A 72,089-nucleotide genomic window follows, 5' to 3' on the forward strand; every position below is an offset into this window, starting at 1 on the left:
ATGTGAGACCATTGAAAACTGTCCAGTTAAATAGTTGGATTTATTCGTTGTAGAATTTTTGTATCCGCGCAAAATTGTGTTAAAAGATCAGATTCTATGGTGGTCTGTTTTGACCCAGAAGATATCAATTACATCACATCCATACTTTTTGCCTGAAATAGTTCATTTGAAGGCCAAATCGGCGAATGCATTCATAGATCGATATGTATATGCATTCTGAATGATGAAATATAGCAGTTTAATGTGTGATTAAAATCACGGAATAAAATATTCACATGCATTTTATGTTAACTATGTTAAACAAATTGTGGAAAGAAATAAATACAGCTATTTTCCTGGACAGTTTTTAATGGTCTTGCATCTGATACATATTTCATTAAGCCATAATCATTCATTCATTCATTCTGATACATATTTCATTAAGCCATAATCATTCATTCATTCATTCTGATACATATTTCATTATAGATTTTCTTTGCCTTAAAGCAAGAGCTGGATTCGAGCCTGCGGTGCCATAAGCTGTGAAGAAACATTAGGCAAAGTCATAATATCTGAAGATGGATAAAAAATCTTTGGTTAAAATTCCGCTGTAACTTGTGCGCCTCAATAAAGTCCCTGATGGCCTTTGGAAATAAAACTGAATACTCGATACAAAAACTAAAATCAACATGCCAAAATGACTGTGGAGTTCTCATTCCTTTAGCCACAGATGTATTGTCCATCAGGTAACGAGGGTTACTGAAAGAAGAAAGACTAACAGTCTGGTAATCTCAACCTACATACCGACATACTGGTAACACAGAATTATTATACCATCTCAAGCTCTAATAATTAAGAACATATACCAGTTCATCTCCATGATTGCCAGGCATTAAATTAGCTATTTGTACTCTTTACACCTTCGGCGGATGGTCGTGGGTTTCACCCGGATTCTGTCCTGTTTCCTCACACCATTATGATATCCGCCGTCGCATAAGTAAAACAGCCTTGAGAAATCAATCAAATCAAGTCTTTAAATCTTTTGCTAAAATCCAGTTTCTGTTTTGCATCAATTATTTGGTTTGCTGTGACCTAACTGTTGTTAGAGCTACCTCCATATACACTCACAGGACATATAAGACTACAACACAGAGCACTGGCGAAATCCAGCCACTTTTCAGTTTATTTCTCGCGGTTTGGAATTTATTCGAACTGCCCATGTATGTATTCCAACGTACACACGCCCTGTCACAATGACTTATGCAGAAATAAAAAGAAGGTTTAAAAATGCAGTGGTGGTAGTTGCAAATGATAAACGTCACCGGATAAACTTACTCAAGATGCTATGATTTCGTCACATTTAATATACGATTACCTTAAACTGTATCATCAACGTCTTGACATTGTAGGATCGCTGCGTTGAAAGAAAGACCAAAGAGACTAGTGACAGTAACTCTGACATATGATCAACATGAATCTCAAAGTTCAAACATGATCTTTCTTCCTTCGTTGAGTTTTTACACCAAGTTTAAAGAATGTTTTTCTAAACTTGATGGGTGTGAGGTTGCAAATGGATGCTGAAACTAGCTTGCAGGAAACCACGGCATTAGGGGGGGGGGGGGGGCACATCACCACTTTTTCCGGATAGACCCTGGAACAGTTGGTTTAAAGCTGCCAAGGTTGTGGTCATGAGGAAAACGGGTAAGTCAAATGTCGATCAGCTACTGGAGAACATAGATTGTGTTTTGTCGTTTCTATAATTTAAATTTATATGTAGGCCTATCACTATATTTACATATTTTATATGTAAACTTTATAAAAGCTCTTGAATGTAATCAGTATTATAAAACATCTGTGTTGTTTTCTTTAATATATCACGTAGTCATTTTGAAACATTCTTTTTGTGCTCCTGATGCTGTACAGGAACTTGGTAAGTTATCGCCATAGTTACAAGTTACCACTTCCGGATGAGACTTGATATACACGTGGCTCAAGCAGAAGACGTGATGGCTATAAGAGCACTGGTTAATCCGGCAAGAAGGCACCCACTGGTGTTATTAGCCACCGTCCAACTTCTGCCGCCTTCTCCCCGTGAGGGAGACAACGGAGCGACTCTCCAAGAACACCTTCTGTCGACTCACGCAACAAAGAGCGCCAGTGCTAAAAGTTTATATTGGAGCCGTTGTTGGCGAACCCTGCAAATCCCTTTAACCTTTGACTAGGTCGCCATTTTTAGCGGACTGCCGCTCGAGCACGCCGGACGGTACCGCGACTGCAGAGAATAGCCAAAGAAAACACACTTAACCATATTGCGATCGTGTGCTGGTAAAATAGTGTCTTCGACTCAGCTGTAGGGTAATTCTCCTGGCACTGGATGCAGGATTTGGACTTTCTAAAGGGTTTAAATCTATCAATTGAAGTGTCTTCTCCTATATATCGGCATGTCATGTAACGGGACTGGGTGCTCTCGATGTAGCTATGCTAATTCTAGGCAGAGAATATCTTAATACCATTCTACATGAGAAGTTTGTAGAATTTATATAAAGACGTTTACTTGTCCTTAAAACGTTACGAGTTATATGAGCTTCTTTTAATTAATACCCTGTTTAATATTCATTAAATTAAACAGTGTATAAACAATATGTATCTGTGATTTGTAATTTTGTTCTTATAAACCAATATATAATCATGCATTAAGAGCCAAATTTATTTCTGTGTTATAATAATTTCAGAACTGGCTCTAATTTTCCCGTAACTTTTACGTAACTGAACAAAATTAATTCTTTGGTTTCACGGACATATATAACACATGTTTTAACGGAAATAGAAATAAAGACCTTTAACACAGCGCCATGTAGGATCATTTCATATCCGGTACAGCAATTATACCATTGTATTTTATCCATTACCACTGCATACTATCCAGTACCACTGCAAGTTATCCAGTACCATTACCTGTTATCCAGTAGACCTACCATTGCGTGTTATCCAGTACCATTACATATTATCTAGTAGACCTACCAATGTGTGTTTTCCAGTACCATTGCGTATTATCCAGTAGACCTACCATTGCGTGTTTTCCAGTACCATTGCGTATTATCCAGTAGACCTACCATTGCGTGTTATCCAGTACCATTACATATTATCCAGTAGACCTACCAATGCGTGTTTTCCAGTACCATTGCATATTATCCAGTAGACCTACCAATGCGTGTTTTCGAGTACCATTGCGTATTATCCAGTAGACCTGCCATTGCGTGTTTTCCAGTACCATTGCATATTATCCGGTACAATTGCATGATATCAAAGATTCAGTATTTCAGTTGTGCCATTGATGAAAAGTACAAAGCGTCAGTCTTTGCCTTTGTTCCTTTGTGCGTTATTCAGTACAAAGTTTCAGTCTTTGCAATTGTTCCAGTGTACGTTATACAGTACAAAGTTTCAGCCTTTGCAATTGTGAAATTGTGTGTTGTATTCACTAAGCGTATATAAAGTCTTTTATTTGTGCCATTGCATGTCATTCAGTGTCCGTACAAACCTTCAGTCTTTCATTAAAGTCATTGCATCTTATACAGTATATAGTTTCAGCCTGTGTTATGTTATACTGTAATAGTAGACCTTGAAAGCGTCGATCTTTCCAGTTGTGGCTTTACATGTCATCCAAGGCATATAAAACATGAAGGGTGTAAGAATCGCTTTAACTCGTTTCATGTGTATTTGTGTATTTCATCTCGTAAATTCGTAAAGTTTGGTTCTCACAATATCATCACATATTTGGAAATTTTTGTTTATGGAAAATTAATTTAGTACTGAGTTATATAAATGTCAATGGCTTCTTTACCATTTTTAGAAACAGATCGTGGAGAAAAGATTCAGAACTGAAATACTGCAGTCAGTGTCTGTTGCCAGCGGAACTAATGTATCATTGAAGATTGCGGTTGTCCTTCATAAAGCTATTACGAGGATAGCTTAATGGCCGAAATTGATTCGAAGGACATCACTCAAAAACCTCGAACTCCTGTATTTCACTTACTTGCCAAGTTGCGACTTGGGCAATTTTTCTCTGTAATTTTATTTTCGAGGGGTATTATCTTATCTTATTAAGGATCGTTACCATCTTAAGTAATGAAGAAATGCCGGCTGATCTAATTTCCGCAAATGAACAAAGACAAGTCCCAGAGGATCACGCAAAATCACGGCCGAAGTGCGACAGCGATCTGGTGTCTATTTCTAGCTGATCTCTTCGCTCCTAGAATCTCACAGACAAACCTTATATCAAGTGTTACGGGCTAATCGTGTTTGTCATGTTACACTTCGATCCATGCTCAAGCCAATTGCCTGTCCTCAGTTCACTAAAGTAACCAAATTCCACTACCATATCGTCAGTTATTCTCTGTTACATCTCAATAGCTGTATAACTCAAAGATATTTACGACTAATTTCCGTCCTTGCTTCAGACTTCTCCTGAAGATGAACATTCCAATTCAATATTGCACTGCTTTGTGGTAAGTCATTTTACTAGCTTGACTATAATACTGTAGTACACAAAGTGATAGAGATATTTACTAATACAGACTGCTTTGTGACAGGTCATTGTACTAACTTGACTATAATACTGTAGTACATGTACCACAAAGTGATAGAGATATTTACTAATACAGACTGCTTTGTGATAGATCATTGTACTAACTTCACTATAATACCGTACTACATGTACATCAAACGGATAGAGATATTTACTAATACAGACTGCTGTGTGATAGCTCATTGTACTAACTTGACTATAGTACCGTACTACATGTACATCAAACGGATAGAGATATTTACTAATACAGACTGCTTTGTGATAGGTCATTATACTAACTTGACTATAGTACCGTACTACATGTACATCAAACGGATAAGGATATTTACTAATATACATTGTTTCATTATAATTTTTTTACAGTCATAGTTATTTGTTTATTTATTTATTTATTCATATTTCATTTATACGACGGCAGCCAGCATTATGGTGGGAGGAAACCAGGCAGACCTGGTTGCTCGCAGACCTTCCCACGTAAGGCCGTAGAGGAAGCCAGCATGACATAGTTGTTTAGTTATAACGTATACATGGTAAAACGACGTGAAATGGATAGTCTAAGAAAAAACAATGTATCGCCTGAATAAGACGACAATATGGATCTATAAGGCCGTTTTAATCACCCACCCATAAAATCGATTCCCATCGCATAAATTATAACTCAGTGAGCATGTCGTTAAACTACGATCAAATGAATACACATAATCATACTGTATTTTGTTAATAGATCGCCTGCGAACTAACATATGATTTTATTTTCGCATTTGGCTGGGAAAGACATTATATATACGTACGAATATACACATGTACGAAGTGTTTAAGAAATTTTTCCTTTCTGCGAGCAACCAAGTCAAATACTAATAATGACGACCAATGTCTAGTTACAGCCTTTCTGATATTAAACGGATTAAATAGATGGGAAGAAACGCAAGCCTTTGGGACCTCAAATTCACACTTCATGAGGAGTATGATTGCAGATTATTAACAAGGGTTAAGCGTGTTCAATGGAAAATTTCACGCCCAACAGACAGGGACGAAGTCTGCATTACTCCTCTGTCCTCAGTTAGTCACCGATTGTTGCCCGTCTCAGTCTTTGTTAAGATCAGCGCTATCCAGAAGTCCACGATGTCGTTTGTCGAAGTCATCATTACGGAACAAATTCGATTCCTTGTTCCAAGCGCTCATGCAACAAAAGGCCTTCGCGGTGTCAGAGTTGATATGAAATTCGCCACGTTTGAGGTTGCGACCGTATGCCGAACTATACTGAGACAAAGTGACCTGTGATCGCCATCTTTATACAGAATCATGGGACAAAACTAATTAGCCAGTAGAAAATGAGAGATTTTATTTCCTCCTCAAGCGATGGTTTCACGCTCTGGATCTTGACACCGTATAATCAAATAGGCTTTTTCAAGCACTGATGAGTTATAAAAAACGAACAAAACAGAACACATAATTAACCTCAATCAAAATAATATATTTTTCACATATATTAAGACATATATGTCTCACCGAAAATGCTTCATAATTTGTTCAACTTTGAACTACACGTATACTTAGGTAAAAAGCTGATTGTCCTGATATGGAGCACAGGTGTAAAAAAAAAAACAACAAGGAAACCTTCTCAAATTTCCACATAGTTGTGCTCCAGCTGCAGTTCGAAATTACATTTGGAATACAACGAAGCAGAAATTTGAGAAGATTTCCTTGTTTTTTTCTTGTAGCTACACTTATATAATCTACAAAGAAGACAAGAGAAAATAAAAATTAAATAAACTGGATTTCCCATCTCTGCATTATTCTTGCAGAATTACGATGAAACAAAGTATTGTTTAAGAAACAAAGTATTGCTTAAGAAACAAAGTATTGTTTAAGAAACAAAACGGAGTTATAAAAGAGTACATATCCATGCGCAATTATGGACATACGTAAGTTGAACATTTCATTGACAAAGCAATCTTTTTTCTAGACGTCAAACAAGTAGCCTACGGTAGGTTGCCGAATCGTTAAAGGTTCATTTGTAAACCAATATTGTTATTTTCGGGTAACTAGACCCTTCATTTTTCGAACATAAACTGTGTCTTCACAATATAGCCTTTGATTTTCAGTTCTTGAGTATGGCGTTAGGCAAGAATCAAAATAAATTTAACCCGAGGTTTAGCACCTCTGTCTGTGAGGCAATAACATTGTATGTGTGAGGTAGAGGATAACTCAGGCAACGACTTGCGCTGTCATCGTGATAAATTACACTCTCCTCCTCTTCTGTGAAAAGTATGTTTGCTTACAGTTGTATTAGAGTTCGTTTCATTTACGTAGACGAGAATAAATCTGGGATTCCGCGTTACTTACACAGAGCAAGGGGAAGGGTTCACAGTTATGGTTTTAATGCACAGTAGATATGTAGATGGGAAGTAGATATGATTTTAATGCACAAGGGCTTTACTATATGTCTCTCAAACATGGTTTGCATTGGTGGCTCCTGTTATTTGTTAACGTAGGTTTTCCTTTACATAAAAATTATATGTGCTGATCATTTAATGTCTTACTTATATTTTGGATATTGTGCATGTATTATATTTACAGTTATTGGGGGGAATGATTATGGATTAGCGACACCACTGATATCGGCAAGGCACGCTTAAAATAGTACATATAGAATAGCTCACACAATATTTAATGTGTCAACGAAATAAATATTTCTTACATAAAACTAATATAATAGTTCTTTTATAGAATGGTATTGAGAGGTTCTCGTGCAGTACTTTATTGGAATTTCGCATGAAAAAGTTCGTTATAGAGTCTGAATGTAAAATCAGGCGACTTTAATATACTGCCTTCTTCTGCCTACTATTACTGACCAACACATTGCAGCCATGCCTAGGAAGTAACCCTGTGTTCCTTAGATTAGTTCTGTTTGTCCAGTTTCCCCGATGACCAACTGTATAAGCTGTAGGCCTATATATACGGCCAATAGACTCCACACTGTGTTCCATTGATGCTACTTAACTTCTCAGCACGCTTCAAGATAGATATCAATATAAACTAAAACACAAGGGGTTACTGGGAGCCATTGGTGTTATCGTGGTACGATCACCGGGTCAATTTCCACAGCCATCCTGGCGGAGAGACGGCTACTCAACAATCCGCCATGTTTCACCCGATTCCGAAGGCAAATGTTTAGGCAACCTGTCAGAAGCACTTGACTTCGTCAGTCTGTGATTGGCTAAGCGACATCAGGACGACTATATGGGCTAATAGAGATATTACACAGAGATATTTATATTACAAATACAATATGTTCCTTGTGTCTCTATATGTTATACTCTATAATACCCTCACTCTTGCCATAACTATAAAACGAATGAAACAAGTTACAGGATGGAATTCTGAAGCTGGTTGTTTCAAATTATTTTACATCTCATAGTATATATTTATTTATTTGATTGGTATTTTACGATGGTAGCCAGCATTATGGGGGGAAGAAACCGGGCAGAACCAGGGAGAAACCCACGATCATCCGCATGTTGCTGACAGACCCCACGTACCTCATGGTGCATATGTATGACTAAACATATAGCCTTTATATAGTTTTAAAGCAGGTCAAAGATGGAGAACCTGTTAGTATTTATTTATATTATCTGATTGTATCTGATTGGGCAGAGCCCGGTGGAAACCTACGACCTGGGAGACCTTTTCACGTATGGCCGGAGAGGAAGCCAGCATGAAACCTGTTAGTAAGTCCAAAGCTCATATTTTTCAGTAAAACTGAAATTAAGACCAGCCCACCCTTTTCTCAATAAGGCGTCAAATACAAGAGACTATTGCAGTCCTTTGACATGGAAGCCATACGTGGGTTTAAAACCAGGATGGTCTAGTGTTTTTGTCATGAATACCTGTCTAGGTACAATGTTCTCACTTGGATCCTGCTCGACTCCCCGCTCACGCTCCCGCGCGAGTAAACCAATCAAATACGATATAGGGAAAATGTAGGACAGATGCGGCCAACCAAATGTGGCCAACCAAATGTTTTTCTTTTTCCACGTTCCACTTTAAAACACATAAGAACCAAAACGGGCAAATTCACACTAGTAGCGATATCGATGTTGTTTGCATTCGTGAATGCAGACTCCTTGGTAAGTGGATGTTAAACATGTCCAAAATTTGACCCACCTACATAAAAAAATATTCTGCTTAATTAAGTTTTTATACTTTATACAGTGTAGAATTATATTTGTGGATGTTTGTCGCATAAAAGGATGTTCCTGGATATACAGACCCCATTGAATGGAAGGCATTTCCGCAGACGTGTGGACCTGTCCCCTCAACACAAAGCAGCTGGAAGCGACTAATAGTGTTGCGTTTTTCCCGGAGCCAAGACTGTTAACGTGTTTGTATACATTCAATTGTAACATATATACATCCAATTATAACAGTTGTCTATAATCAAATATACGCCCAACATCAGCGTGGAGAGAGCGTGTCAGTAATAGGGCAGTGGCACCGTTACTGCCAACAATATGACCCTGCAACACTTTTGTCCAGTCTCAACAGGAACAGTCATTTCAGAGCAATGTGGGCCCTCAGGACACAGAAACAGAAAGTATGTAGTTTTCTATGCACGATTAAAACTATCATGTAAATTATACGAAAATATAAAAAAAAACAACAATTTAGTGTGTAAGAAATGCTGGCGGAAAAACAAGTAACTAACAAGTACGGGATGGAGACATCTAATTTTGTGAATTAAAATTTAGCAGACAGAATTAATTATACATTACCATTTATTAAGTGACAATAATATTATAGAATTTAACCATATGCTTTTGATTATCTTCATATTTTAAGTTTTAAAGCTAGGTAAGTTTCTTTGGCTAAACCTTGTTCACAATTACATCCATCGAGCGTGCGAGAGTTCTGAGAAAATCTCATTTTTCGCTGTGATCGGAGTCTCGATATGACGGCATCTCCATTTGTATTTCAATTTAACGCGTATTACAGGACTCAATGAGCACGTGGTCAGTCCGGCAGAAATCGCTGTCCGGAAAAACCCATCAAAACGTTGCCAGATTTCTGCGTCAAATCCAGCGATTTCATTCCCCTCTGAAATTCCGGCAAGTCAGCAAGAAAATTAACACTGGTATCGGTGTTGGGATCGTAGAACGGACGGCAGACGATCATAAACCTGACGCCTTACACTCATTAATGTGCCAAACTGTATTGAGACATCCAAGTTTCCGAAGTGTAATGTCAATTCGAACAGTTCGCTGCTTTCTCGCCGTTTTGCTCATTTTCTGATCACTGGATTTTGCCTGTATGACGGATCGCACAGAGAGACATTACTAGACGGGAAAGATTGCCTTATCAAAATAATAGTCCTCCCGTAACGACCTCGTTCACAGAATTGCAACTTGTAACTTATTGACTTCGGTTAGTCGGAGCATGCAGGACATATGTGGGTGAAGATAATGCCCAAATATGGTTGTCTCTGTCCCAAGGGAGACCGGTTCCACACCACGGGGATAACGGACGCTGATATTCAGAACGACGCTCGCACGATGATTTAGCGATAGATTGATAGTTTGTAAATCTGTTCGAGAACTGTGCAATTTCTCGTCGACCCAGAAGAGCAGTGACCAAAACTGACCAGGCTTGACCTGTTGGTTTGGCCCGTTGTCCGCTGTCCATTCCACAGAAACAATGATCACTCATCTAACTATCAGCTTGATCATTGGCCGCTTACTCGGTTAGTCCCCACACGACCTGACGAGATACCGTCATGGCGGAGACAGCGGATATAGATAATTCTACAGTATCCTATACACATCTTGATGAAATTTACACGACATGTAAGATTCACGCCTAAAGAGTCTCCTTGTGACAGCATGCAGCGGGAGTTTAGTGAATTTAAGTTCATCTTTTGTGTTCAGTGATTTTAATTTTGTCTTTCTTAGGTATATACCAATGTTTTTCACTATGACACTACTGGAATTAATTATTTGCTTTATGTTGCTAGCTTTTCTATAACGGTGTTATTCACTATCACACAACTGGAACTAATGGCAGGGTTTACTCAATCAATATTTCATGTAGAAAGAAAGAAATAACTTGTTTAAGAGATTTTCATTTGTTTCTTTATTATTTAGATAAAGATTCATTCGTGCTTGCACTATCACGCCACAAAAAATGGTTCGCTTTACGTTTGGCTCATGTATCATGATTACTTATCAAGTAATTCGAAGTGCAGAATGGGTTTTGCTAATTTTCACGTGAATCAACACTGGTAAGTGTTATATATATATCTATAGTCTATTTCTTTTAACCAGTCCCTATAGCCTATATTCAGTTATCTGTAAAATCAGTCATACTCGGTACCAAAATTGCCTTTCGTTAGTAACACGTGACATCAAAAGCTATACCACTAATGCGGGTGCCGTGAGTTAAAGTCTAGCTCATACTGGCTTCCTCTCCGGCCATACCTGGGAAGGTCTGCCAGCAATCTGTGGATGGTCGTGGGTTTGCCCCGGGCTCTGTCCTGTTTCCTAACATCATGATGCTGGCTGCCGTCGTATGAGTGACATATTCTTGAATACGGCGTAAAACACTAATGAAATAAATACATAAATAAATCAAAAGCTCTACACATTGATATGCTGTACGTTTATATTATTGGCAGGAAAGTCCAGTAATAATTCATAATGTCAAACTCCGTAAGCCTGGTTTCAGCACGAAGAACAAATTGCCTCTTGTACTAAATTATTCAAGATCGAGTGGCATGCTGGACAATGGGCGTGGGGTGGGCACGTCGAACCAAGCTTACCCTGTTTAACATTATTAATTAGAAAAAAGTGTTCTAATTTCATTTTCTGTGCAAAAATATGGACTTCCAACATATCCATGTGTAGAGCTTGTGTGTTCTTACGTTTTACTGACTAAATGCAATTTTGGAAGCTAGTTTGACTCATTTTACAGACAACTGAATATAGGCGACTGGCTAAAAGAAACAGACTATAGTCAATGAATGTCCGAAAACTCTATGCATAAATGGTACAAGGAGTGTCCCACTCTTGTTGATGACGTCCGTGTGTTGTACAGCATTTGAACTTATAGTTCCCACCCCAATTGTTTTCAGGACGGGCCACATCAGTAAGCATTATACTATTTGGATCATTCAACTTGATTAAGTCTTTTTATTTAGTCATCCATATCTCCTTGGATTTTTTAAACATTAAATTTAAGCTGAATTTCACATTAGAATAAAATTAGAATATAATAAGACAGCAAAGAGTAAAGAGAGCAGAACCACAGCAGTGACGACAGTATGATAGCTGGTAAGTGGTCACACGTAACCGATGAAATACGGCCTCTTGGGAATGTATATCGGTTACTGTTTTAATTTGGCTGTTCATGTAAATGTTTCAACAGTATCAAGTTATTCGCGCTCTATAACACAATGGTTTAAGCAGAATTAGGTAAAAATATGTAGCGGTGCTAATTGCACTATATCAAACATCACTGGTCTAGAATGACTCAGAATGCTGTATTATCCTCACATTTACTGTACAAACACATCATTCGCTTGCTTATCGAGTTTTACAAGAATGTTGTATATGACATGTTTAGGTTTTGTATGGATGAAAAGAAGATTAATGGAAGCATCGCTTAGGTCAATATTTTGTTTGAATGTTAAAAATGAGAGCATTGTTAAGGACAATACTTTGTTGAAATGCGAAAAATGTGAGTATTGTTTAAGATAATACTTTGTTGGAATGCTAAAAATGAGAGTATTGTTCGACCGAGGGGGTTAGCACGCCAGCGCGGCGAAATGACCCAGGAGCCACTTACCAAGCGGTCGCTGTGAGTTCAAATCCAGCTGATGTTGGGTTCTTCTCCGGTCGTACGTCGAAAGGTCTTGCAGCAACCTCCCGATGGTCGTGGGTTTCCCCCGCGCTCTGCCCGGTTTCCTCCTACCATATTGCTGGCAGCCGTCGTATAAGTGAAATATTCTTGAGTATCGTGTAAAACAACAATCAAACAACAAAGAAATAAATACATTCAATGTAATTATAGAAATTTAAAGTTTGGAGGAAAACGTAAACAACTATATTCAAAGTAAGTTGCTGATATGTGTATGTGTTGAAAAGAAATTTTAAACGTTACAGTTAACAATGTTAAGATGTGAGTTGAGGCAATCCCGTAATCTTTTGTATTATCTCCTTCCTTTAAGTCTGCCACTGGCACCAATAATTCTCTTTTCACAACAACATTGCCAAATGCTTAACCCAAACTTTTCACCCTTCAGGTGGCTGTACGGGGTCAGCTTTCCTCAGTGCCAGCGAGAGTGTCTGCTGATATCCCGCTTCTTGGTCGTTACGTGATCCACTGATTAACCGGAAGGTGTACTGTATCTAGCACCTTGTTGACCCTTGCCCTTTGACCCGGCGCCCCGGTGTGTTGGTGTCGGGGTTAATGTTGCTGCTGGGCCTGTCAGGAGGTAACCTCTTTCCGCTCGGTAATTTTGCTTGGTTTGACTTCCGCTCCAGGTCAGCGGGGGCTGTGGATTGGCTGGTTCAGTGAGGGCAGCCGTATAACCAGGATAGAAAAGACTGTCCTTATGTAAGGCTAAGCTACATTTAAACATGGTCGACACACATATATTCAGCATGACAATCATCAGCCGTAATGAACGTCCCAGGTCAATCAATAATCCCAATAAGACCAATTTCGAAAACAACTTCCAATACGAACCACAAAAAAGGATACATAGTAATAAATTAAGAGGGAGTCCTGTAAATAGAAACAGTCAACAGATTTTTCAATGATGTCAGACAGGCTCGAGGAATCTTCAAGGCGAGTAAATTTAATGGGTGTCCGAATCGAGTACACTTTTAGATTGTAACTTGTCGGTAATTAAAAATATGTATCTCAAGTGCGTTTTGATAGGAACTGTTCATATATCCAGACTGTCGATTTATTCTACACGATGCATATACACAAGGTTAACCAGAGTTAGACATAATTATCTTCGTCCACATGTGAAAATGAATATAAACGATTACAGCACTTGAATATAGGACTGAAAACATTTGCCTACTTAAAGTAATACTCAACTAGACTGAATTCTCAGCATTCATTAACGGGTAAGACCAAAGCTTAATTTTACAGTGTGTGTCACCTGGCACAAAACGAACCATGAGGTAACAGAACAGAACGTCAAGAAATGGACACCCCTATTGCTACCATGCGATTAACACCGTATTTCTACCTTGATGATCACGATAGTGATTATGAGGATGGTGATGACGATGGCTTAAGATGGTTATCTTATTTATATATTTGATTGCTGTTACATAAGAATATTTCATTTATACGGTAGAGTACGGCGTAGAATTATTAACAATCAAATAAATATATACACGAGTTATTTTGATTAGTTTCAAGGCCAGTATTTATTGGTAGAGAATTGAATTGTTTATCAGGAGAACAATGTAAATAGAAATCTATAAATACATAAAGATATCGGTGTTTGTGTATGTATTTGATTTGTGATTTACGCCGTATTCAAGACTATTGTATTGACACGACGGCTGCCAGCATTATGGTGGGAGGAAATCAGGCATGACCCGGGGGAAACCCACGACCATTCACAGGCTGCTGGCAGATTTTCCCATGTACAGACGGAGAGAAAGCCAGCATGAGATGGACTTAAACTCACAGTAACCGCATTGGTGAGAGCCTGCTGTGTGCACGCTAACCACTAGACCTCCGATAGTTAGTTTAAATAGCGGATATAGTTTGGAATAAAATTATTATCAACACCCATTACAGGACACAAACAAAGACATTGTACCTTTCTGCAGAAACGTCAACAATATAAAATCTACATCAATTCACCTGCATGCAAAATGGATCTTTCTTCAGTAAGCTTTCAAACTTACCCTTTATGCTGAAATGTTTCATAATTCGTTCACAAAAGAATGATGATTGAATTTTTCAGAAGGTTGAGAAAGAGGCTAGTTAAGAATCAATGCATGTTGATTCAACAACCATTTTTTCAAAATGCGTATCAAAACATAAAGATTGAAATTACATACGGAAGCTATCAGTGGCACTGAACTCTTGACAAGACGGTGGTCAAGTGTGGCATACATGAGATACTTTCAAGAAACATGCGCCAAGGTCTTTCGAAATATGTGCAGAACAAACTCCCACATAGATATAGCGATCATTAAACAAATATCATTAAAGTTCCAAAAACTGTTTCCGCAAATCCTTATTGTTATTTTAGTAGCCTGTAAGACACAACTTGTATTAAATGAAATCTATCGGGAAAGCGCCGAAAAGGCATCGAGAAATGTAGTGCTGGTAATCAACCTGTCAACATAGTAGCCCCATCCCTTGAGACTTGCATACGGTCCCTATCAACGGCAGGTCACGGGTCACCATCCATCATGGCGGCGGTGTAAAGGAGGCAGTCGTTCTTCCGGTGTGTTGCTGGAACAGTTCTTCGACAGAGCGTCTTAAATGCTCATATACAGTGATACAAAACAGGTTACATCCGATCACTGACTAGCATCACTGTGTCTTGGTAATATACAGTACATGATATAAAACTAAGGATAACCGATCAAGGAACAGCTAAATGATGGAACGTCTTTAGTGTTCATTTTTCCCGTGATATAGAACATGAAAAATGCGATCACTGCTTTAGATTACGGTATCCTGGAAAAATTCAATGCGGGAAACGCCTTAAACGTTCATATGTGGGGGAATACCAAATTTACTCATCAGACGATCTCTAGGAACACTTCAGTGGTGGAACGTGATACAAAACAGGGGATATCCGATCGCTCCCTTACATTATGGTGTCGTGGAACATTACAAGTGCTGAGTGATACAAAACAGGGGATATCTGATCACTGCCGTACATCACGGTGTCGTGGAACATCGCAAGTATTGGGTGATACAAACCTGGGAATATCCGATCACTGCCTTACATCATGGTGTCCTGGAACATTACAAGTATTGAGCGTGGTACAAAATAGGGGATATCCCACCACTGCCGTACATCATGGTGTGCTGGAACATTGCAAGTATTGCGTGATACAAAACAAGGGATATCCGATCACTGCCGAACATTACAGGTATTGAATGTGATACAAAACAGGGGATATCCAATTACTGAGCTACACCATGGCGTCCTTGAAAACAAGAATTAGAAATGTAATTTAATTTCAAGTTAATTTCAAGTTTTTAATTTCATACACTTTGCATGCATGAAGCGAATAAAACCGTAGATGCATAATACTATGGAATTGAATGCAGAATGCACGTAAGTATATTTAGAGCACAATTCTGAATGCAAGTATTATTCTGGTTTCTTTCCTACTATTGCCCCCCTCCCCCCCACCAACCCTAATGCTGGCCGCCGTCGTATAAGTGAAATCTTCTTTAGTACGGAGTAAAACATCAATCAAATAAATAAATAAATAAATCTTTCCTACTAAATCTGGCTTCATGCCTAGCGTTACTACCTTACGACTACTAGTTTAGTGCTACATGTTGAATGTAATAGAATTAATGCCACGTTAGTGCTAACCATATCAACATACGCGGTGTTTTATGAAAGGCTGCAATCAAAGCGCGACTGAGATACACATATATATTGTATACGACTTGGAACTTATTCACGCACTTTCTTGACTTCCTTGTATCATACATGACTATTTCTCTCTTGCATCCATGTTAACAGCTTATATGTAATCCCTTTCTAAGCTTACATGTTCGGGAACAGGACCCGGTTGTTGAAAAGTGAATTAGGTAATATTAGTATTAAGTCATATTATATATTTTAATCTTTAGCAGAACTGAGCGGGAAAGGCCAAGTACAACAGTACAGTTTGCTTTAAAATCTGGTATTAAGTCCTGTTTTTGAACAAGTTAGGTCCTGAAGTTTTAGGTTCATTAATTTAGGGTCATACGATAATCAACTTGGAACGTCCCTTCATGGTTTTCGAATGGCATACGAATGTCGGAGATTGCGTTTTTATTTAGACCATATCACCTTACAGCGGGAGAAGGTTACTGGTCTCAATTGCAGGGTTTAAATAGACTATGCAGTGAAACGTACACAATTACGAATAACAATGTGTTTGACTTTAATTTAAAAATTGCCAAAAGATGAAGGCTTCCTGACATTCCTGCTTACAAGTTTATGATTTAGTCATTGAAATATATGTATTTGTAATAAGTGATATGCCCCCAAATCTCACTATTCCAAAGTCGTTTGTGCTTACCGTTACAGCTTACTGAACAACGTTTTACCATATGTGTTGTTTTATGGTTTGGCACTCGTCAGTTTACCGTTCTGAGCTGGCTTCAGATTCCATAAAAGGGAGCTAACTACTCCGTGTTATTGGGATTTCTGGACACAGTAATGGTTTTCGAGGAAACGTCTTCACCAACATCAGTGTAGTTTAGACAAATTGTGGTTAGGAACAGCGTCGATTCTTGGCCTTGTACAAGTGTGTAGTATAGCGATCTCTTTCACAAAACGGTATCTTGATGAAGCATCCAAATTTGAGGGCAAAGTATAACCTGTATAAAGCGTTCTGTCTGGCGTCTGGACACAAGCTGTCAGTCAAAACATGAACTCGTGGATCGCTATTCCAAACAACGCATTCTCTTAGAAGCAAGTGGGCGTAAAAGATAAGGTGGGTTTCATGCAAAACAGAATTAATGATTGTACGAAGATATTATTCAAGTAAACACGACTTCAAAATGTTATATTAAACTCTACTTCGGTGTTACTAATCGGGGTATAGGCTACACATTTCAAACTCCAAATTGGCGTTAGACCATAATCGTTCATTCAAACTCTGTTTTATTACACTTCATACATACAATTCTTCATCACGTCGTTTTCTAGAAGAAGTGTTTATTTAGCAGAAATGCAGGGTTGTTGGAATGAATGGAATGGTTTATCACACAATAATTACCATTAGTTTTTATTGCTCAGATAGATTATTTAACGGTCAGAATGTTTCCAGCTCAGGATTACATAATTGTTTTAGTACATCTGTCATGTTGGAATTCGTTTTAATATGACGTTTCCTGAAGTTTTCCTTTGACCTTCCACACAGGCCCCAGAAATAAAACACCAACTCAGGCGTTTTCAGTTAAAATATTAAAACGATGCTTATACACGTGTTTCCTTCGACAAAGATATATTGTCTTCCTAAAAGCAGATCGGAATGAGCGGCTTATGAGTTAGCGGTATAGGTTTTGAAGTCCATGGTCCGCATAGCGTTACTTCGTCGTTCAACTGCTTAATGATCTTCACAAGATTACGATGGGTTGAGCGAAAATTTGCAAACGACTTCGCTAAAGTGGGCGGATTTGTTTTGAACTCTGACTGAGAGTCATGGTCTAGACTTTGGACAGAGCTGACTGCCAAGGAACGGAAGCTCCATCACATCCTATATAGCAGTGAGAGATAAAGACTGATGCAGACCTCTCCCGATGCAGTCACGCTTCATTAACACTCGCCTTGCATGTGTGAAACTGTATACGTCACACAAATTAAGCCAATAGATAACGGGCTGACACGCGTCATGTGTGGCAGACGACATCATCAGGCTCATTCAAAATGGCGCCGACACTTCGACAAAGTAGAGCGATACCGGCGTGTTTCTCCTTATCTCACCGGCGATTTGTTTTTGATCTGATATTTTACATACATCCCTTATTACTGTACGGTGCGACCCTTTACTTCACCCGGAAATGGCAACGTCTGGGAATAGAACGGTAAATGTGGATGAGTCAAATTTACAGTTATCATCTATATACGTACAAAAACTGCACCGGCGTCGGAGAGGCTAACAAAACTTAAGTTCGCACTGAAGCCCTTAATCCCAAGTGTAAATCATCTACCCTGAGTCAATTTTAAAAAGATTGGCGCAGGACCACATTCTTTGATTGATAGTCAGCTGGTTTTGATACAAACTTTCCCGCTTGAAGAGAGCATTGGAATTCATCTGGCTCCAGGGATCTTTAATTCTTACCACAATGCTGAATATCACGGCTGAAATATCCAGCAGCCTTGAACAACAAATAATCCATTATTTATTTAAATCGCCTGAAAACTAATCACTAAAGATTGAGTGAAAAAATGCCAACAAATACATGGTTTGTGTTATAAATTCAGTTGAATAAAGCTGTTGCTATGCATACATCTAAACTCTTGCAAGAACGACAATCTGAAGTGTTTCCTTGCTCTGTTTGGAAACACCCCCTTGATTAACACACACCAAAGTTACAGTGGATAGCGGTATAACAAAACTGTTCAGTCAGCCAAAACGTTTAACGTTTGTAGACCGCGCCTGCCTCGAAGTCGGTATTCTTGGATCAAAATTGCTACCTCGATTGGCGCTCAGCACTGAGGGGTTAGAGGAAACGGGACTTGTTGACCCTATGACAGCATAATATAACTGGGTGGGGGTGGGGTGTCATGTCTGGTGTCTTCGCCGTGATACTTCAGTGACTGTAGCTCTGTGGTAGCATGGATTCGCCCTTCCACAAGAATTCACAGTATATGTACACACATATAATGACTCCTCGTCGTCATATGACTGAAAATGTTTCAAGAACGACATAAATCCCCAAGCATACATACATACATACATACATACATACATACATACATACATACATACATACATACATGCATACATACTAAACGTTTCAGGATTTCCCCTAGAACTTCGGATATTCATGTGTATAATCATCCCGGATAAAACTAAACTGGGGACAATTGGAGAAAGAATAATCAGTTATTAGGTACATAATGGTTATGGCCATTAAATCAGTGCCTTGCAAACAAACCTTGTCTGACGCACTAACATCATAGGAGCTGTCGTTGTTGGTGTGTTTTTTTCTTACCGGCTAGCAAATTGCTGTCTTGGTTTTAGTATGAATCCCCCAACCAGTGGCATACTATCGCCGACGGCCGCTTAATTGCCTGGTAAAGGCCACTTGAGATCTCGTCACATTAAATGTGATGGCTACTACAAACAAGCCGACTTTAACGTGATTGTCACTTTCCTCTGAGTTGTTTGTAATGATTAACCAAACGTTTGTAGGTCATTCTGGTTTTTTTTTTCGTCAGGAAAGAACGTTAGAGCTTGTTAAAAAAGCTAATCGACGTCCGCTGAAGGCTACCGTCAACGACGCATTATTTGGTCATCAGTGATGAAGAATCGGACAAGACTGGTGTGGTGTGGTAGGGGAGGGGGAGTAGAGAGAGAGAGAGAGAGAGAGAGAGAGAGAGAGAGAGAGAGAGAGAGAGAGAGAGAGAGAGAGAGAGAGAGAGAGAGAATGGACAGTCCAGTGATTCTGAGTTCGATGCAGAATGGGTTGAGCAACCTTTTCAGCCTGATTAGTGCCTGACGAAAGACAGCGATGAGCTTTTGACACATTGTGTGTATGGGGAAGTAGATTTGGATTTTGTCTCGGTCCCAAGCCGACCAAATCAGCCGTGGGAGTCGCAGTTATCCAAACGCCTCATGGTATAATCAAGGAGTGAAAATTCGATCTGGCCTCAACAGTTAATTGTTCCCGTGGGTAGATTTCGGTCCATTTTAAGGTAATTGAAATTTAAGATGCCACTCACTGTCAACAATGGTAACTACTTAATATATCACATGGCACAATTACTCACAATTACATTTCGATGCCCCGCTTATTTACTTCATTAAGCCCGCTGTCTCGTGGCAACATGCCCCTTTCATCGGCTGTACACATCGGCTACCCCCTTCAGTATCACACATCACAAGCGAGCCCTCGAAAGCTGCTCCAATCTTGGTTGGTTAACTCGCCAACCTCGACCTCTTGGGTTTTCGCTAATGAACGTTGCTGCCAATCGCCTAAACCGAAAAGGATGTGTATTTAATTCTCAGAGGTATCTATGTTAGCGGGGTCTGGAGTTTGTCAGTCTGTGATAACTGCCGGTTTCCCTGTGCACCGTCCTCGCCTCTGTTGTTGGGGAAAACTGTGTCTTGTGTCGGTGAGAGTCAGGAACTGCTGAGCCCAATCCAAACATCAAGGACCGATCCCTGACCTGTCAAAATTTGCCCCAAAAATTGAAATTTTGACAGCCTCATAAATGTCATCTTCAGACAAATGTGTCGAAATTTCATCTTCCAGTACCAAACGCAAGGCATTTTGACTGGTCAGAAATGACTTTATAGAACTGACTCCAGGAATCGATTTTACAAAGCGATTAAGTCAAAACCTAAAACCTCGACAGAATAGCGTTTTTGTCCTCAGGTGCTCAAATTTCGATATATTTCTCTTAACATAACTTTTGTTAAGTGTTTTAAAATTTTATTATCTAAAATAAGCATTTAAATCACATTTCAATTCTTGACTCAAGATCAAACTGGCGTAGTGGAATCGTCCTCAGATCTGACCGGATCACACGTTCATTACACAAGTGTTGTCCAAAAGCCGATGACTGGAACTTTGATTTCCAGATTAGTCATCAATGCTACTCCACACAGGGCCTTGTCAAACATCGAATGACAAAGGGAATGAAAGCGACGCAGTAACAAGAGTGATGGTAGTTAGATGACCTTCACACCTAAAACCGCAGCGGTACAGCCCCTTGACATGATTTTTGGTTTAACTCTTCATAGAACACTGATAGAAAAAACAAAGCAATTACAACAGGTCTACGCCTTGAGGCAACTTAGGATATATTTATTTATTTGATTGGTGTTTTATGCCGTACTCAAGAATATTTCACTTATACGACGGCGGCCAGCATTATGGTGGGACGAAACCGGGCAGAGCCCGGGGACACCCACGACCAACCGCAGGTTGCTTACAGACCTTCCAATGTACGGTCGGAAAGGAAACCAGCATGATCTGGACTTGAACTCACAGCGACCACAACTTAGGATATAGGAATGTCGTATAATAATCAGTCGTGGTGTCCAAAAATGCAAGAAAATACATTGAATTCAAGTTTTAACCTGTGGTTCATGAATACTGTCAAGGTAAAATAGGAGATGTGAGTTTCTGTACAATTTAAGCTTAGATTTATAGATTTTCAGATTAATTTACTTAGATAGAACAGAACTCTAACTGAGGTAAACTGAAAAGAAGCCAGAATTCACCGCCAACGATGATACTTTTATGTCTGCTCTGGATTAACTCGCTATGCTGTGATCTAGTTATATTTACCCGTCAGGCATTGTTGCAACCGATTGTATAGCTACTAATACTTTGTACTGGCATAAATTAGTGAAATATCTTGACCCTTTGAGCGAAATTCAAGTAGATTACATTTATCATCAGCTAAAGGCTGTGTTTCTTGTTTACCAGGTATGGTTTCCTTGTAGTTAAGAGCAAAGTTGAATTTCAATTTAAGAACGAAAATTCTGAAACATTTGAAAGCCTAATGATGTATAACCATAGTATTTAACGGGATGTCCAATCTGATAACTAACTTTACATTTACCCCCCTTTCATGAAGTGTAATGTCGTTTTTCAGCTTTGTGTCCACCGAATTATATAAGCAGCCTAAATGCCACCCAAATTGATGTGATCTTATCCTTCGTATTTATATCCATGTCACCCAATGTCTGTCAGCAAAATCCGCTGAAAGCATTAATTCGGTGTAAATATTAAACAGCGCATGGCTATCTGTGATGTGTTTTTATGCAGATGCTGTGAGACTGGGAGAGTTTGTATGCTGAAAACCGCCATTGCTGGTGTCAGATTTCTCAACAAGTCGGCTGGACCGGCTGCTGTGTTTCACTCGATCCTGATGACAGGCTGTGACGTTACACACACGCTCTCGCACTTTTTCCCCCCAGCGCCCGGATGCGGCGTAACAATACAGTGACACTCTGCATATGGTCACCGTCTAGGCTGGAGGCAAAGGAATGGCGACATTTCGTAAACTCTACTTAAATATTGGCGGCGGATTGCCGAGAATTAAACAAGGTGACATGGGAACGAAAGTCAGCACAAAGCATAAAGCAATATGTATCTGCCATTTGCTTCTTCACAAAAGATCCATCTTGGAATAACAAAGAGCAGATTGAAATATGGCTACAGCTCAAGAAATGATTCAATTCAGAACCATGTCACATCACAGATTTTAATAAACTAACTTGGAATTGTAGCTTAGGACTTTATTTCTTTGCTACAGTTCACTTTTTGCATAATAATTTACCATCTTTTGTTTGTTGCAGTTCAAATGTTATTGACTTTTGCCAAGTGATGCACGACTATGACATTGACCACTTCATACTGCCTGGATATGTTTAAATGGAATACCAGTAGAATGCAGGTTTAGGGGTGTTCTTTAGTGAATTCAGATATGCGGGCATAGACAATGCCCAGCTTTGATACCAAAAACACGAAACATGTCCGATTGTTATTGTTTTTTTGTTTTGTTTAATAATTTCATTTTTATTCTTAAGTCAAGACAATTTACTTGTATGACGAATCCGTTAGGTTTTTTTTAGTGTGAGTTGGGTCACGTATGGAACAATGGACCGTTAAGTACTTGCCAAACTTCCTGACGCCAGGCCGCAGACGACTACTGGTTATGACGTACAAACATTTACTGGAAAATGTCCAATTGACTACAATGTTAAGCTGTTATATATGGTGTACTTAACTAGAAGGGTGTGACGAGCTGGTTTAACGTGAGATTCCAGGTGTCAGCCGGTGTCTGGCGGAGGGGTAATAATGCCCCACGGTGGGAGGGTTATCACTTGTGACGCCCGGAGTCTTAGCGCCAGCCTGTAGACGATCTACCTATCATGAGTGCCGTCCCATATTCAGCCCAGCGAACACGACAAAATATTTATATAACGATTTGGAAGACATTTCCTTTACTTATCTGGAGGAGTAAGTGCCTGTCTGAGCCTAACCTACATGGAATTGCCAGTCACTGTTCAATTCAGCCTCAGGCTCTTTATAGTTATATGTTTTCCCTGGTTACCCAAATGTTTGAAAGACTAATATTGTCAGACATAAACAGTTCTTTGCCCGACACCCCTCTCTCCTCCCACGCTAATCCGATACACCTTTTGTTTAAATGTTTCTTTGAACAAGCCTCCTGGAAAGATTGGAATGTGTACTGTGTGTTGACTAAAAGCCTTCAGGTTTCTTCGTAGCAAACATTTGTTACATTTGCATAGGCTCGTGTATTAATATGTCCAGTTTAGATACACGTCTAGCCTTCATTAAGCATGGATCAGTAAATCAATAACAGACAAATGAATTGCAAGATCAGCTAATCGGACAGGGGTCTCTTCAGTAAATTGACACCTATCGTTTTTCAAAAGACTTCATGAATTGTCCAAACATAACAAGATTCCGACACCTGAGTTGCCGCCATTCGGAGCAGATATGTCCATATACGACTACGATAAACAAGAATGGCTGTCTCTTAATGGGACGGTCACTCGTGTCTGATAGTTATCCTGATTGATCTTAAGCGGGATTAATTACCTCTAATAACAGCCTTCGGATCTGGACGCCATTTTTCTTTCTTGTGCTGTCACGTGGTCGTTTGGTAAACCATACAGCTGTCGCTAAGCCGCCGTGTTGAAATAAAGGGTTGTGGAAACATCCTCTGTGGGTATTTCACCGGGGTCAGGACAGACCTTCCAACCCGAGCTTTCTTACCACGATAATTATAGGGAGTTGGTGACGGTGATTACTTGTAATGTTCAGTCTAGCTGACTACACATCTGTTTTGGGCACAAGGAGAATACTGACCAGTTCTACTGACACGCCGCTAATGTGGTGAGGCGCGAGGGTTGAGATCCGGTCCATTTTTTTTTTCCAATTTGTAGTGTTAGTTCAAAAATCAGAAAACAAATAACTCCAGCAAGGCCAGACCAGAACTGCGTGATTGTCATCAACTTTCGACTCTTTCAGTGCAATTTCAAGTTTATTTACCCAATGTCACTCAGTATTTCACTCCAGGTAGAAAAGGAGGGTGTAATACATAATCACAAAGAGCTAAACATGTGGACAAATGACACTTCCAACTTGAAATGGGTCCGATACAAAAAACCCAAATGTATCAATGTGACTTGCATGATTGAAATGGCCATGAAAAGGCTTGAGATTCATCGCGTGAGTTTGGGAGGAGCACAGACACAAATCCCGTAAAACCAGCGATTTAAGTGGACTCTTTGTTCTGTGCTATCCAACCATCACTAAGTCCGATTTTAAAGAAATATAAAAGAAGATTTACAGCATAAAAAGTGTAAAACCAGAGCAGTGACGAAGGATTGTGACAGACAGAATAGTTATTGATTTGTTTATAAAATTATATCACATTGCAAAACGTTTATCTAGATGTCATATATTTCATATAAAGTCAGTTTTATCTTAAATCGCTCAATAGTGTGTCGAGGGGTGAGATCCATTTTATATTTACTCATTTCACCAAGATACAGTATTCACGGAATTCATTGTTATATACTTTATAACCCTGATAGAAATTCATTAGTTTCGGCGGGCTGAAAAGAGAGAAACTGTTTCAGCCACAACTTTAATTGGGTGATATGACCAGTTCTTTGCAGGTGTTTGGTATGGCTGTGGGGAATTAAATCCTAAAGCGATGAACGCTTTGAATAACATTGTAACTTCTCCGGAACCCTGAGGTCTCTTTTCTTTCCAGGTCAAAGTTCGTGGTTGTTAAGGAGATTCACGTGTGCACCAAGGTTACCGGAAGCCGACAGAGGTCAACGTCGACACCTTGATATGGTTTTGAGTGTATCTGCAGGTGCTGTTTTTTCTCGTGTGATGATGTGAGATTTCGCCACGTGCAAGGCGCTTACGGACCTCTTGGGCAGGTGGGTAAGGGGTCTTCAGTGACCCCAGAAGACAGATCAGCGGGTCCGGTAGGAGAGAGAAGGAGGTATGCGAGCTGAGGATACCCTCAATACGGCTCGTACCGCTGCGTAAAGGTCTTTAATGTTGGAAAGCTGAAACTTCTTACACTTAACATTAGTGGATACTGCAAAAAAGGGCTATCGCCGTGTGTGATGTGGGCGGTATAACATGAATCCTACACAACACGTGTGAGCTTGTTAACGTTCTATATGCAGTTTACCACGTGTATCAATTCCTGGAGAAGGGCCTGCCGATGGATTCCTGGAGGAACAGTTGCCTTTGACACGGCCAATTTGACAGTGCCGTAAATCAGTCCGAGACGCCGTCAAATTGCCGATAAAACAAGATACTGATAAAACGATATCTCTACCCAATTTACCTCACGTGCGTTAAGTTTCACCAAAGAATGCCAACGTCAATTAGGAGGATTCTTGCTAACTTTGTAAAAGCAATAGTGATATGAGTGCCCCTGGGTCGTGTGATTTCTTTATTGGGCAGCTGCACCCCGTCCTTTCCTTATCACCCTCCTGGAACATCTCCCCGAGGTACCCTTCTCCACCACCGTTATGTATATATCATGAATTAATGATCGATTTGCTACTCTCCACGGAAACACCCGCCTATATCAGTTTCTGCTTATCTACACCCCTCTATCTTCATTGGACAGAATTTTTTGTGCCAGACCATCTTGGAAAACTTCTGTTGGGAAAAGCCTTCCTTATACATGTTGCATTGCTGTATTCACCTTTCTGACTCAAAATACAGCACAGATTATACTTTTAGGGCCAAGAAATCAGCCAAAAGATTTCTCTACATACAAACTCTTAATCGCAGTTTGCCTTCTTCTTGAATACGTTTCCTCCCTGTCCCATCGATACAACTTTTTTGGCAAGGTTCTTTTTAGCACAGTGTTGATTAAGTCATTTCCATCACGACATAATTACGACATAATCACGACATTTTTGATAACACGGCCAGCAACGACCTTAAAGTCTGTGGCCGCGCTTACAATTTTACCTGAATACAATGACAATTTTCGTTGTCTTGAGGTCATAACCGTTCCTAGACGAGCTGCAGTGCTTAGGTATTAGTTCTATCTGTTCACGAAAAACTTCTCCGATTTGGTTCTGTTACTCCTTTTTTGATCGACGATTTACGCCATGTACTCCACATAAAATTGCCATTTTATATAACCATGTCAACAGATCGATATACAAACTGAATGCGAACAGAGCTCGAATGAAGTCACCCCCGTGGTGTGGTAGCTGACAAAATCCTTGACTGCAGGCGATTCAGCGAGAGCTGGATTTGAACCTCGGTGAGTGAAGTGCTGATGGTCTGACTTTTGTAGTCTACAGAACAGCAAACCAGGACCAACGGCTCTTTACAATAAATGATGAAGAATTAGGGTCCGCTTTATGTACATGTGGCAATCAAGTGGAATCCTATCTCCCTGTTTAATTATTCTGCACTTTTCAACACAAACTTGGGATCTGAGGACTTAACAAAAACTTAAATGGCATGTCAGGTAGTTTAAATGTCCAAGATTCTAATTGTCATCATGATTAAATAATAAATTTGAGTGAATGTCTATGACATTGCAACCTATCCCGTGACTATGATAAAACATGTGCAGCTGTGCAAGACATTCAAGCCCACGTTACTTGGGCCTCACAACGTCTAAACGTTTCGTCTGTATGACTGGTTGGACAACTTCAACGTAGACTTGCGAAATTTGTTTTTCATAGTCCTCGTCGAACAACTATGCTCCTTGGGCTCATAAGTCGGTATTCTTTTAATGTCCATATGTAGGATACTACAACTACAATCAGGTAACCCAAGACGTATTTTTATCATATAGTTCCATAATAATTTATTTACATATGCAAATAACTGAACAAATATATTCACAATTCTTTGGTATATAAACAATGTCTTTTGCAAAGACTAGATTGTAATCGCCGTCATCCATAGTTGTGTGATCAGCTTACAAACATGTATACAGGGAAACAATCTTATGTTCTATATTTTATTAACCGTCAGAAACAAATAATTTGATAACTGGCAATTTTACCAGGCTATGTTTACTCACATTTGGACAGTTATCCCACAGGTTTGCTTAACTAATTATACATATATCAGTTTAGACAGCTATATTTAATACATTCGGATTAATTTTAGGTGAAACTTTGCGCTCAATTTCACCGTGGTCCGTCCACGCACACTGTCGTCCTATCTGGATTTAAATATGGGTGGTATCTTAACTTCAACTGCAACTGCCCAAGGTCTTTACCATTCTCTTTGCGAGAACCAAGTCGACAGGTGGCGCTCTGGAGGGAGAGATCTTCCGGTAACATGGCGGGCGATAATGGAAAGAAGGCCGGATGTGTTTGGGCGACATGCGCCCAATACGGCAGGGCTGGGACAGGCATACTGCCGGTGGACGGTGAAACGAAGGGACGGTATAACATACGGAATTGTTCGGGGACCACATGGGCCGCGTGAAGTTGACCCAAGCGTTCTTCCAGACTTTTGAATGAATTCGGCGAGCCACCATCTGCGAAAACAAGAATAAATAACATAGATACAAATATGTATTTTATGTATACATATGATGCTCCGTTATTAACTAAACTTGGGCTCCAAATTTGCCCAGGTAACGTCTCGAACAGAAATAACAGCCGATCATAAGAAACAAATCAACGTTTGCGACTGAAGGGTTTGGCGAAATAGTGCAACGTTCTATACAATTTTTGTTGCAATGAAAACTGATGAAATAGGCTCATATTTCCCGGTTAAGGGAAAATGTCAACCTTTAACAAGAAGTCGAAGTTAGTTTTTCCGGTTTAAAGAAGCTTTTCGCCATTTTCAAGAATATTTCCCTGATGTGGTGGTCGTCAGATTTATGGCGGAATCATTTCAGCGGGTATCTGATAAATTCCTGACGTAAAGCCGCAGCCTAATCATCGACAGCAGGATTAGAATTCACAACTTCGTTAGAGTACTGGCCATGTCGGCTGACGTGAAACTGTTTACGTTCCGCAAACAACGTTTTACTTTCGCCATGTATCTGATCTCAGATTCTCACGTAAACTGAGAAAAGATCGGATTTTGTTTATCACACGGCTATCACTGGTCAGGTTTTACTCTGCATGCTGCAGTTGTTCATATTCTATAACGTCTTAATCTGAGTGTTTTAGTGACGTAAATATTGATACTTTGTCAAACATTGGCACATTAAAATCCAATTTTAATTTAATTTAATTCTTTATTTATTTAACAAGGATTTCTCACAGCCTAATGGCTACTACGGAGATCTCCTCAAAGCAACAATTAACAACATAATAACTAACGAAGTACATACATATAAATATGAGGATACATATTTAAGATATAAGTTGAAATAAATTAATTATTATTTACAATGTTAACATCGTTATTACCATTACCATGGTAATTTTATGTCCCAAAAGACATCCCAAAAATCTAACCATGCATACGGAAAGTTGATTTGTCCTCACCTCTGCTAGCAGGTGACAGCCCCCCTGGGGAATGGTGCCCTATGTCTAACGATGCCGGGTGGGGTATGCCGTAGGACTGCATCCTTATCAACGATTCCATGTTCTCCCTGTGGGCAAAGATAACATGAGGTCAGTAATATCCTGTTCCTAGTCATAAACTATTTATCAGAGATGGAAGACATTGCATTCATGTCATATATTTCCACGCCTGTTTGTTAGCAAACTCTCTTTATGAAATCTTTCAACACAAAGACAATGTACAGAGTTACAAAGGTCTAAATGCGAATTTATAACATAAATATAGTTTATTTTCACGTGAATTCATTTTCATCTTCCTTGTTCAGCAAAAGGACTCTTTCTTCACTTGCAAACGTTATTCCACACGTTTTTAAATTTAATAAAACCACAGAAATATAAATTTAAGTATCTAACTTACAAACAAAAAATACTTGTCAATATTGACAGGTGTGGTGACTAATTAAGATTATCAATGTTCATACCTTTCTAAGTCAGACAATCGAGATGAATCCCGAAATCCCTTAGCGAATGGATTGCTGTCAATTTTCAGTTTGGTAATCTGCAATCAACATAAAAAATCACATGTATAACACAATTGTTTCATAATTAAAGTCAAACTGAGTGTCTGACATTGCAGTATGATTTCACATTATTTTACACTTACTCTGCAGCTTCAAGTTCACAATGTTCATCTTTATTAACTTCAATAGGAAGTACATATATACTCGACATATTGAAGATTTTTTTCTCCATGTACTCACCAGTTGATTTTGATAGGCTGTTACGGCGATGAACTTGCATTCTGGGAATACAAAGGTGCGATAAACTTCCGGTTTTAAGTCGTCTGCAAACTGTGGAATCTGGTCTCCATTTTTTTTCCTAATTATGTGGATTCTCGGCTGATACTTGTGCATAGAATTCAGGACAATCTGGAGGGAATTCAAGTAAATTAATGATTAAAGCAATAAATCATATTTCAATTAATGTGGCATTGATTGGTAATTTTAAACATGTTTAAATCACTACTGCATAAAATACTGAAGCAGATAAATGTTTAGTTTTGCTTCTTGTCTTGCCTGTTACTTTGTTCCTTTTCTTTCCTATTTTGTGCTTCATCAATGCAACATTGTTGGCAATGTTACCATTTAACTGATACAATCTTTTTACTTCTATGGTATGTTTATAATGCTATATAAATGCTGATATATACCAGAAACCTTCAACGATATGGGCTTGATACTTCTTGATGAAAACAGAAAATATTCTTCCGCAAATACAACGAAAAAGACTCATAAATAAGATTCAGCATTAAAAAAAATCAATCTTTTAAGTTTAAAAGAAACTCTGTTGTCTTGAGTAATGCTAGTATGTACTCTGTTATTGTAACACAATATACTGTCATATTTAACACAATATCCTGTTTGGATCTTTATGATGAATTAACAGAATATGGATGTGTGTTACGTTTAACAGAACAATCTGCTGCGATGACAGAAAACATTCTAGCATCTCTCAGACAACATATTTCCTGTTAAAATTAACAGATTCATTTATGAGTGAACATTTTTCTTATTTCATGAAGACCATTCACTACAGTTTAGCTCGTGTGGCATGTTCTTGTATGAATTTATATGGCTAAAAGACATGCATTCACTTACATGTCCGGACGACTCCATTGTATTGTTCGTCAACTTGACTTTCTCGAACGACACGGACTGCTTAAGGAGTTGTTCCCCGCCGACCGGGGAATCAGGGTGGGGGTAGAGTCGAGCTGCTAACGGAGGGTCGGCCTTGCCAGCGACGAGCCAGGATGATCGGTGGTAGGCGTAACGGTATCTCTTGTTGTCCACGTTGACAATGTCCATCAAAACTATGTAGTGGTGTTCCGGATTCAAACCCGTGAAAGACACACGGACAGTAGGGAACATCCGCCTGGGGAAGATAAAGACAAAAAAGTTTTGAAAACAGAGCGCACACGTCCTTTCTACGCAAAGGGATATAACCATTCAAAACGTTCACTATTGCTTTTAATTTCTACCTTTCCAATATTTTAACAGCAATATTTTATTATATTTGTACTGAAGAATGAAGTCCATGTGTGTAAATTTTGCAATACATTCCGCCTAGACAAATCTGTAACTATTTCGTAATTCGAAACATATATTTGACAATCATCAATTTTATATATGCACTTTTTAAAAACAGGAAATGGAAGCATGTCCGGTAAAGTCTTGACAGTTTCCTCAAAACCTTCCTTGATATTGGAGAATGTAGTGACACACAAAACTACAGTCCCACATATGGTAAATATATATGGATATATTAATCGTGAAGAAGATATGTTCCTCACATAGGTACTCACTGGATGGTAAGACTATACAGTCAGATAGCTCGAGATTTCGGGAAGGAAGCGTTCTAATTAGCACTCCAAAAACATGCACTGTTAAACGTTACTGTGGATAAGACGACAACAAGCGCGCACCTTATATACACTTCAGTGCATATCGTAAATCTGTGTTTTTCACCACCCATAAGCCTGACCGTAATCTATAATGAAGAATAATTTTGAGTAGACTGAAGCCTGAGAGCAGTCTGGACTTTTGGATCTAGTTTAAAATACGTAATTTAATCAACTGGTCCTTCAGCTTCGCTAAGGTAAGGCACAAAAGGTAAGTTTGAGATATGTAAGTGCATGGGAACTCCAACATCGTATCGAATGGTTGTTTTGTAAACGGTGCACATCGAGGAAGTATCCCCATTGATCGTTTTACTAGTATTTACCGAGGCTAATGTTATTTACAACTTAATTCTATGGCAGTGGTTTGTGTTGTAGATTTACGTTTTAACAGTTTGGTCAGGAAATGGTGCAGGTTTTGTTAAACAGACGTCTGTAGATGTGTTCAGACTCAACCTCTGTTGGTTAAGTTTAACCAGTTTTGTTTAAAAAAACAACAAACATCCAGTTTCTGTTAAAACGCAATAAATATCACCGGAATGTTCTAACCAGCAAAACGTTGTTCTAACAAAGCTAAACCGTGGGGTTTTGTAAAGAGACAGTGTCCATTTCTTGCGTGTTGTCGCCCTCAGCTACAGTAGGTTTAGTGTTACATTGACGCTGTTTTAATTACTGGTAGAAGGAGAACTTAATTGTGCACAGCGTCTTAAGCTTAGTTTTGTCCATTGATCCACGGCTTAGTCGGTGGACATTAAGCCCTTGAATCTGACTTCAGTTCATTCACTAATCGATATTAGAGATAGTAATCAAGAACAAATAGACGTTTAAAGTTTGGTGTTTTCGCCACTCTTTAACAGATCGGTCCCTCCCTTGATGGTCGGTTTGAATGCCCTTGCTCGCAAACTCCAGGGGGTGGGGTGGAGACAGGTGGGGTGGAGAATCGGAAGACAAGCTTATCAGCCCCTAAGATCAGTTGCGTATACACGATAGCCTCTTTAAACCCTTCCCTTTGGGGCGGGGGGAGGGTAACAATCATTATAGCTCCACCTCGCTTAAAACGACAAATATCATTTTTCTTTCATTCACTTTAAACGCCCGTTTAACCTTTATTAGTTCCTGAAGGACTTTGTGAAGATTTGCAGAGGATGTGGCAAATTGTGGGTTTACCATCGAAATGATGTCTCTGCGGACAAAGACGGCACCCCGGGGGTAGACGTCAGACTGTCCGCGCCGCTTCCACGCAAAATTGGTGTTGATTTTTCCTCGAGAAGACAAAGTGACCCCCTACGCGCGGTTTGCCATAAAGATCAGTCAACAAACGCTATACCTGACTGGCTTTCTTAGAGAGTCACACTGATGTTCGCGCTCAGTCAAGCAGCCTGAGCCTCTTCGCAGTTAGCCCCCAGGGCTGTTAATACTACCCCCAGTGTCATGTTACAAGACTACTCGTGTAAAACCCACACTAAACCTCAACCAATTTACTCTGATGATATTCGCCAAGTGACACTTCCAGAGATGTTATCGGGCGATTTCTTGGCTTTTATTTGTGTACTGATAGAAAAAGAGGCATTTTCGAATGGGCAACAACGTCGATGTATTAAAATTACAGGTGGGACTTATTACAGTGTACTGCTCATAAACCCTGACACGTGAGGCTTTTCACTATAATACAAGTTTTTTTCTCTTATTTGACAGAAAAAAGCTATATCGTGTCGATCTTCCAAGGTATTGTTGGGTTGTTTACTGAGTTAAAAAGCGACTCAGGACTTGACGAAAGCTTCGCGCATTCACACCGCTGTATCTGTTCGCTTACGGCTATTGATTCATTGCATGGTTTTGTTCAAAATGACTAAAGATACTTTATTTTACTGAAATGCTCAGGCTGTCTATAAACTTTTCATAGTTGCCTGATGTCAGCCACATACTGCACACCCTAAAACTCTATTCGCCCCTATACCAATTTGATGGTTATAACCCGACCGGTGACTTGTAACGACTCTCAGTGTCATGAAACACCTACGTCCATCACCACTTTATAGGAATTTTAGAGAACAGATTAAGAAACCTCAAACTATAGATTACTTATTAAATACATCTGAACTTTTCATTATTGTGCGATATATGCTATTAACGTTCAGGTAATTTAATTTTATCAGCCACATTTACTTGAAAAATTGTGAAACTGTGTTCATTGGATCGTACGCGATATATAAACAGGTCGTGTATTGTATAATTCTGTTTTTTTCTTTACTTGTAATCTACATTTTCTGAATCCTCTTATAATTTTTATTGCGATGTTTTAATCTAAGGATCATGCACAAAAGTATTTTTGCTACAGAAGATTAGAAGTAAACTTAACCAGACCGGAGGTATTTAATCATTAAGAGATTAAATATTTGAATTTAATTTAAACGACTTTTTAATCCAACGCGCTCGCACAGAATGTTTTGCTACATACTGAGAAAAGGTAACAAACTCAGTTTCTTAATGTATGAATTAGGACATCACATGACAACCACACCGGAAACTTAAGCATCGTGTACACGGGCTCAATATTTTCGCCATGATCCGAACTTTTAGTGCATTATCCGTACTATATTTGTATTTACATGTATTGATAATACTGCACCACGTTCATATTCATTCATGAACATACAGTTGCTAATGAAATGGGTGACAACTGAAGACAGAGTATGTCCACGAATGAACGTTGGTAAAGTTCTGTCACGAAGATATAAATACAAATCTCCAGAATTACGCATTCAAGGAAAAAGCCTGTTTTATGATGCCTTTAGTGTGTCAAGAATAATCTATGTCTTGCGATTTTCTGTGATTTCCTACAGTTAAAAGTTAGATGCATTTCATCACTCTGCAAGAAGTCCCAGTTAATGGATTACATTTAATTTGCATAGGCGATCAAATGATTTATGTAATAATTTATTTGACTGCACTGTTTTTACGCGATGCTGATAGAGTACAATCGTGAGAATCTGCCGGGACTTCTGTTTCAATGTAAAGACTGAGCGTTTTTATAACAGAAGAAGTCAGAATCTATGACAGGCTGATCTTATACACTGTAACAATCTTCTATATACAGAAATCACAGCTTGAGGAACGCGGGTCACTGCAAGGCTTGTACCAGATCAATCTCAACAAGTATCGGACAGAGTTTCCCTACCCCTGTCAATAAGACCCTGATGAACGCACCCAATCGTCCGCCAGATGGGGTTCGCATAGACAACCAGAGATAACCACAGTGTATTAAACATCCCTGACCGGTCTGACTTCAGATCCTATCGCCACTTTATCCCGGGACTATCTTCATACCATTGTCCGGCGGACGAATAGCCTCATTACTCCGCAATCTCCATTGCCGAGCCCATCACTCAGCAAATGGCGACCGAATCCAATGAAGAGCGGAGTGGTGTTCTCTAAGACAACTGTCCATGATACAATTTATTGGAACGATAACGGTTTCAGTCCTTCAAACAGTTATTCGCTTCATCACTGATGGCTATAATGCGACATGGCCGATGTGAAGTCAAATGCTGTGTAGGAAACTGTGACGTAAGCTTTCGAATTCCATAATGGACACGTGACTCAGTGCTAAACTATGGCGATGGGTGATACCGTAACATTATGTTAGCGCTGATTTCAGGACGATAAGTCCTGAAATACACGGACCAACCAGACTGTTCGAAACTTCGAAATAAGAGCAAATCCTCGGTACCCACCTACACACTGCGTCAAAGCCTCTCTGCAGTTGTTTAGTTTATTATGTGAGATGCATTCTACGAAGCGTATGTTTTTAGCCTTTTGCATGATGACATCAGAGATGATCGCAATCGTAATATATGATTCTTTGAAGTTTAAGCTTTCTAACATGCAGTCCGCGTAGTCATGTGTAATGTCGTCCATAATCCTACACTTTGACATTAAACTACACAATTACACAGCAAGCCGTCGACTTGATGAATGATTTAATGAATGTACTTCAGCTTTTCATCTCTAATCTGATGTAACTTCCGACTATCCGTGCTACAGCGAATATGGCCGCTACAGCATTAACGCCTAGCTTGCACGTGGCCCTACAGCCGCCAGGACAAGCTTCACTCTATCCCAAAACAGCTGATCCATCAAACCCAGAACAGAACACAGCATCCTTTACTGCATTATTGTAGAGCCATGCAGTTGTTCAAAACACTATTAAGACCTTATACACGCTTAAGCCTATAGTCTGTGCACGATATATGATTAAAATGTCTTTTTAACTGTGTCCACCCTTTGTTCAGAAGTTGAAATTCGAAATGCTGTACTTCGAATAACACATGAGTTGGGCTTCAAACTACTGAACTACTAGCTTCATATGGGCCCTAACAAGCTTATCTCTAATACAACTAATAGGCTCATGTAGGCTTAACTTAACAGGTTTAGCAATATTGTGTCCGAGTCTTACAGAAAGAGCCACAGTCACATGGCTGTATTCCATAACTAGTAACTTCCAAATGATAACAAGCATTTACTTTTGTAACATATTTTACCAAATTTATTTTGGAAAATTATTGGTGCAAATAGTAACTTCTCCATACCAAGAAACTGACACCGTCGTGTGTATAGTCATTTAATATGTCTAAGATGATATATGTATATCTGTAAACCGCGAAGGCATTGGAATATATGGCTTTCTGCATGTAAAATGATAAAGGGACATTTTCAATTCAGATTAAGCTTGCATACGTTGTAACTAATACGTACATGATAAGTCAGCCGAAACTTCTATATCGCTAATGTATTTAAAATCAAGAAGGATTTTATACGCAAGTAGTGCACGATTAATTGCTCATGACACTATAATAAAAAGACTGATAGCCACACCCCACAAGAACCCTCAAAGAGTAGCCTTTTGGCAATATTTGAACTTGAAGGCAATTAAAGTAAAACAATAAATCTATGCGTGAAATCCAAAACGCTTCCTCCTCGATTACCACGGAATCCATTTTTTAACAGAAACAATCCCCAGCAAAACCGACGAAGTGAGATACAGTTTCCAAACACGAAATAATAAACATTTCAACGCCTGAATAAGATATAAGCCTAAGACAAAGTAAATAAATTTAATTCACAGTGAGCAATTTTGGTGCAATCCACACTATGACGTTTGGAATTAAAAATGAAGTTTGATGAGGCAGCATATAAAGGATTTTGTTTACACGGGTACATTTGTGGTTTAATAATAAGAATACTGTTTCTTATTTTCGTCGTCGGAAGGTCTGTCAGCAACCTGTGAGTGGTCGTGGGTTTCCCCCGGGCTCTGTCCGGTTTCCTCCCACTTTAATGCTCGCCGCCGTTGTATAAGTGAAATATTCGTGAGTACGGCGTAAAACAGCAATGAAATAAATAAATAAATAAAATCTTATTTTCGTAAGATATTTACACTAAACATGGTTCATCCATACAACAACTAAACAAACAAAATTTTGCAATGGACGTCTATAAGTTTGGCACTGCATACTGAATGACTCTCCAAAAAAAACACGCAGACACGAATCTTACTGAACTTCATCGTCCTATAATAAGTTTGTATAATCATTTGTAACCGAACACTGCCAGAAAAATGTCGTTATTTACGACAAAAATTGTCCACGCGTAGCTTGACAGACAAGTGATGTCAGATTCTCTATAGTACACGCCAACTCAGTTGAATGTATAGAAGATTACTTACCGTCCAGATTTCGTAATAATCATTTCTGTGCCCAGTTGATTAAACTTGTCCCATAATTCTTTGGTTTCCAATTTGCATTTGACACCTGCTAGTTCCTCGTGACCAGTGCCGGCAGATGGCGCTGGCGAGGACGCAATTTTCTTGTGGCTTTGGAGCAAATCTGGCGATGGCGTGGCTGATAAGCTAGCAGTCCGGCTGGGAGGTTTGCTTTCACTTTCTCCAGCGTCCTCATCACACACTACATCAATATGTGAATCTGTAATTAAAATACATGAAGAGGTATTAATATCACACTAACTTCATCATCTGACAGTTACAAAGTTCCTTCATATCAGCAAAGACGTGCATTGTTTACGGATGATTTTAAATACCAATATTTATATCCAATTTGTGAAACTGTTAATTTATACACAGCTGTTGTATATTCTACTTATTAAATGCGTATACAAAAATAAAATGATGACTTCTAACCCATAAAATTATGGGTCGCACTTATCATGAATGTAATCTGAAGATCAAAGGATAATCTGGATAATTGTTAAATAGTCGACTACAAGGGTGTGACCTTGTATCACATAGGCAAAATATACAATGTTACTATGGGCACATTTTCTAACATTGGCTTTTTTTCATTTAGCGTACAGTTGTAATACTTTGTGTTAAAGACAAGAGGTTGCTGTTATCCTGGGAAATTTAGTTTTTCTAAGAAAATTTATATACACTGATTCTCCTGTATACTATATTACATATTATATGTTACGTCAGGCAAGAGAAACTTGGAAAACTTATTATCCCATCAACTATGCTTGAATATACTGTACAGTTATTTAATTTACACTGCGCAAGTAATATTATTAGAACATACACTTTTGCATTAGCATCAATAATAATGATAATAAAAAAAATGAACTTAATCACCATACCGAAGTAGTTCATGTACTTTAAATATTAATTTTGATATTTGATATAAAAAATGATGTCAGCATAGTTATATTAATTTTTATAACCTACTTAACAAACTATTATAATCTGCGTACATTTTCATCTACAGGTCAGAAGATATACGAAGGTTGCAAAATACTGTCATATATTCCAATGCCTTCACGGTTTACAGATATACATATATCATCTTAGTCATATTGAATGATTATAAATTATTAGCGTTACTTGTATTTATATCATGTGTTCCTAGTACATGCAAATTATTTTTTAATTATTTTGCAGAGAGATATGATATAGATCTGAAAATCTTCAACGTCATTTCAAAGACAAACTAACCAATTACTCAAAAAGTTGCAAAACGTTATGTAAACTGAATACGTGTTTTTGTTGATACAGATCATTTATTTGAAATTATTACATAATTTCTGCACATTTCAAGACCCATCACCACTCCGAATCCCACAAAATAAAAACCAAGTAAAATGCATCAAAGAGGGGGACTAACGTCTGAATCTTCGTGTGAGGAGTGTATAATTGTTATTTTCTCATCATTATACTTCAAATTTTGAACACGTGCATTGTCCTTGTAAAAAAAAATTGTCAAAGAGGTTTAGGTAACCGTGAGGTACTGGTTAGAATCTTTCTAAATGCTTTAAATGCTTGCTGGTAACAATTTAGTGAACTAAACAAACATTGACTATTCATAAGGTATTGATGCTCACGGTGCCAATGTAAAGCACTAAACGCTGTATGCTTTGAAACTATTTTATTTATTTATTTGAGTGGTATTTTACGCCGTACTCAAGAATATTTCCCTTATACGACGGTGGCAAGCGTTATGGTGGGAGGAAACCGGACAGAGCCCGTGTGAAGCCCACGACCATCCGCAGGTTGCTGCACAGACCTTCCCACGTATACGTGCTTTGAACTAGTAAACAAGTACTAGTCACATAACTGGGCTAGAAATATGCATCTACTCTTTGAATCACTTACCTTCAGGTTCCACATCACATTGCTCTTTCTCTGTTTTTACTCCCACTGAATGTCCCAGTATAGCGTCGATTGAGAACGACGAAACCCGTGATGAGGGCTTCACTTTCTGACGGTATCCATTTTAATGTGGTGTTTGATCGATCTGTCACAAGGCTCTAGACTGCCCAGTGTTAAATAACCAAGTGCGATGGTAATGGGTGGGTCGTGTGGTCAAGTCAGACAACACGTAACACTTGTTCTTAGCGGTTCGAAAGACAACAGCGCTTCTTACACGGTCGTTATATAGGCGTATGTCACATCGCTAGACGCCGAACCCTGGGTCGAGGCATCTGGCGAGTCTCTCTAGTTTCGACAATCCAAACTTCTACAGCACCGGACAGCTAAATCCGCCTTCTCGTCACACCGGCGAGCTCCTCTTGAGCATTCGTGGTCTAGTAAGACTATCGGATAGTTCTCCGTCTTGTTGTGATTACGTCCGTACTTCTGGTGAGGAAAAAAACTTGTTTCAGTAGCCTTGTCGCTCGACCCGTCGATCTGTGCAGGGCCGTCTTCCGACGTTCGCTAATATATCACTTCGATTCGGTTCGCCGTCGCTGGAGAACCCAGTCGGGCCGGTGACCAATCAGAGCGCGGCTCGCTGGAAATGGGCGTGTTTTGGCTGAAACAGACAGTGTATCATGTTGTCGATAATTGGTTGCGGCTGACAAAAACTCCTTCAACAAATGATAGGTTATTGTGCTGAATGACTTCCCGTGGTGTCGCTGAAAGGCCGCCTTGTAGACTGACGTTTCGTTGTGATACAGCCTCCGTGTAAACAGCTCCACACGACCGGCGGGGGGAATGCGACGACCAACCCTGGGCCTTAGGATCACGGCTGTGATATCGAGGACGCTGACACCCTGATTGTTAAGAAGGGGTTACGCGAAAATTGTCGTCGAATGGGCCGCGGATAACTGAGAGTTAAGGTCTAAAGTTGTCGCTGTGTGTGGCATAATGTATATCGTGCTCGGTTTACTTACGGCCGTCCTAAAGCCATCAAGCTCAAGTCTCTCTCCATTCAGCCTTCTTTTCGCTTGAGTTTACGTCATTCACTTCAGTTAAACCGCGGCTAATATTACTACGCCAACAGCGCAATAATTGGGGTTATTATTCTGAGTTATGCGTCTGTATAGACCATATCGTTTTGTGTCTCCCAGCTAGCCCAGCGTTCCTCACAAACACGAACTTATTCACCTCCGAGGAGGAATAAACCGAGCTTCTTTTCACAGCTAATCGTCTCTCTTGTTACCGTCCGCCTAACTTTCGTCTCCTCAGATTATATCTTCAAGCTCCCAGTTTGAAACTGACAATTGCTAACTTGTTAATGTGAAATAAACAAGTTGAAACTGTACGCAGGTCCGATAAGTTGCGCATCTGGTGAAGTAAAAAAGCTCAGTGATTACTCTGTCTAACTTGGTTCTCTCTGCTATCCAATCTTTCATTTATAACGTCTTCCAAACTTATTTTTGTCAATAAAAATAAATACCCCTCAAAGATATATTTGTAGAAAATATTAATAGTTACTTATTTGTCTAGGTATATTTATTTTGTGGCTAGTACTTAATACTGGAGAAAGAGAAAAACTTCTGTGTGAAAAACTTGAAGGCACCATTCTCTTCAGCCTTACAATCTTGGGTATGCTTTCTGAACTTACTTGCGGATTATAAACCTTCGTAACACAGAACGGACCATCATCAGCCGTTCGTATAAAATTCCACATATATTAACATTCCCTCATACCAATCGTAAATGAGCTTTGATATCTAAAATTTCTTCCCTAAGATATATTACAAGATTGTCCTTCATTTCGCTAAAAGGTGGCTAGGGAGGATTTAATAAAACTTTGGGATATAACAATCTAGTAATTAATTGTTTGTTTTTATTTTGTTTAAACCATTTTGTACTATCCAAGAAAAGTTTTACTGTAAGGCAGTGAGACGTGAGCATTTCTCTACCAATAAAATAATATAATTTTAATCGACAAGCATGTAAGTGAACATTCGAATAAGTGCAGCATATTCTGTGACTTCAATGTAAACACTTGATATTTAAGTATTGTGATAGCATTTGACAGTAGCTTGTTAATGAGTGCTTGGATTTTATATGACTTCAGTGTAACAATTGTGTATTTAGGTATTTTTGTAGCGTTTGATTCTGGAGTTATTGATAAGCATGTGACTATTTCAAATAAGAGAATATTGTATGACAATTTTATCACTGTGTGTTTAAGTATTTTGATGGCATACTAGTTTGTGACAAGCATGAAACTATTACCAACAAGTGAATTATATTTGACTCCAAATATTGTGTACTTAATTATTTTGATCCTACTCGATACTAGTTTGTAATGCATGTGACTATATTTGGAATAAGTGAATATAGTGACTTAAATGTAAAGACTGTGTATTTAACTGTATTTCGAATAGTTAAATTTTATATATGACTTCAGTGGAAACATTTTGTTTTAAGTATTAAGTATTTTAATGGCATTTCATACTACTTTGAGTAGTAATTAGACCACTGTATAATGATCCATTGTTCTACCCCACGGGAAAGATCGTCACACACAGGACAGTTCTGGGGGATGCAGACACGATGGTGCCCCGGGAGCAGGTGAAAACAGCCACGAGTACAGCTCCTCTGACCCATTAACGGTATCCTCAGATAACTGTATACAAGGTCTTAATCTACTAATCCTCCATGTGGATTAATCCCAGCTTTTAACACGTCTCGCTGAAGTCGTGTGACCTGCCATTAAGGACTGGTGTGAAAAACGGACAGCTGGAACAACATGTAGCCAAGGTCAACCTGTTACCTGTAAATCTTCGTCTGTACATGGGCAGCCAGTGCAATGCCCAACTGCATAACGGTGAGTAGAGATCAGGAGACAGACTGCTGTCTTTTCTAATTGCCGCTGAGTACTTTTACACCCGACACAGCAGCTTATTTCTCTATTAATGATATATACCTTCTTAATAGCAACAAAAAAGTTTATCAATTATTACTCCCCTTAAAATGATCGATTGTTTTTTGAAGTTCAACGATTTAAGTGATGCGGCGCCATGCAGTCGTTCGCCTTTCCAAAGAGCGCTGTTCAGAAGTACGGCTATGCAAGATCTGTGAAATATTAGATGGTTACGTCTATCTAAGGAAGAAAACAACACATGTTTATCCAATTTACTATACCATATATTTCCAGATCTGCTGTTAAAATAAAGTCAAATCTTTTCAAATAAAAATTTAAAATTATAATTGAAAATGATAAGAATACAAATTATTTTTTGCTATTCTCTTTGGTCAGTGTTGAACATTTTGAAGTGTTTTATCTTAAAATCTGTCAGCCGTATTTTCTCAGTTATAAAAACTATAGCAGTGGTATTTATTAACGATATATTGTCTGTGAATTAACGTGACCTATATACGATTGTCGGTTGTAATTAATAGTTTAAGCGCATGAAAAAGAAGCATTCTTTTCTTTCATATATTGCTTATGTTGATATAATTTCCAGCTTATTTCTAAACCAGTAAAACGTAAATGGCTCTCCATCCAGTACTCTTCGAGCTCTGGAGTGAGACGGTGTATGTGCCACTCGGGTTAGAATCTATATATGTCCCCGTGTAAGTTGTTTTAGTAAATAAAGGTGTAACAATGACAGAATTACAAATATTAATATTAACATGGATATATTACATACGCAGTTTTTGTTCACAACAAAATTAAAATTGAACAGATGTCCATGGTTTCATGTGTCAACGTATATATACGGATGTACATGTATTTAGCACTGAGGTATTTAAAATTACTATCATGTCTTCATTCTTTAAAATACTTATATATTCTCATGATTTATTTATTTGATTGGTGTTTTAAGTCGTACTCAAAAATATTTCACTTACACCACGGAGGCCAGCAATATGGTGGGAGGAAACTGGACAGAGCCCGGGGAATCCCGCGACCATCCGCAGGTTGCTTATATTCTACTACTTTTTGGATTTGATAACATCACCCCACATGGGTATGACTATACTGAATCACATTGTATGTCCTCGTGCTTCTGTTTTGGATTTTGGTTATATGTCACAAGATATATCGAAAAATAACATTATATTTGACACATTCACATCGAGATATGTGTGCAATATTGTGGACGTGGCGTTACCACATATTCATTCATTCATTCATTCGCTGTATGCCTGGTGCATTTAACTCCAAATGTATGCATGACGTTCTCTTTCAGTGAGAGTTGTTTAAGCATTTCTCCACATCACCATTGTGGATAATTGAATATGATAGATTATTAAATATTATGCCAACTCACAGTGTTGAAATTTTGTTTTGTTTACAGTCGTTTATTAAATAAATATTCCCTTGCTCAGAATTTGACTTATACACTGATAAGTCCTACAAAAAGTTTTGATGATTACAACAAGCAATCGTTTTTCATTTATGACTGGAAGAATATTGTCTTACGTGAGTTAATGAATAAAGCAGAGATTGTTTTACGTTGATGACTGGGGCAAGGTCCATTGATGTTGTGTATGTTTTAGTTACATAATCGGCAGACGCTGTTGACGTACAAAAAGCCAGGCAGACGAACTGAAGGTTGAACGGACTCATGCAGCCGCCCAAAGATCAGAAGCTGTGGGAAAAAAGCACTTTGGTGAACAGGCAATTTCCCATTTCTCGCGATCTTGGTAATACCAGCCTATAATCTGGTTATGCAAATGAGCTATTGATGCTGATGATGCCCCTGTTAACTGGTTTAGGTCTCAGGCAGAGTTTTGCCCAAATTCAATTGTAACGGGCACGATGCAGACACTAAGTGCTATAAAATTGACCCGTCATATGAAGAGCTACGATGTGTCGAGTTGGAAAAGGCCCTCCTTTGTTGGCCCGTCTCGGCGTTTCGATGGCATGATTGGGATCCAGCTAACCGGAAGGGCGCAATTTTCGAGCGCCACCCTGACCGCGGCCGTTTGGCCCCACAAAGCCAGAGAGCAGCGACAAAAAGACAGTCGTTAGCTGGCGTTAAACTGCGGGATTGGCCGATGAAAAACAAACCAATTTACACCAGAGAATTTATAGGAATTGTCCGGGATGAAACATTAAAGGCTTACAGCTTCCGACAGATGCTCTATCAAGCCTCTAACGATCGCTTCCCTTTTGTGGAACCCCGTGTTAATTTAATAAACAATTTCCAAGTGGATGATCGACGCGAGCTCTTCCCAATGTGGTTCGTCAGTGTTGTGGTCGGAAAAATTGTATAAGAGTGAGTTCCGGAAAATATAGCTTGACTTAATCATCACATGTATACGGCCAGGGAATAGGTGTGTTTGCTTTATGTGAAGAATCCAATTTCTAATATGCAAGCACGCCCTATTCTACACTTTTACGTATCAACAACGAATCACCAGAAAAGATCATCTATAAGTCAATCCAATCTTCAGCTTTACTATGTACATTTTAATGCAGGTAAAATGAAAAAAAAATGCCGACGTGTTCTGAACAATCTCTATACCGGCCTTCCTGTATATCTTTAATCGTAGCTTTTCGGGTTCCTTTCATATAAATAATTCGAATCATACAACATTTTATTTTGAGGCACACACGATTTGAATTCATTACACATGCAGTTGAAGCTCTGTAGCATTCAAAAAGTCGCGAAACCGTACAGAGATGTTTTAAATTCTTCAACGTCTTCAACTTTTGATTTATTTAATACTTCTGTATCTGCCTGAGTAATACAACAGCATGTGGTTATAAATGTATATTACATCAAACATCGGTATGTGGTTATAAATGTATATTACATCAAACATCGGTATGTGGTTATAAATGTATATTACATCAAACATCTGTCTATGTGCGCACGTTTGGTCTGATTTCAAAAGTGCATGGTATTGTCTCACAAGATGATGACTGTGTGAAAACATATGTTGCTATAGAGGGTCTATATTTTTGAACAGCTGAGCTCTATCTAAATTCATAGCTACTCGTTTCTTTTAAAACACAACAATACATGCAAATGTGAATAGTCTTTTGACTCAGGTTATTTGAGTTCCGTATACACAATAGACGTATGAATACATCCGCGCTTCATTTGTTCGATTCAATTTGGCAGATAACCAAGCATCACAACGTGTATCTAAAACATAGATTTGCTGAACATTTTCCTCAATAAGAAAAATTCACAATCGGGGCTCTTCTGGTCGTATATACTGAAATTTCTGATGATATTCTAACTTTAAATCTCTTGTGTTACCTTGCTCATATTAATTTACAGCCTTTGGTCGATAGAGCTGCTATTGTCAATACACAACTACATGATCTTGATAATATGGAAAGCATCCTAAGATATATGAAAATTTGCGATCATAACCCAAATGAGATGCATATTTTGATGAGCGACAACTTATATACTATAGCAAGTTGCACGATCTGCATACTGATTAAATTTATGCGTCTATATGCATAAAATTTACTGCGTCTTTCCAGCATCATTGGAATCTGTTGATAACTTCTCTTTACATAAATGAATTCAAATTTCTTACTTTGTTCACTGTTTTAGTTCCTTAGTGGTTTGTTATGAACGTTGTTTTAGAAATTGGTCTTACAGTCTATATGAGTATACCGAAATATTTATTGTGGATGAGGATTTGTATATGACTATATATCTGTTTAGACGTTTAAGGATTGTATATATAGTGTCCCATATCTGTAGAGATTATCAAACTTTCTTGCTATATTTTTCATGCACCACAGCCTTTTGGCCAAACAGGGGTGCATATAGATATTTGACGTTTGTTTATAACATTGATGTACTCAATGAAGCTGTGAATATAGATAGACATTCACATGAATTAAGTCAAAAATACAATCACGAACGAGGAAACTGACGTACGGTTCATTAGGGAACTGACGTACGGTTCGTTAGGAAAATGACGTACGGTTCACGAGGAAAATGACGTACGGCTCATGAGGAAACTGACGTACAGTTCATACGGAAACTGACATACGGCTCATAGGGAAACTGACGTACGGCTCATGAGGAAACTGACGTATGGTTCATTAGGGAACTGACGTACGGTTCGTTAGGAAACTGACGTCGGTTCACGAGAAAAATGACGTACGGCTCATGAGGAAACTGACGTACGGTTCATAAGGAAACTGACGTACGGCTCATGGGGAAACTGACGTACGGCTCATGAGGAAACTGAGGTACGGTTCAGGAGGAAACAAGTATATATACGGTAAATGACATAAAATTTCGGCCAAAATGATTCGTTTTAAGAGGCAAATAAATAATATAATATATTTATTTACTTTTGGTGATGAAACTTGCTTTTGTCCAGAATCACCCTGCGTTCCAAACTAACTTGAAAATGTCTTTGTAAGGTCAAGATAATTCTAAGAATCAAACAAAATGTGCTGTTTATAGATCAGATACTATGTCCATGATGCTTTAGGACACTTTTCCAGCCAAGCAACATGGTCAACCAAACACATACAGGAGTTTTACCTTTCTCAAAAAGAAACATAGCTAGATTTTAAGGCAAAGTTATAAAAAAAGCTGCATGACACACGTGTTTTTCGTTGTCATTTTCACAAAAGAACAATTTCTGGATGATCTCTCAGATTCAACGGTCATAGAACAGGCATGGTCCCCAAGGGGTAATTTCCTTTTCGTAGCAAAATATCAGGTTACATTTTTTTACAGATAATTTTGTTTCAGAACATGTTGCCTTTGAGACTCATGGTTCAGTGGCTACAGTATTGTTTGTCGGAGAGTTTGATAAAAACCACTGGATTTCAGTCCAAACACAAGAGACTCTGAAGCGTGAACTCTTCTGATGAACAGCTCCTGCTGGCACAATTAAAAGAACTCGTTATCGAATTAGAAATCATAATCAAGTTTTCCGCTAAAGTTCGCATCGCCAGTTCCTGCCATTTGTGATTTAGTGACCATCTAACTCACAGCAATAAATAACTAGTCGTCTGCATATCATTGTAATAATGAAGCTACGTCTCAGGGTGTGTTTGAATCTATAACTCACACTCTCTGTGGGAAGTACAGGCACTTCCGCTTCGGCGCACAACGCTGCAGCCTTGCTGATATACGCCTGGAAAATCAATCCGCCAGCAAAGCTATTTTAAACTAACAACCGAGGCGAAAAATGTAATTAGGCTTGGCACACAGCACCAATCTGATAAACCTTCATTGATATGTTTTGATCGTCGCTTATTAGCGGACAACTGTTTCACCGAAATGTCGATTACTGACCAAACTACGCAGACATAATTCGTAAGAATACAGGAACCTAGTTATTGTCAGCACAGCATGTATTGATGACGTGTGTGTTTATGAACAATTCAATTATCCGGCTTTCATAAGCTTTTGTTGCCACTGACTTTGTCGTTTGGTGAAGCGACGTAAAAAAGGAAGTATTGACACTGCTTTTATCGCTTCATTGAGATTGATTGCTATATCAGTTAATAGCCAACTGCTTTTATTTTAACGTGTTAACACAGTACAAAAGTAGTGATTATTCATGTATAAAAGACTATTTTAAAAGTTTTTTGGATCAAGATTAACGCGTGTAAGATTAGGTTATCAACTGAAAGAGGCTTAGATCATGCTATATAGCTGCACAGCGGTGTCCATTGGTTACTTTCAAACTTACGTTGTGAACAGTCGAAGAGGTAACTCAGTGACGATTCTTACAAGGTCTCTAATCCATGGCTGTAAACAATTTTCATTCTCTTATCGCTTAGTTAAGTAAACCAGGAAGTTTCAAGACCCTAGATGGCCGGAAATGAACTATGACACTATTACATGAGACAAAATCAGTCACCAGCAGTTATTTCGTTCTGGTCACTGTTTGTCATTTCCTTCATGAAAAGAAAGAGAAAAAAGGTCCGTGTGTGACGAGCTGAAGAAACTATGTCAGGTACTCACACGAGTTGATCCAGTGCCGTCGCTGTGAGTTCAAGTCCAACTCATGCTGGCTTCCTCAGGCGTTCGTGGGAAGATGTGCAGCAACCTGCGGATGGACATGAGTTTCCTCCAATCCATGCCCTGTTTACTCCCACCATAATGCTGGCCACCGTCGTATAAGTGAAATATTCATGAGTACAGCGTAAAACATCAATCAAATAGTCCCCAAGAGTTAATGTAGCCAGATAAGGAAGACGATATGCGTGTGGACTATGACACAGGACAGCTGATACAGTCACGCAAGATGGGTGCATGGAACATCAAATCCCACTTCCAAAAATCTTTCTCTCGCGGCAGTTATTTATTTATTTGTGTTTTTGATTGCTATTTACCTCTGTACTGAAAAGCTACTGAGATAGATCACAAAAACTACTCGTCAGAATCCACGAAGAGCGCATTATTATACAGATGGTCATTTAGCACTTTTTGTCATATAAAAAGGAAAATGGTGTAAAACTGACAGCTGAAAGATACATTTTTTAATTCATCAATGAACCACATTTTTCTTCATGCTGATTTAGTTTGATAGACTGATGGTAGGGTTGTTTTTTATTCACGAGGTGGGATTTTCTAAGTATACCCATGCAGTATCCTTATCACCATATGGGTTTGTTAGCAAAGTTACCCAAACTAACTTACGAAGTGTCTTATCTGTGAGAAACTGGACAAAAGTGTTTGTCATCCCTGATGATGCTCCTTCGGGAAGCTGTATGAAAGCGTTATCTAACGGTAGTTTGGCCAGAGGTCATTTCCGTGAACGTATAAAGCACGTATGTGTGTACATGTGATGTATTCGCCAACAAACCTCTGCTGACAACTTGAATGGTGTAGTAGGGTACCGATGTGTGACGGTCCCTCGGGACAGGGGTGAAACGTCAACTAACGGGGTCAAAGGTCAACTGCCGACGATTTCTCCATATGCCTTTTTCTTGGCCGCTTAGTGAAGGAATGGTACAGACGTGGTTAGTGAAGGTTTATGGTGATGGTAGTGATGGTATTCTTAATGGCACAAGGAGAATGGCTTTTTTTTTGACATTAATGCTTATGTAAAGCATGAAAGGAAGTTGTTAAGAACCTAGCTGAAAACTCACACACCTATCTCTATGCCCTCAAAATCTATTTACCCTTTAAATGCTAATTTTTGTTTCAGCTTGGAATTTTTCGCAGATATAGTTTGCCAAAAGAACATAAAAATTATCCCACATCCGGGCTATTGGAATCAATCACTGTCCCGTCCCTTGAACTGATGGGAAGACTGTCCTGTCATGTAAAACCATTAGAAAGTTGTAGTGGTACCATAGCAACGCTGTAATGCCTCTAGAAACCATGAGAACACTGCCCTGTCCTGTGAAACCACTAGAAGGTTAGATACCGGTTCTTGCTCCTCTAGCTGATTAGAAGCTGTACTATATGTATGCACCATGTCACTCTCATGTGGAACTGGTTGTTCCATGAAACATACTCCTCGAACAACAGGGTTTACGTCGATTAGAAAAAGAAAAGCTTTTTGTAACCAAAATAAAAACCCGAACATTTTAAGCCCAGTCAATATGCATCTTGTAGTCAGAATTCTACCTACATATTGTCAACTGATAAAATTCTGAATCTTTTTTGTTTTGTTTTTTGTTGCCAAAGTCAAAATACACTGTTCTGGCCCTCTTTCATGGCGTTGCAGAGGTAGGGAACAACTAGTCCTAGGGTGTTAACGGATCTGGCTTATACCCTGAGTAAAATAAGATTGACATATCTTGAGAATTAAGTGTCATTTCCTTCCCAGCCGAATTTCGTTGTGTGGAATTCACAATGCAGATCCAAGGACGAGTCTGATGAGGTGTATATACGGTGAAGTCATTCTCAGGATTATGTCGGATTAGTCACACACGTGCTCCATATTGGCTCTTTCTTTTCTGAACATACCCATCTAGTCCGGTGACAACGGGAAGATCCTTGGGAACGAACGGTGAAACTAATCGGATCGTCGCATCAATTGTTCAGATGTTCAATTGCCTTTTTTGTGGTTCACGAATATTATTCATTTTGGACTTCATCGGTTGCCATTTAAAACAAGATGAATTTGGAAAAACAGCAATTACAGAATCGTAATACCTTTCTGTTGTTGCATATTTGACATGCACAGACGGAACAAATTTGACATTTTACGCTGTACTCAAGAATATTTCTTGGAGTTCGGGGGAAACAGGGGGCAGACCTTCCCATGTATGGTGCTTTTTTATTATTGTTGACATATTATAGCAGTGGTGGTACAAGTTATAGAAGCAGAAGATCCTGGAACTGCGTCTCTTTTCGGTTTACACCCGGAAACATGGGCTTGAAGGGCACCAATCCAGCACTAACTGAATAACACTATATAAACAAAGACAACAATGCAGAATAAAAACGCAATATAGCATCGCTACATTGTAACATATCATCGCATTAAATTATTTAATTTCGCTTACATTGAACTTCGTTTTGAATGGCTTTCAAAAGTCATGTGAAATTTTATGTGAAGTGTAATTTCTAAGTGACGAATTTTAGATATATGTATAGACGAGACTTTGTTTCTTATAGGCAGCGCATTGAAATGTGATTGCTTTTCTTATATTTAATAAGGATTTCTTTGTTTCTTACTGGATTCATTCAGAATGTATTAGTCTTAATTAAGGAGTGACAATTACTGACTGGGTGAGTGTTACTACTGACCACTGGTACATAGCCGTCGTTAAAGACAAGTTAAACCCCAGATAAACTGATATATGAACGATGTGTTATGTTGCCAAGCGTTTGCTCTCTGCATTTGGAAGACAAAGGGCCGGGGGGTGGGGTGTTCCCGTGGCAAAACAATTGTGTGAAATAGTTTATGAAGATTTGTCAATTTAACTCAAATTAAAATGGTCATGATGACGTCAACTAACTCAGATTTGACTGATCGTGAAGATGCCTGCTAACCATTTCGCATCTCCCGTCATTTCTAATTCATGGGCTGCTTGGCGGGTGCTCTAACTAGCCACTGGTGTCGTATTTCTACTTAACCAGTTCAAACAAATGGCGGCAGGAGCGTATTCTCTCCACATGGCTATGTAAGGGAGAACATCAGAAAAATTATCTCCATAATTATATTATTAGCATGAATGAATTATGAGATAGTTATAAGGTTCATTGGAACGGTCATGCTGAGGATATGCAACTCTCTAGGGAAAGGAGGAACAGTTTGTCGCTCTTTCTCTTAACTGCCTCCGACACAGAAGAGCGGCAACTGTCGGAATAACTCAATTAACACTTTTGCCGGGTGGTATCAAACTGTTATCTTAACAGGAGGTTGATAGGCCCAGCCTTCTCCGGCTGCCCCGGGCTGCCTTCTGGCTGGTTCCTCTCCGTTGGGAAGACGATGGGGGAGATTTTAGCATGGCAGTATTCCACCCAGACTTCGTTGCTAGTCTCTTATTTTCCAAAAACAGAAAAACTCACAGATTCTACTCGTCATCATTGTCAATAAATTTGTTTATAAATTTGGTCTCTAAGAACAAAACATCAGTGTCAGTGCATGAGTTACTTTAGCATGCGACATTTAGACGTAACACGATACAGATGCATATACATCAATTACGCATGGAAAGGACGTTAAGTAATGCTTCGTGGAATTTCACTATCAAGACATCAATGCAGCACTGAACATCAATGTAGCATTAGCTTAACTTGCAATATACAGTGAATAAACAAAGCGCAACGATGCAGAATAAGAAAACATCACTACATTGTAACACATTCCCTCTTTAAATAATTTATTTTCGTCTTAATTACGAGTAAATAATCATAAATGAATCTGCTATAATTTCTTTATCTGCAGGGATATCATTTCAGAGCGATGACAAATAGAATTAAAAAAAATGAAGCAAACATGGTTAACAGCATAGCGCATTTGTCCAGTCTGCAATGCAGTGAATTTTTCTTCTCTGTTATCGTGAGCTTTTCTTCTCTTTTCTCATTATAAAAAAGGAAATTCACCATGCTAGTATTAGTCTTAGTCCAGACTACAGGCAAATATTGCTCGTCATCTTGCTGAAGCCACCTATTGGCATAAAACCTGCATTAACGACGGGTATATGTGAATGAGGTTTATGGGGAAAGTTTCACTTTCTATATACTTTGGCAAAAGAAACTACATTATATTGGTCTCCAAGAAGAGGATTTCTTGGGAGCCACACCGGTTAACTGCACGCACCTGCCGAAAGTTCTTTCATATACATGCAAACTGATTCAAACGTTGATCAAAACTGAACATGATCGCGTTTGTGTGTTGGATGATATATACTATACTCCATCCGTCAGATCTGTCCAGTGCTCAGTCAACCTGATATGACGGTTATAAATGAAATGGCGCCCAACATGTCAGAAGCGTGCGGCGTGGAGTTTATACTCACAGCTGAAGGACTTACACACCATTTGCATTTATTACAATCACTGCTGTAGAGAGCTCGGTGTGGACTAGCTTGTCTGAGGGAGTGACAAACATGGCGACTTCATCACGACTAGTTTACACGAAACCCCGGGGACTCACTCAGATAAATCTCATCTCGAACAAACCAGCCCTAGACGCATCGCCCAAACTATTCCTTACCGTTGATAAAAGTCGCCCGAAACCTAGGACTACCCCGCGGAGACAGCCCTCCCGAAAGCTCTAGCGCTCATAACGATACCGTCCGACTTGAGCTGCTTATCTGCAGACTTTCGTATTGCTCTGATAGAGACCTGGATTCCACTGATGCAGACGACCACACAAACTGCATGTACCTCCACATATACACACCTCTTTATAGTTTGCATCATGATGCGCATGCCCCATGCTGTTTTTCTGCTTCATTCTGACTTAGGCTCTCAATATGGAACTATATCTATCGATAGGTAGGTGATGGTAGTGAATGATGTACGGCATGATCAGTGCTGAAACCAAGTAGTGTTCACATTAATACATTACAACATAGAGATGAGAATGAATTATACTCTAAAATTATCTAAGCTGAATATCTGCAGATGAATACCTGCAGCTCAATATCTTCTGATGAGTACCTGCGCTTGAATATCTACATTTGAATATCTCTTGATGAGTATCTACATTTGAATATCTGCTGCTGAGTATCTACAGTTGATTATCTGCTGATGAGTATCTACACTGGAATATCTTATGATGGTTATCTACGCTTGAATATCTGCTGCTGGGTATCTACACTTGAATATACTCTGATGAGTATCTACACATGAATATACTCTGATGAGCATCTACACTTGAATATCTACTGAGCAGTATCTACAGTTGAACATCTGCTGATGGACATCTTTACTTGGTTTTTTATTTATATGTTTCTTTATTTATTTCATTTGTGTTTTACCCCCTACTCAAGAATATTTCACTTATACGAAGGCGACCAGTATTATGGTAGGAGGAAACCGGAGAGAGAACGGGGGAAACCCACGACCTTCTCATGACCTAGCATACCTGTTGTTTCATAAAACTACACAATTTGTTGTGGAACCTACAGAACCTACAACCTTCGCGTCATTCAGTCATTTATTCATTCATTTAACCATTCATCCATCCCTCCACCCTTCCCTCCCTCCCTCCCTCCATCCATAAATCCATCCATCCATCCATAGACCCATTCCTCCATCCCTCCACCCATCCATATACCCACCACTACCTCCCTCCATCCATCCACCCACACACCCCTTCCTCTCTCCCTCCCTCCATCCATCCATCCATCCATTCATTATTCCATCCCTCCATCCATTCATCCTTCCATCCCTCCAGTCACCAATCCCTCCCTCCATCCGTCTATCTCCATATCCCTCCACCGATCCTTATATCCCTCCATCCATCACCCCATCCCTCCATCCATCCTTCTATCCATCAATCCATCCTGCCATCTATCCATCATTCCATTTTTCCATTCATCCCTCCATCCATCCTTCCATCGCCCCATCCTTCCATCCCTACACAGATCCTTCCATCACCATCCTTCCATCCTTCCATCCATCCTTCCGTCACTCCATCCTTCCATCCCTCCATCCATCATTCCATCCCTTTATCCATCCATCCATCCATCCATCCATCCATCCATCCATCCATCCATCCATCCATTATTCCATCCATCCAACCATCCATCCATCCTTCCATCCATTAATCCATCCTGCCATCTATCCATCATTCCATTTTTCCATTCATCCCTTCATACTTCCATCCATCCTTCCATCCCTCCATTCATTCCTCCATACTTCCATCCATCCATCATTCCACCCATAGATCCTCCCATCCATTCATCCTTCCATCCCTCCATTCATCCCTTCACACTTCAACCCGTCATTACATCCCTCCATCCTTCGATCCCTCCATCCATCCTTCCATCCATCCACCCTTACATCCCTCCACCCTTCCATCCACTGAACCCGTTTATCCATCCATCAATCCAATCTCAAATTCATGAAATCACCCATCGATCAATCAACCGGTCAACCAATCAATCAATCTACAGTCAGTCCTTTCTGTGAAACACTAGTACATGTATGTACATTTTAAGAGCACCCGCAGTGTACAACCAATCATGCAGTGTACTCTCGGCCAAATCTCATAATACCATTTACGAGGTCGAGCTCTGTGAGATTTAATCTACAGCAGTTTGTCCTGTGTAAAATTTCGGGCGCTCATGAGAGATGTCATATATATGTGTGACGTCTGCAAATATCACCTATATGAAGCGACCCCTGGGCTAAGTGGTGGGTGTGAGTTACTTCAGCGATGACAGCTCGTCAGAATGCCCCACTAATAGTTCGCGATTTCATAAACGCTATTCGTAAGGCACTATTGTAGATCGTATTTGCAGGCCCCTTCGGTTTCATTACCGTCGTTCTGGGTTTACAAACATTAAATGTGTGCGGTCAGATACCGTTAGCTAACTTACTGTCAGCGAACCTTTGCCCTTTCTATATATGTATAGGTGAAAACCGTTTAGACCATAAATGATTTATTTATTTATTTATTTTTTCATTGATTTATTTATTTATCCTTGCACTCACTGCTTTCTTTTTGTCACCATTCATATATTTAAATGTATGTATTTCATTGCTCACATGAAATCGTTCTAAATGAATCCAACACCATACAGTACATTTCAATATATTCTGTATTTGACACGTCAAGGAAAACATCGACTCGATGGTCACCCAGCCTTACATAAGAGTGAGGGTTAAATACCAGGTTATGTGTCGACTACTATCGCTGGTGATCCCATACATACATACCACACACGATTATCTAGACATTACGTTTAATCGATATACTCTATATAGGTTGCCGTCAACCTAAGTCAATGTATGATAATGGGATTACCTGACACTTCCACAGAAGCCGCTAAAATCTGCTTCTTTTCTGGATTACCCCCCTATTGGGTGTCAGAGAAGGAGGTGTGCAGTCGCCGGCGCACTGTTCTGCCTGTCAGAGCTAGCAATAGATTCGTTCTGAAATCCAGGCTTTGTATTTAATAAACACTCTAGCTTCGGGAGTCTTACGTGATCTTAGCGACTTTTCCTTACGCAGTCCTTGTAAACACATGGCCGCCGTCCGATATGACACCACACATCACGTTTGGTGTCAAATTTTCACTAGATTTTTCTCTCTCTCTTTGTGTCTTACAGCAATATAGCAGCCCGGTGGTCCGATGGATGAATGCTTGGTTAAAACATGACAGCAGGTCTACACGTCTATTCTCTCAAAACCGCTTCATAAAGTTTAGCGCGAAAATCAAATCTCGATCATAAGGAGACATGACAAGCCAGTATTGCCAAGCAGGGATAGGCCTCCGACTTACATTTTCCACCGTCAGTATAATTCTCTATGTCATGCTAAACTATAGGTGTACGCAACAACTCAGAACCATTGTGTATTACACTGTGACTCCAGTAGAAGTAAATAAGTAAATAGTAATAAGGACAGTACGAAAGTTACCATGTCATTCCAATGCTATTTATAGCAAATGACACACCACATTGACGTGTAACTGTTTTGGGGGATATTAGTCGAATGCAATTTACTTGTATACACACATTCTGGATTTAATTATTAATTCCTATGACAATCGCACACAGGAACTACATCGAAGTCGCTACCAACTTAAGTAACTGGGACAGATACATACCTTTTCTGAAACAGAAGGAGCAATAGTGGAGTTTATTGCTAACGTTCACAGCTTCGAAGTCTTAATTAGTATCAAGCTTATGATAACGTCGTTTCATTTCATTTCCACTATGGACATTTGCCTATTGATTTATCAAGGACAGGGCAGTGATGACTCAATATAATAATATGCAAATTAGACGGACAAACGTGACAGTTTTAGAAAAGAAAACGTGACCTATTTCTGAGATATGTATTTAGATACAGTTTAACTCATTATACAGACACGGGCAATGTCAGTACATAGGCGCTCTCTAAATCGTCTTCAAAAAAGGTAAATCCATCTACTCTGTTAACGTCATAGCCACTTTGTTATAAGATGTTTTTTCCTCGTATAACTACATGTACGTCTTTACATTGGCAGTGAGATTTATTTTTTTCATTTATTTGATTGGTGTTTTACGCCGTACTCAAAATATTTCACTTATGGGACGGAGGACAGCAGAGCCTGGGGGAAATCCACGACCATACGTAGGTTGCTGTCAAAACTTCCCACGTACGGCCGGAGAGGAAGCCAGCATGAGCTGGACTTGAACTCACAGCGACCGCATTGGTGAGAGGCTCCTAAGTCATTACGCTGCGCTAGCGCGGTAACCAACAGAGCCACCGAGGCCCCTTCCATTGGCAGTGAGAGCCCAGCAGTATCTACATTGTCGTGCAATGCTTGATAGTAGTTGTGAGAGTTTGTCCAATGGCGTCTAATAAATTATCCATATAACAGCAGTTTTACCTAATTCAGCTTAACTGAGTCATGGTTCTAGGGGCATTATAAGTTAAGCATTTTACATGAACAGTTAGAGTAAAACCTTAACTTGACAAATGGCCGTATTTCACTGGTTACGTGTGCATATTTGCCAACCATCACTCTGTGGCCGTTGTCTTGCTGATAGTTTGGTTTACTTACATTGAATCTGACAGGTCGGCAGTGCCTTCACAAAACAGTACTTTGTTTGGCTTTGTTCAACATCGTACTCAAGAATATTTCACTTATACCATTATGGCTAGTTTTTGACTGGAGGAAGACTGCATGAGTTAAACCATCGGACTTTGGAAGGTTACTGACCTTCTTTTTCAAATTTGACGTACAAAAGAGCACACCATATAAGTGGAAGGCAAGTGGCCTTTTGAAAAATGGGCAACTGGTTTCATGAGCATCTAAAACGTGGTCAAAATGTTACTTAACTGTTTCAATATGAACAGAAATGGCTATTGTAGAATCCAAAGTTTCAAATGCATTTGACCAAAATTGAAAAAAATCTGAAAAAAAATCGAACTATTTTCCTGCACAGTGTTTAATGGTTTATCTGATATATACGTCACGTTAGTGTTTCCTTTACTTTTAAATCCATTGAGGGTAATTAGTGGCCGTTAATCATGATAGTAAGTAAATTTCTACAAATGGATTTATTCAGTCCTTTAAATATAAACTTGCAAGGAAAGAGTTGCACAACATATCCTTAAAAAGCTAAAAATACAAATAATACAGAATTAAATGATAAACTTTAAAGTTATAAAATAACACAAGCAATTTATGATCCTTTTTTATTAAAGGGTCAGCGCTGAAGGTTAAACTTTAAACAAATTACATCGTTAAATTGGATACGAAGTAAATGGCTGCTGGACTTGATGGGACAATTGGTGAGTGTTGTAAGTGTACTATACGTTATGATGCAGTGTGTCTCGAGTCTCACGATCCATTCTGTCCACTTCCCCCAAAGTTTGTCCCACAGCCGTAACGTCAATGAGCTGATTGTTGTCTACATTGTGTTACCCCAGAGGGCTTGTTGCTCACCCTATGAGGGGTTAAGGATATCTCACAATAATGGGAGGTGAAGACACGCATTTGCCCTTTTCAAGTCAATTTCCTTTTCAGCCACCCCGTGCCAAAATTTTGACAGGCGTTGCCGGAGGGTGGGCAAACCTTTTCCTGCACCCCGAGAGGCCGCTGATCCCCACAGAGCGTCCCTCCCTGTGAACGCGGACCCAGGCTAAGCCCACCACTTACTAACTGTGGAGTTGTTATAATAGGCGACAAGTTTTGTTCATACACTAATAAGCAGATTGAGCGAGAATTAGAGGTTATAACGGGAGGATTACTGCCATGTTCGTGTTTTGTTATCTGTATGAGTATACTTATACTACGTACCTGATCACCCACTTGACTTGACGGCCATATGACTTCCTAAATCGGCAACAACGGGAGCCGGAATTACCGGGCAATTAACCATATTCTCTATCTAACAGGATTATGTAAGGTAAAACTCGACAACGCTCTCCACCAAGTCGCAAAACAATTGTCAGCGATCAAAACAAATCCGACGTCATAGAGACCACAATAACACGAATTATGCCGTGTCAACTTCACGGGTCTTCTGGCCTAATAATCATCAGTACAAATTTAACATAGCCTGCGTAACACCTTATACTGTGACATTTATCCTGAGTACATAAGGAAGGACATGTGATTTAACTATACATGGTTAAAGCAAGAGTCTAAATGTAAAACGTCCAATTATATTTTCCACATTTAATATCCATATATATACAAGAACATACATTATGCTGTTGACAAAATACCTTAACTTCTGTCTTACAATATCACAGTTCTGACACATTTTGTACACTTAAGAAGTGAGGATGGAATAGCTTGGACCTCCTTTGTGAAACCAGTGTGTAAATAAAACACACGCAGATGTGTCTGCTGCATTAGAATTCAATTAAAACTATACCAGGAAATGTTTGTTCATGTTACTGTATGTTAAATGTAACGACAACACGGCATTTCGAGTAATTCCAGGCCAGAGAAATTGCAAATAATATCATTACATTTGTTTAATGTAATTCTGATTAAGCGTTGGTGGAGGGGTGCAATAATTTTTATTATACAATAAAACCCTAACTGAATGAGGTAAATTGACTGTTGTCACTACTCCGGTTTTACATCTTTATGTTCATCATATTATATCGCTTATTTTCTACATTGATAAACATTTACGTCTGAAATATATAATGTTAAAGTTGCAACAAAACTGAAAAACCTTAAAACCAGATTGAACCAATTGGCTTTGCTTTTCATACAGACCTCAAACATTTAGCTCTCTGGTTGGTTTCTTTGGCTTCTATAATATACAATATACTCCATACCAAGAAGTATTTCCGAGAAGTTTATATTGATTTCGTCGATCGTAGGAACAAGAAACCCAAAACTAAGATTCTTAAAAATGGGAAACAATCGCTAAACTGCACTTATATAACAATATATATAACAATATCCAGACGAATAGCATGAAATTTCGGGCCGAAAATCTAAAAGACGATGCAAATCTCCTTATAAATCTTAAGAAAAAAGGAAATCGAAACCACACATAAACAGAAACTTTTTCCAAGCGAGTACATGGCCTTGTAGGACGTACAGACGGTCAAGGGTGCATGAAAGGGCGTCAAAATGTGCAATCCGCCATAAGTGGTCACCTCTGCTGATATTTCGGATTTGTATGTGATTTATGGTGTGATAGTTGTTCAGTGCCATACTCAAGTGATTTATAGTGTGATAGTTGTTTAGTGCCATACTCAAGTGATTTATGGTGTGATAGTTGTTTAGTGCCATACTCAAGAATTTTTCAATTATACTATGGCAGTCAGTTTTATGGGTGGGTGAAACCAGAGTGTCAAGGGTAAACCACTGATCTTTGGCAAGACACTGACCGACTTTTCCACATATGACTTACATACATAGACTACACAAACTATCTCACGAGCGTCGACAAGTGCTTGTTTAACCAGCTATATGTTAGATTATATTTTTGATAGAGAACACAGGAAAAATTCAGAAACAAGAAAAAATCATCTATACGTCGAAATAGACATTCGTATACCAGCTGTCAACCAAGATGGACGTTCCAGATCGACAACTTGTGCTTAAATGTTCTTGTTAAATGTTCAATGTTAAATGCCCTTAAATAATAACTTGCTCTTAAATGTTCAAATCTCATGACTCTTTCATGACGGATCGGGAGTGGGAAATTTATTTATGACTATTTTTTTCATGACTTTGACAATCCTATAAGCTAAGAAACAATTAGTGAATGGACAATTTTATTTAACTTCTTTCACATCAGAATGTGTGTGTATTTTTCTTTCCAGTTGACATACAGATAAATATTACCATTGCGTTGTATTGGTTTTACATATAGAACTGATCTTGTCTATTATTGACGATAATTGTTTTTGCAAACATAAATTATTTCAAAATTAATTAAATGCTTATTTTGTGTGTGGATTTACGTATCAATGTCTACATGAATACGTAAAAGTGCCCACAGGCGTGTTGTTAGAATTAATGGTGACGATGATTGTTAGAATTAATGGTGACGATGAAACAAAGCATTTCACTCGAAAATAACAAGAACACAACAAGTAAAAATTGACCAATGTCTGGATAAAAGTCTTCGAAAATTTTTCCAAATATGTATTTTTTTGCTTTCTAAACTATATAGATAAAAAAAGACTAAGGCATATTATATTAGACTCATATTTGGCCAATTCTGATTTTCGGATAGAGAAATCGAAGGTGGAATTATTTACCTAAAATAACAAATGATTGCTCCCCTCAACATTTAACTGAAATACTTTATACCTCTGTGGACAAGTACATTTGGATTGCGATTACTGTATCTGGTGAAACCGGCAAGGTACCGGCATGTGGTTGAAAACAGACACGACATCTTGTTAAAACAGACTCCGCATCTCCTCAAAACAGATACAGCTTCAGCCTGTTAAAAACAGATACGGCTTCAGGTTAAAACAAGATATGACATCCGGTTAAAACAAATGTGGCATCTAGTTGAAAACTTATGCTCTCAGTTGTAATATGTGACGTAAGAATTGCTTTGAATGGTCTTAGTAAAAACCAGATTTATAGGTGGAAATGGCCTAGGTGTAAATTGTAGGTGCATCTCCTAGAGATATCAACAAAATAGAAAAAATGAAACAAATAATTCCTTCCCATTAACACCCTTTTTAGTTTTGCTTCTACGTCTGAAGACTGGGGAAACTAGAACATAAGACCATAACACATAAACAACTCTAAACTGGCATGTAATACCATTCCTTTTATGAGGGATAAGGTATATAGAAATCTTTACTTGCATTGTGCGTTTTGAGGTAGGCCCTACATATTGTCTCACTATGTAGTTATTTTTACTGCAACATTCACGAATACAGGCTGATGTGTGTGCTGCTCGTATCAACAGAAAAGCTTTATAATAAAGCATGCCATTCTCAGGTAACGGATGAAGAACGGTCGTTTTGGCTTCCACTACCCAGAAATCTCAACGTCTTCGCACAAGTGAGAAATTCATGAGAATGTATATGGCGGGCGTTAAACATAATTAAGGACATAATTAAGTAAAGGTATCGCAATTCGTTTTTGTTTCTCTGTATGCTCTAACAGTCATTTATTTATTTGATTGGTGTTTTACTCCGCACTCAAGAATATTTCACTTATACAACGGCGGTTGGCATTATGGTGAGTGGAAACAGAGTAAAAACCCGGGGAAATGCTTTAACAGTATCTGATCATCTAACTTGTTTAGGCAAAGTTAATACTGCATGGAGGGCCCTACGTGGGGAGGTTTGTTAGCATTCTGCGAATGGTCGTGGATTTCTCCTGGGCTCTGTCTGGTGCAAACCATAATGCTGGCCACCGTCGTATAAGTGAAATGTTCTTGAGCACGGCGTGAAACAATCATAAAATAACTAGATAAATAAATAAATATATCATGGAGAGTAAAATCAGAGCAGGAACGTTTATGTATATTGATTTAGTCTTTCAGTTACACGTTATTAAAATCAAAAGCTGTTCCATTCACACGTCGCCTGCTGTATACTTGATAAACAAAGTAACCTGCAATAACGCACTCCTCAATATTTCGACTATAATTAAGTTACAGTGCTATTAGTAACAGTGCTATCGTTATTAGGGATTATTAATTTATCTTAAGGGTGAGTTAACTTAAGTCGAAATACATCTCACTGAGATCGTCAAAATAATTTTTTCCGAGTTACTTAGGGTTCCATTTATTATTATTTTATTTTTTTGACTTCCAGTTTAAGAAGCTGTTAGATCAACTATTTCTACCTATAACTACAGGCTTACTGACTTTTACTTACTATATCTATTTCATAAAATATGACTGACGTCGTGAATGTCGCAGTGCATTTAGAAGGTATGCTTCACTGTGTCGGAGGTTACTGCTGTATATTCATTGATACCTACTGTATGTGAGAGGATCCGCCCCATAATCGCTTTATGCCGCAGCCCCGTCGATCTCGTGGGCAGCCTGTCTGAGAAGGCGGGTAGATTACCTCTCTTCAGGAATAACAGGCATTAAGCCTGTTATTTCTGACAAGTGGCTATAGAACGACCGTGTAAACAGAACATTGAGAGGGAGTGCAGGTTGTCGGCACTTCTTCTTATTCAGCCGGCCAGTTAAGAGGCGTCAAGGGACCCTTACCCGCTGGGTGCCTCTGTACGGGCACGCTCCCCTACGGCTGACCAATCAAAGAGACAAATAGCCGTGACAACACTGTGTCCACTTGACTGCTGTGAATATTGTCACCTCCAAGCGGACGAAGATCGGAATTCGTCTGAGTCCAATAAAAGACTCCAGACACAGTTTCAAAGGGCCCTATACTTTCCGAAGAAAAGGAGTATCTCTTCCACAACAAATTATCTTCATGACCATAAAGAAACAGCCTATATAGGAGTATTATTTTACTGAGGAATTCCATCTTTGGTCAAATCTGAGGATAACTAGCATTTTATACCATCTGTTTGCTTTGTTACAACCTCGGGGTAACACAATGCTAGGTACTAGACCACTCGGTACTGTGCGGTTCAATGTAATGCTATAAAAAAATTTTGGCTTGAAACGATTTTCTCGGCAGTCCGCGTATGTGCATAATCCGACCTGGTCATCACAATTTTTCCTTGGTGCACGTGATGTGGTGTTGCCATGACAATTCAGGCATTGCGTGAAAATTGGCAAGAAATACTTGATGGTATCAATGTTCAATAATTATATGGAACTGTTTTGTTTAATTTTTCATATACGTAGGGCCTAGTCAAAGTAGAGAGAAGTGTACATACAATACTACAAATTTGTAAACTGATGCAGATTTTTCGGTCAAATACAATGTCTTATATTTCAGAGAACAACAAATCTATAACGAATTTCAATGGATGCAGAGATCCGTCCTGTAAATGTAACTAAAATATTGTTAAATTCCTTTATCGATCGCTTTAAAACACTGAAATTTACGTCACATTTCAAAATTTGGACTTGACGACCAAAAAAAAAGAACCAGTTATAATGAGGCGTATGGCTTGAAATCTGACTTAGTATATGTATTATATACCGTTACTTAGAATGTTGATTGGTTGTCTCCGATTTCCAAACCAAAGTGGCGAGACCTCTCCTTGTACATCTTACAAGCTTTATTTATTGTTGTGCACCCGGATGGTTCTGCTACGGCTTTAAATCAGGAGGTTTATGTGACAATAGATAAAGGGCAGACGTTTATTCCGTGCATGCATTATGGTTTCCTCCTGGTAATCACGTTTCCTCTAACCAGGAAACCTTTTTGATTGAATTGTGGACTGATTTATGTTTGATTGATGTGTTTTTCACTTATATATGACGGCAGTCGGGTTTATGGGCGGAGAGAGCCAGAATACTTGAAGTAAACCAGTGGTCTTCTGTGTGTCCCTTGTATAAGTGAAACCTTCTTGGCTACAGGAGCTGTATTAAACATCAATTAAACAAATCAATACATATTATATATTAATACTTGTATGTTTTCTGTATCATCCATTTGAAGCTGCCGTTAGCAGCAGTCGATATGAGACATAGGAATCTATAAATGGACTTCTGATAACCTGCAGTAAAATTACTGTATTACTTATTCTGTTTTATTTTACTCTGGTTATGCTGTGGTACTAGGGGCCGTGTAATTTGCTTCTATGTAAACATTTGCATGAACGGTTCGAATAAAACACTAACTGAGGCAAAGTGACAAGAGGCTGTGTTTCACCGGTTAGGTGCGACCATTTGCCAACTACAACGCTATCGTCGTTGCTCTGGTTTTACTCTCTATGCTGTTCGTCTTTAATTATAATCCATGTTATATCTTGTCTCAGCGCAACTAATCTTAAACTGATGAATTTGTTACTTGAACATCGTCGATCAAGAATCTACCTGTTAAAAGTCACCAGTCAGACATTAATAACTGTGTAAAGATGACAAAAAACAAACCAGTGACACTTGTGGCAGCGTGTGACATACTGGTAAACAATAGGCATCGTTTTGTGTCACGTGTTATTGTTTTCCGCTGAACGGAATCACGTGTCCGTCGGGGCCTTTGTTGTATCTTTTTTCCCGCTCATCTCTCATTTTCTTGGACAACCGCGTGTCATACAGTCTCTCACGTTTGGTGCGATTAACCCCCGGGGGAGGGGCTGGGGGTCGGGCAGACAAGTACCCTAATAACAGGTGTGGACACCGTACTATGCCGTCAGAGGACAAGCTAATTCTATGTTACCGCCGGTAATACTATTATTTTTCTATTGACCTAGACAATGGTTTAACATGATGGACATAAACGGATACCTTTAAACCTATTACTATTGTGGAGACTGGACCAGCTGCTCTTTCTGCGGTGCACGTCTTGGCGCCAGCCCTGGCCTGGAGCCTGGTCACGCCCCAGCAGAGACACACCTCAGTGAGAAGTGGGAATTGTACGAGGCTAATAACACAGTCCTACAACGTCGTATACAAAGACGACATTTTACACCTTCACATTTTATTGGCCAGAACATCTGTCATAATGAAACAAGAAAGTGTAAACATTTCACGCGTAGATATGGGTAAATTAACAGCTTCATGCACTAGTTTATGTGTCACTATATCCAGTCACCATTTTAATCTTTCACATCCAATCCAATTCCATGTTGTCCCAAGCACTGGAATCCTTGAATACACAAATGGCGGCTTCCGTCTGTTCGCGGTTTGCAATGAAACAACACTGCATTAAACGCCCACGTGAGTTATGCATATACTTAACTTGTGACATGAACAACTATTACTTACTTACTTATTACACAATACTCTTCTCTATATTCATAATTTCTTAACATTGTTTGTGTATATGTATGTACGTATGCTTAAGGGTTTAACACCGTCGGAGAGGTCTTTGTTGTGCAACCCGATACCGCTGAACCTTGTTTCGTATCTCGTAAAATCCCGCGAGGTACCATACGTGGTACGAAACAAGGCTGAGCGGTATCGAGTTACACAACAAACACCAAGACGAAGGTGTTAAATTCTATTCTACACTCAAAAATGAAGAAAATGCGAAGAAAAAGAAAGAAAGAAAGAAAAAAAAACAAACAAAAAAAAAAAAAACGGCCGTTCTTTTTCACTCCCTCAGGAAGGTCATGCATTTAGAACAATCAACGATAAGCTTAGGCCATTGTAGCTGAAAGCCGCAAGCTGAAAGCGGCTTAGGCCAAAGCTGTGTGACGTCGTGTCTTATTGTTGCGTGACGTAGGGATGTAAAAGTTTACTGAACATATATTATGACGTCATACCACTGATCTCAGGTTGGAACGTCAAAACATCAAAAATGTTAAAACAAAAGCGAAATAATTAACACTGTTATCACTGTAGGAAATTTCTATAGTTCGCCATTATATAAACCATAAAAGCAAATCTACCAAACAAACTCAAATTCTTGTATTTGAGGAAATAAACAGAATGGAACGATATTATTTGGGGAGGTAATCGTACCAGCCTGTGTTACGTGACAAACTAGATGTTGTTTGAAAGTTCATCTCTATTTAATACGTATAAATTATTCGATTAAGATGGCATTAAGGCTTGTCAGCGGACAAAACAGATTACAACTGGTGAATCAATAGCCCACTGACAGATACCTGGGGTGAAGATAGACGTTTATCTAAATCACACACACCAAACAAACGTTGTGCAATTCTCTTGGTTGTGACATCGAAGTGTGTATTGAAGATACATTTTCGTATATATCTTTATTTAATAATCGGGTTCATTTCTGTCAATTTTGACGTGAAGTGTGTCAGTTTAAGATACGCTTTAGCTATATTTATTCAAATAGACGGGTGTATTTCTATCAATTTTTGCATGAAGTGTGTCAGTATAAGATATGTTTTAGTTATATTTATTCAATAGATGGGTGCATTTCTCTCAATTTTGACATCGAAGTGTGACAGCTTAAGATACGCTTTAGTAATACATGTATTTATTTAATAGACCGGTGCATTTCTCTCAGTTTTGACATCGAAGTGTGCCAGCTTAAGATACGTTATAACTATATTTATTTAATACACAGTGTTTATTAGAGGTCGTCTGTTGGAATTGTCTGTGTGATCCGTCCATTTATGTCGCCGATTATAGTCACATGTTTAACCCTCGTGCCTTTGGACACGGGTTAGGTTTAACTCTACATACTTTACCATTGCGAAATTGGAACGATGACAGTTTATTATTCGACATGCAAAACTTCTCATGTTTACGAAAATAAATAAACATGTGATATTCTGATCAACTTATGTCGAGAACTAAAATATACACAGAGTGACTGCATGCAGTGAAAACGAAAGGTCAGCTGAAAACTCGAGATCTGTAGCCTTAAACATGGGACTCGGACAAGAATATACACTACGCCTGCACTCTGCGAGAATACAGCATAGGCCTCGGTTACATTCATGAATTAAGGATACAGCATAGAGAGTAACACCAAGGGAGCAACCGCAGTCCGATACTTTACAAACGGTCGCACGTCACCGGACTGAGTATAGATAACATCATCAACATGTAAACAATAATTTCTGACTTTTAAAGGATGCGCATTGCTATTGCCTATTTGTCACATGCGCAATGGGACAGGTATAGGCGTATAGGCATACAGTAATGGCAGGTTAACTGACAGGCCTTGTCATGCGTAATAAAAATGCCGATTTTTTAATAGCCTCACCATCTTACCCCATCTGGTACTGATTCACTGAAAGACACTTCCCATTTTTACCATTACCAGGGTAGGGTAATATGAAAGGCAACTTGCCTCGCTTGGCATTCAGCGCTGGAGCAAGGGGTTAGAGTTAGATGTTTTGATATGTTGTAGTGAAAATCACGGTTTTGTGGTACGGCACCGCGCGAAACTTGAGGATATATACTTTTGAGGTTTGAAGCTGATAAATTTACAACACAAAAAGTAAGGAAATCAATGGCGCATGTAACCGCAAATGTGAGATAATAGTCCGAAAATTAACTGTCAGTCAGTCAAGGGGAGTAAACTCTGCTCACCAATATAGCCTTAAAGAAACACCAAAGGGAGAAAACTGTGTACCTTTACAACAATTCATACACGTATTCCTGTATGGTCCTGCGGGAATTATTTCTCATCATTTCTTTTATTTTCGAAAACTAGACTAAGTAAATAATCAATTCATTTAACACAGAACATTCGAGGTTGGACCTGTTTTCACGCTGACGAGCTGAATTTCCATTCTAACTCTTTAGAATAGTGTAGCAGTGCTAGAAGTGCCATCCCCCAGCTCCTCGAATGTGAGGAGAAAATGTATGTACCACAGAACATGTGGTATCTTTTCGCCTTATATGAGTTTTACCATTAATGCACATACTTCGATTATTTATTTATTTGATTGGTGTTTTACGCCGTACTCAAGAATATTTCACTTACACGACGGCGGCCAGCATTATGAATGTAGCACCGCCAGTCCAAATATAAAACAAAAACTGAGTGTACTATAGTGGTTTACTACCTTTACTCTAAAAATGTAAAGGCTTACAAGAGTGGCGGTCACAATATCATACGATAACAAAGCACCCACGTGTTTCCAATTATCACAGGATATACCCGACATACGACTGTATAGAAATTTGATAATTGCTGATAAACTTTTGCAATATTTACCGAAAAAGTTTCTTTTAAAAAATAGTCCTGTTTCAAAAGTTATATAAAACATTTTCTTTAAAACAATGAGTTTATCACGCAGAATCTGTAACACAGAATTCATCATCTATTCGTCGAAACAGATATTCAATTATCAGCCGTCAGCCAAAATGGATTTTCCAAATCAATGAATCTTTATAAGATAAAAACACATTTAAGGACACAGCATTGACACGTACCACACGATGACAATTTCCCAGTTTCCAGCTTGCACGAATACATGTACACATATTTAAGTATTTCATTTGCTGAGTCACAATATGAGAGTAACGTGCATAACCACACGAGTAAAGGGTATTTAATTATTACTGTGTATTAGAACGGACAAAGAAAGAAACATGTACGGCCGCATTTTGCGCTCGAGCAACTTTGCAAAACGAATACTATTTTGGGTGCTGGTTGAAATTTCAGCTGAACTTGAGTCGTTGTCACTGAATACGGCAACAAAGGCACAATGGCGGTTCCTAGAAAATGTCTGCAAGTAACTCCCCACCCCCCCCCCCCAAACACAAACAAAATTTTAACAGAACAGCATTCATGCATTATGTAATATACCTGATGTCTTGTTCGTTCACTTCAGGCTGAAGTTCTGTACAATACACGCGAAATACGAGAAATGTGATTTATGTGGAATATCAGTGTACATACGCCTTACAGCGCATGCGTCGCTCTCTTTTTTGCTGCCACCACCCACCACCAGTAAATTTTGTGCAGAAATCGTGAACAGCGCCGAGGTCACTGGGGGTAATGGTGATGTGGCAGGTAGTGATGTCAACTAGTCTCCACCTTTGCCTCTAACAAAACTTTATACACATGTATTCTCTTTATCTATAGTCTATGTACAACATTATTCTAACCCAAACCTAAAACAATTTTATTGACCAATGCTGGTTAAAAAGTCCCGCGGGAGGACACACGCAATGAGGCTAAGCCTAAACAAGCCTACTTGCGTCTCATAGACGCCAAACGTCACGCTTATCTATTGGTGGCAGTGATGTAAGCGAAAGGTAGAGAGCAAATCATGCGCTGTAAGCAGTATGATCAATATATTCGACTGTTGAATTAGGACAAACCGGGCGCTCTCCTCCAGCTAGCTGTTAATTTTACGTCAGTTTTTGTTGCTACGACCCCAGTTGTTGAACATTTCTTTCTTGGCTCATTGTAGTCGTTCAGGCGGTTAGCACGGGCTATCGTGCATGGGTGTGTAGATACACGTAGGCCTCAACGAGGAAATGAATGCGAAGGCTGACCCAGAATCCCCACAAAAAGTCCGTCGCAAAAAAACCTGAAACTTCCTTGTGGCGTGCCCTACGCCTTACAGCGCATGCGTCGCTCTGTTCGCTCGCTTTATATCCCTGCCACCAACAACAAAGTTTGCACAGAAATCTTGAAAAGCACCAAGGTCATAGATACGGCGGGGTTGAGACAAAAAGTGTTGTGAGATATAAACGAAAACGTGATCAGAGCCTTTATATGTATTTCTATACTGATACTTGATACATACACGCTCTCTCAATCTAAAATATGCACTATATGAATACGAAGGACATTTTCGATTTATTTATTTAATGGTGACAGAGGTAAAAGAGCGGCACATGTACTACACGAAGTATGGCAACGTACAATCGTCCCAGGTAATAATTGTTACTATAATTTAACCTCGGTCTGCTTCACCGCCATTTTGTAATTTACCCATATGCGGTGTAACTGGTCACGAAGAATGTAAAGAGAATAAAATGTAAGCATGGGCAGTTAGGGAGAGCCGTGTGTTGATACAGGGCTCTGGATATCTTAGCACTGGGACAAGAGGACAATTAAGGGGAGATATTTAAAAGATGTCACAATAGCTGCGACATACCGACGAAGTCAATGTTCTCTTGCGCGTTATGAGAATGTCCGATGTTAAAAGATGCGGCGTAAAAAGTGTGACGAGCCGACCGACCGACAGACGGACGGACGGACAGAGGGACAAACCGACTTACAGAGCTGCTGGTCGAAGCTAAACATGTTTATCTGCCCTTTGCCGTTAATGAAGTGCAAGGCCCGTTAATAACATCGCCCGTTAATAAAATGGATAAAGTCGACCTTTTACCTAGAGGCCCGTTAATAAAATGTACCATTAATAAAGTTTCCCTTTAAAAAAGTGTCCCGTCAGTTTAATGGACCATTAATAGAGTTGACCGTTAATAAAGATGGCCATTAATAAAGTGGACCATTAATAAAGTTGACCGTTAATATAGTTGACCATTTATAAAGTACCGTAGACCATTAATAAAGTGGACCGTTGATCAAGTAGACCATTAATAAACTTGACCATTAATAATGTGGACCGTTAATAAATTGGGCCGTTAATAAGCGGACCGTTAATAAAGTGGGCCATTTATAAAATTACCCGTAAAAAGTGGCCTGTAAATAAAATGAAGTGTTAATAAAGTGGTTTGTTTGTTAAGTGGACCATTAATAATGAAGGATGAATTGACCCGTTAGTATAACAGTTTCTGAACCCTAGCCATGCCAGAGGCACTCCGGTTTCCTCCAGCCATAAAACTGACCGCCGTGGTCGAAGTGAAAAATTCGTCAGTGTGGATTTAAGCAACAATCAAATAAATCCAATCCGTCAGAAATCCACGAACTGATGGCCAGATTTTTGCTGGCACATACACACATGACAGTGAATATAGTTAGGGCTCGTGAAATATCCCCATCATGTGATATGATTAGATATGATATCTGATTAACATATATGGTTTAGATAAATACAGAGTCCATGTCTTGTGTAGCATTCCGAGTCATTCGTACATCTGGGCAGTTCTCTGTATGTACTCTACGTATATCATTCTCTGCGCTGTTGGGCTATATACAGGTAGATAGTACAGACATGCAAATGTAGGCCACCTACCGGCGTTGGCAGGGACAGTTTGCTGAACCCGATACTCAGTGTAGTTTGATAGTTTTGCTATTGCAGAGAAATACGCCTACCGTCGACCTAGTTCTTTTCCCTGTCTCTTCACTGCGAGCTTAGCAACTACAGATCTGCTCTCTAACCCATAGTCCCTGTCAGGTGAATTTTGCAACAGAAAGTTTGACAGTTCATCATGGAATACAAAAGACTGGAAGGTAAGTTAAAATCAAAACTTAAAAATTCAGTGAAATCTAGCAGCATGAAAGTTGAGTTGCCTGTTCATTTACGTGATTGTATCTTTACGTTCTGGTTACACTTGCATGGACATGACTCATGCTAAGGTTGATTGTTAGACACCTCTCAAAAACACCTGCTCTCAGAGTTTAGAATTTCATTTGTACAGCGTTAATTTAATAGACAAGGCTGCTGCCTTAATTTTTCTCTCAGATCGTATATTTGTCATAGCTCTGTATTTTCGTGTCTTTCCTCTTTATCAGGTTCAGTCAGCCATGTACTGATAGCTGATTAAGTAAGTTCACCTATTACTCAGATGGGCCATAATGCCATCTCGGATGAAAAACAGGCGCTGAGAATACAAATTAAAGCATATTTAAGCTAGCCAGACATTTGATCACTTTCTAACAGTTTATTATTTTAGGGCTTGTAGACTGCTTCTCAAAATCTTATAATGTGTCACTCATACCAAAGCGAACTTTAAGCTG

General features: G+C 39.0%; 2 protein-coding genes across 2 annotated transcripts in view; one reads left to right on the forward strand and one right to left on the reverse strand.

Annotated features, from left to right (window-relative positions):
• Positions 1–27,352: 27,352 nt before the first annotated feature.
• On the reverse strand, positions 27,353–39,680 carry LOC135465729 (T-box transcription factor TBX20-like). The gene is made up of 7 exons (XM_064743048.1): positions 39,138–39,680; positions 37,203–37,458; positions 30,684–30,957; positions 29,787–29,954; positions 29,508–29,584; positions 29,008–29,114; positions 27,353–28,043 (listed from the first exon to the last, which is right to left on the reverse strand). The coding sequence occupies exons 2-7, from the start codon at positions 37,223–37,225 to the stop codon at positions 27,688–27,690; spliced, it is 1,005 nt and encodes a 334-aa protein (XP_064599118.1). The 5' UTR covers positions 37,226–37,458; positions 39,138–39,680; the 3' UTR covers positions 27,353–27,687.
• Positions 39,681–71,444: 31,764 nt separating this feature from the next.
• Positions 71,445–72,089, forward strand: part of LOC135465798 (type I phosphatidylinositol 4,5-bisphosphate 4-phosphatase-A-like) — a 9,712-nt gene continuing 9,067 nt past the window's right edge. The window contains exon 1 of the mRNA XM_064743142.1: positions 71,445–71,582. Coding sequence (XP_064599212.1) covers positions 71,561–71,582 — 22 coding nt within the window. The 5' untranslated portion in view covers positions 71,445–71,560. The remainder of the gene's footprint in view (positions 71,583–72,089) is intronic.

This window comes from Liolophura sinensis, chromosome 5 (assembly GCF_032854445.1).
Source record: "Liolophura sinensis isolate JHLJ2023 chromosome 5, CUHK_Ljap_v2, whole genome shotgun sequence".
NCBI lineage: Eukaryota > Metazoa > Mollusca > Polyplacophora > Chitonida > Chitonidae > Liolophura > Liolophura sinensis.

What these genes read in the sequence shown, in the direction of transcription:
- LOC135465729 (XM_064743048.1), bottom strand. Translation starts at nt 37,225, where the DNA reads ATGATTATTACGAAATCTGGACG. An exon ending in CAGCCTATCAAAATCAACTG is followed by an intron (nt 29,585 to 29,786) that starts GTGAGTACATGG and finishes TGTTGATTGCAG; the next exon opens with ATTACCAAACTGAAAATTGA. An exon ending in CGATTGTCTGACTTAGAAAG is followed by an intron (nt 29,115 to 29,507) that starts GTATGAACATTG and finishes CTTTGCCCACAG; the next exon opens with GGAGAACATGGAATCGTTGA.